This window comes from Thalassophryne amazonica, chromosome 8 (genome assembly GCF_902500255.1).
Source record: "Thalassophryne amazonica chromosome 8, fThaAma1.1, whole genome shotgun sequence".
NCBI lineage: Eukaryota > Metazoa > Chordata > Actinopteri > Batrachoidiformes > Batrachoididae > Thalassophryne > Thalassophryne amazonica.
In genome coordinates, this window is record NC_047110.1 from 93764655 (window position 1) to 93836743 (window position 72089).

A 72089-nucleotide genomic window follows, 5' to 3' on the forward strand; every position below is an offset into this window, starting at 1 on the left:
ACCATAGCTGAAGACAGAAAATAAATCAAGAGTCTCACCTCCTGTCTTAGTTTTTTTTGTTGTTGTTGTTCACCACAACATCTACAGGACCTCAGACGCAGCCCCAGTCTGTCTTTTGATGTCACACCCCACTAGTGAACAAGACTCTGAGATACTTAAACTACTCCACTTGGGGCAAAAACTCTTCCTTGACCCTCAAATCTACCCATTTCTGACAGAGGACCGCAGTCTCAGATTTGGAAGAGCTAATCCCCATCCCAGTTACTTCCCAATCACCTTCAAGCCTGACCATTGCACATCTGAGGTCACAGTCTGATGAAGCTAATAGAACCACATTATCCACAAAAAGAGATGCAATTGTGAGGTCATCAAACTAGGCACCCTCCAATCCCTGACCGCGCCTGACCTGCTCTATTCACTCCTGTTTATTTAACGCCTATATTTTCCACTTTGTGAATGCCCGAGCACACTTGACTGAGTTAATTAGCTGTGCATGGTAGAGGAAGAGTTAGAACACATGCTGGGTAGGTTCCTTCCAGGAGCATGGTTTGGGCGCCCCATTATAGAGCCAAGTATACCAGTATCCATGTTTGGGGTTTTGAGTCATACAGCTGGCTTTTTTGCAGTTAGTCCAGACAGCGTTGAGTGTGACTGCAGCATTAGATAGCTCACCTATGTATTATGCACTAATATATCAAAGGGTATTCCCCTTTGATATACGTATTTCAGGAATTTTCCTGCAAGAAGGGCTGTAAGACTTCTGTGAAAGACATTATTGGTGCTATAGGAAATCATTTTTAAAAGGTAGGAAACAACTTAAATTTCACTCATTGCTGGCAGCCACCTGTATGTAAACAGGAGAGAATAAGAATCCGATCAACTTTATTTATCCCAAAGGAAATTATTTTAGCAGAATACCGAAACAGTAACTGTAAACAGTGAACAATGTTTTTAAGACATTTGCACAAGATGTTCAACAATATTGCACATAACTCTGAGTAACTGAATAACTGTTCAGTTATGTAATCATCCTGTAGAAGGGGGAGGAGTTATACAGCCTGACTGACACAGGTAGGAAAGACCTCCTGTGGCATTCTGTGGTGCACCTCGGTGATCTCAGTCTATAGCTGAAGGTGCTCTGACAGGAAGTCAGTGTGGCATGCAGAGGGTGGGAGGTGGTGTACAGGATGAGCAGTTTCCTCAGCATCCTCCTCTCTGAAACCTCCGCCACAGACTCTAGCTCAACCCCTAGGACAGAGCCAGCTCTCCTGATGAGCTTGTTAAGTCTGTTCATGTCAAACAACGTGAATTACAAATGTTTTCTCAGAAGTAACATTTTTATTTTTCACACATACTTCAACATCACAAAAGCATAATGTTCACTTGTCAAGGTCAATGTAACTTTATTTGTACCCAAAGGTAGACTTGGTTTACAGTGAAGTGACTCTGCTTTCTCCAGATAACACTTAAAATATGATTAAAAAACACAGTGATAACAGTGCTTCATCCTAAAAGACATGGATCAGTGCAATGTCAGGCTACATTCAAATAAATTTAAAAAGGGGGGGGGGGGGGGGATCTGGCAGTTAGACCATCTCTATTATAGTGACATCTCAGTCCAAAACGATCACACAGATGTGGAGCATGAGCGTCAGCCATCACATCCACACCTCTGATACACAGATGGAATGTATACATTTCCACATTCTGCTTCTTGTTTTTCTCGCATTCCTTCATCTCACCCTTCACGTGCCACTTTTTTACTTTCTCTCATCATCTAGAGTGTCACTCAAACAGATTTTTCTCAACCAGAGGAGAAGCATCTCCACTGCAACCGATCCTGCTTAAATTTAATAAAGAAGCCTTTGGAAATTGGCAAACGGCGTAGGAACGGCTGGGTAAATGTTAGCAGAAAGCTTTGGCTCATAGAGACGCGTCTCTCCTGTTCAGTCCGGAGATTGTCTGTTGGTGAGACAAATTTATTCGAGATAATCCTCATCTCCCTAAAGGCCTCACTGAACTTGACAGCACAGAGACAAGTGTGGAGAAGCTGGGTCAGTTTTTCTGCAGGCTTTGGGATAACAAGCAATCAAACAGGCTCAAACACTACACCTCTGATTGGGGTCAGCTTTGTTCCATTCAATCATGACCTCCAATTAACAGTGCAGAAACAACCATCTTAAACGTCATATCTATTGGAAAATCACAAAAGGCTCAAAGGTGAAAGAAATACTGAAAACAGGAGCAGAAACTATATATATCATTACAGTGCAGGTCTAAAACAGGTTGAGCCGCACAAGCTAACAAGCCACCTTATGGTCTACTGTGTACTTTATCAAGCATCATAAAATTTCCATGAAATTAGAAAAAGAATCTGTAAAAGTACACATTAGTAATGCCGAAACAATGAAACCCAGCATGCATTTAGTTCAAGTTTGCTAATAAGTAATTTTTCTTGTTTTGACAGTACATGTGTATTTTTATTTTTAATTCTTTTTCAGAATTAGAAGAAAGTGCTATAGAGGCACTGACACCCATTGGACCAGTGATTATACACAAATACTACAGCATGAAGTGGAAGAGAGCTGAAGACTCCCCCTGGACGGAACACCAGTTGATCACACATCTCCAGCTAAGTTTGGTACCCATTTACAGCACACACTTAAAATCGAACCCCCGTCTACTTAATGGTAGTCCAACTCATATCCCGCAGATCCACCTGCTCTGCATGGTGTTTGCAGAAGAAACTCAGATTTAGTCCAAAGGTGATGGGTGGCATGCTATCAATCAGATAACTAATGCAGACAATTCTCCTCTGAGAGAGTTGAGAACATTCTGTGACCAGAACTAGAAATGTGAAATATTTCTACTGTGTCTTCAGACATCTAATCAAAAGTGCACTACTGTGGTCATATCAAAACAAAGAGGTAATGCTTACAGTGGAAACTACAGGGTGACCCAAGAAAAACAGAACCCATAAAAACTGTAATAAATCCCACAAAGGATTTCTTTTCTTGAAATTCCCTGGACTTAAACATCAGTCTGTGTATGATCATTCCCCAAAGTTTGCATAAAAGTCATGTTCTTTCAATGCTCCAAATGGTATGATTTGTTGGTGAAATAGGCATCCAATGTATTTTCCTTGGTTGAACAAGACATGTTGGGGAAGACGACTAGGTGATTGTTGGGGGTCATCTTCCCCAACATGTCTTGGTCAAATTTCAAGGAATTTGCTGGACCTTTGTAGGATTTATTACAATTTTTATGGGTTCTGTTTTGTTTGTTTGCTTGTTTTTTTGTTTGTTTGTTTGTTTTTTGGTCACCCTGTAATATCCACACACCCTCCAAAGAAGGCCAAAGTTATTTTGTAGGTGTGAAAGTTTGTGCTCTCAGTTTTCAGGGATCAAAAAGCTACTTTCCAAAGGGTCAAACCATAAATAGAGAGCAAATGTGCTAAAGGGGATCTTGTTTGATCAGGACAATGCCCCCCCCCCCCCCCCCCCCCCCCCCAGCTCACACATTGGTGTGGTTTTATCTGGTTGACCACTCATCAACAGCTATTCCTCATTTGAACCCATCTGACATCCATCTGTTTCCAAATGGGGAAAAAAGCCATCTATCTTTGAAAAATATATGAAAGCAATTATGATGTCAGTATCTTCTGCTGAGGATATTTTTGTCCATCAGGATGAAGGCTCCTCTGTCAATGGATTCCATCTGCTGTAATACCTTCGTGTGATCCACTATGTTGAAAATTAAACAGTCACTGCTAATCTATTATCATTTCACCAAACACCTATGTAGATTGGGCAGCCATATTGTTATGAGCAGCCAATCAGACAGCAGAGAGAAGTGGCAACTGAACATCAGAGTTCCAGTGAGAATCAGATCATGGGAACGAATTTGAAAGCTTAAATAGGAGATTGTAAAGTGAGTGCTTTAAAGGTGAGCATTAAAAAAAAGAATGAAACATGACTTTTAAAAAAATGTTTGTGGTTTTCGTAGATGCGTGTCTTTTTATCTGGCTAATATGATCTTCAATACTCAGGATAAGTTGACTTTAAGACTATAAAACATCTTAGAACAGCCCAAGATACTTTATTGTTGATTATTCTAGGGTCCAACCACCTGGGAGGTGTATCTTGTGTAATTTGACTTTAAGACCACTGCTTCATAATACTTAATTGTTAAATTTATATATATATATATATATATATATATATATATATATATATATATATATATATATATATATATATATATATATATATATATATATATATATAAGATATTTTTAGAAATGACTGCACAACGTCATCACTCCAAGCAGGAAAAGCTTTAGAAGCCATCATTCAAGTGACAGACCTTTTACAAAATAGAGGCGGTGTCACAGTGTTCTCTCTTCAGCTTGCTTTCTGAAACATGATATATTTAACAATCTCACAAGCAGGTGAAACAAGATGTCTTTTCTTCCAACCGTAGCAATACAGTACTGTTTTGCTGTCAGATGAGGGCATAGAAATGCTCACTTCCATGTGCAGAAATCTAACATAACATAGGTGCGACTTTGTCTTTCTCACACATAGTCTGACTGACTAATCACATCTGAAACCGGAGCGGAAGGTGTAAAAGTTGACAAGCAAGCTGAGATATGGAAACACAATCGCTGAGCTTCGGAGACAAGGTTATCATGAACGGTGGAGTGATTTCAGCAAAACACCTCCATCCACTTGGTGATGAAAGGCTGCTGTCACCTCAAAGATCAGATATGGTTTGGATCACAGAGATACGGGAAAGAAAGAGCTCAGATAGATGAGGAATTTGTTTTGAACCTGACGGTTCTGACAAAGAACAAAGGAAAAGGACTGCAAATCTCCAATGTGGGCACTGAGAAGGTGTGAAGTTTTGACTCACTGGGTCCAGTGTTGAGAAATGTTATTGGAGAACCACACCCTACTTTTTCTGGGTCAGGCTCAAAACTTTTCAGTTGTCCCTTGTAGATATAGTGTGGTAAGGAACAAGTGTTCTCACTAAACAAGGATTCTGTTCTGTTCTGTCATAAAACAATTCAACTTTTTCTTATTGCCTATTTCACATCTCACAGAGGAGGTGTGAGGGTGTTTGGCTCGTCAGAGACAAGGAATCGATGCTGTAGGCAGGCGGCGCGAGAGCTGAGCACAGAGAGGCGCGGCCAGGACACCGCTCACTTGCTCGCTCTGCTTGGCAGCTTGTCCTCCTTTGTGGCTGCTTTTGTAGTAAACCTCAAACTGGTCTCATCCTCACCAGAGAAAGCTTGTTGGAGATCTGTGTAGGATGTTTGCAGGCCTCCAGCTTCTGTTTCCTCTGATTATTTCTGCACTGCCTTTGCTTCGTGTTTTTGTATTTCCTGAAAGGTTTAGACACAAGTTAGATGACCAAAAAAAAAAAAAAAAAGAAGAAAAAAGTGGAATAATGAAATAATGAAAGAAACCGCTTACTCCAGTTAAGGGTCATGGGGGGCTGGAGCCTATCACAGCAGTCATAGGGCGTAAGGCGGGGTACACCCTGGACAGGACACCAGTCTGTCGCAGGGTCACATGTAGACAAAAAAACACATTCTCAATTTAAATTTAAAGTTTCCAGTCCACCTAACCTGCATGTCTTTAGGAGGGAGCAAAGATCATGCAAAGTCCACACAGAAAGGTCACAGGTGGGAATCGATCCCGTGACCTCCTTCACTGTAAACACGAACAAGTTTGCAGAACTCAAAAATACTGAGGCAATCAACTGCCACAAAATTATTCCCAGAACTTAAAAGTTTTCATTATATGCTACTTATACCTCATGATTGCAATTAAAGTGTTCATTAAGTAAAAGTGAGACCATTCGGCTGCTCCTTTGTTTTTTACTCGGGGTCACCACAGCATACTCAAGGTGGATCTGCGTGTTGATTTGGCACAAGTTTTACACTGGATGCCCTTCCTGACACAACTCTATATTACATGGAGAAATGCTGCAGGGGTGGGGTTTGAACTGGGATGCTTCTGCACCAAAACCAAGCGCACAAACCACTTGGCTGCCACCCATGCTAAAGTTTTCATTAAGTCAAATATTTGCATATATAATTATTTAATTATTTTAACTTGTGCTTAAGTTATGCTTTGAAGTTTTGCTTACTTAATATATAATTAGTTCAAGTCAATCAGAAATTCCCAGTTTAATTTACTCAAAAAGCAACACAATGTTACACAAAACTGAAATAGTTAAGTAAGTAGAATGTTTTCTTAAAACTTTGAGCTTACACTACTTTTGAATTCATTTGAACACTCGGGTTTAGAGCCACTGTGCTGCCTGTGAGTAAAGCAGAGAACATGTAAAAATCCATAGACAGTTTGTGTCAGATTATCAGTAGATTTGAAGCCTGTCAAGGGGATAGATCATATTTCCACCAGTGAAGTTGCTGTCAGTGTCTGGGACTGACCCCATGCTAACCCCAGGTGGTAATCATACAGCAAATCCCATCCCTCCTCATGGGTCAATCAGCAGGGTGAGCCCAATATGAGAGGCTACATGTCCGATGATGGCGCCAGTCAGCAAAGGAATGAAGAAAAATGGGGGTCATTATGTCACCTCAGTCTTATGAAGAAGGAGCTCGCACTCTGTGAGCCCTACGGAATGATGCTGATTGAGTGACATTCACGTGTTCAGAGATGCTCAGCTGGCAGTGATGAAATATGTGATGTTTAGAACTTGACGTGGATTACCTGAATTCCACAATTTTAAAAAAGTAGTCACAGGGGCGGGGCCACAGGGGAACTGGCCCCTTCTACATGCTGATTGGCTCTTATGTATGTACCCTTTGCTTGTCCTCAACTTGGAAAGGTGCTAAAAATTCCACAGCGCTTTTCACATCAATTCCTGATTAACATCAGCTCAGTAAAATCAATAAATGGACTGCATTTATATAACGCTTTTCCATCTGCAACAGAAGCTCAAAGCGCTTTAGAATTATGCCTCACATTCACCCATTCACACAGACACACAAACACATCAATGTCAAAGGTACTGCCTTGCAAGATGCTCACTACACACCGGGAGCAACTAGGGGATTAGGGACTTTTCCCAAGGGCTCTTTGTGATTTTCCAGTGTTCTGTCGAGATGAGTGAGGTGTGTCGCACTACTGCGCATGTGCACATCGCTCTACCCTGGACTTGAAGACGTCACCCGTCAGAGATGAGGTTCCGGGCGTAACTGCACATGCGTGCACTGAAAAAATTACTTGACGAAGTTCGCTTATTTTGATGGGCAAGTAAATGTATAAATTGTTCATCCAAACGTAGTAATGTATAAAATCTACTCACTATAAAACGATAAGTATTTTTAACCTGGAGTTAGCTTATTTCGACAGGCAAAATATACATATACATACATTTATGTTCCTAATGTAAAATACAGAAAATGTTTTACTTACTAGGCTAGAAATACACTGAATACAATTAATTAAAAAAAAAACTTTGACGGAAAAAAACAAAATGCGCATGCGCAGTTGCACATCGAGCGAGTTACATCATCTCCACATGTGCAGTAGCGCAGCGCACCTCATCTCGACGTTCACCTCATCTCGACGGGACACCGGTCTGGCTGGGTTTTAAACAGAGGATCCTCTAGTCTGAAGCCCAAGGCTTAACCACTAGATCATCACCTCCCCAAACACAAAACAAAAACAACAAAAAATGACAACAAAACAGGAATAGCTCCATAGTTCCCTGAAGTGAAGCATTTGAGTGCCTTTTCCCCCACAACACAGGTGGATGGAGATATGCCCCCACCTCCACCCCCTTCCCTTCTTCACCACACCTGAACACTGTGGACAGTCCTACCTTGGTGCTTCCTCTCATCCAACCCAGGGAGGCTGACAGCTTTTTGGTATTTCCACCTACAGTCAATAAACTACTTCATAAAATCATAAAGCTAGCTTTGACCTGTGGCATGCTGTGAAAAAAAGCTATAGAAGCTACAGTATCATATTATAAACCAAAGGCACATAATATGGTGCTGTATAATATTTTTGGACACATAATCATAACACTCCAATTGATTACAAATAATTTACTGACTGATATCAGCTTTGTATTGTCTTTCTACGCCTACTGCTTGCTGGGATGTGCTGAAAACATCTTTTGCACAGTCTGTTTTTGATTATCTTGACCTTCACCTTTGATGTGCTCCAAAGGTTATTCCTCTGGAGACACTCACACATGCAATATTCCGGCCAAAACTGCTGACAGTCTGCACACCCATTTCCAAGTTATTTTCTACATACACACACGAGTGATTTGGCTACCCTATGATGCCCAGAGCCAGAATAAATTTTAATGAAACAGATGGCACACACCTTACAAAAGTGTAATGCTGCCACACCTGTTTAAAATAAAAAAACATGTTATGTTAGAATGTGATAATCAACATGATACTGAGTGTGGCAGCACAACTCAGTAGAAATTATTAGCCAATAACTCCTACAGAGGTTTTTTTTTATGTTGTTTGTTTTTGGTGTTTTGATGGCTTTCCTCACTAGGCTCCTTCCTGCATTCAAAATCTTGACAGATTTACACAACCATACTGTTTGTATTTCTTCATGATTGATGTAAATGAAGTCTAAGACATATTGACTTGGAAATGTTCATGTATCTGATCCCTTGACTTGTTTAAATAAAACTTTTTAAAAAAGATGATTTAGCTGTGTTATACTTAAGGGTGCGCACGCCATTTGTTATGACTTTTCTATTTTTAAGTTATTTATGTCATGTTGTAGAGATTACTTTTCACTGTGAGTTTAAAGAGCATAATTGTAGAAATTTTTATATAAAGAAGCGCGGGGTTTTCCTTTCTTTCTTTCTTTCTTTCTTTCTTTCTTTCTTTCTTTCTTTCTTTCTTTCTTTCTTTCTTTCTTTCTTTCTTTCTATTTGGCTCCTTTGCATAAAATTGTATCCCCTTTGTGCGCAAAATCGGCCCTGCACGTGCAGCTCTGCTGTCTCATTTTTTGAACAGAGATTATTGATTTTATGAGATGAGCTTATTTGGGAGTTTGGAGACTCGAACACAGTTTGAGGGTCTCTGGTTGGGGGTGGGGTGTGGGTGTGGGGGCGTACTCAGCCGATCGCTGCTCTCCATCCGCAGCGCGTCTCAGCCGTGGATCCACTTCGGCTGTGCACGCCGGCAGCAGCGCACGGCGCTCCATCCGATTCACACAGCGGAGAAATGCAGCGCAAAGAACCGGACCGGCCAGACAAATATCCGACGGAGCGCATGGATGGTAAGAAAACATTTCTCTTTAAAACCCGAGCATGCTGAGCTTTTTTTTTTTTTTTTACGCGCGGCGAGCACAGGTGCATAAATCCACATGAATATAGCATCATAACATCACTTAATACCAGCTTATTTTAGAGCTTTCTGCACATTTACACCTCAATCACATAAAGTGCGTAAGTGACTCAGAAGTTGTTCCTAATCCATCTTTTATCTTCTCGTGCAGTTTCATTTTGTACTTTAAGAACGCGCACACTGCGCGCTGCTTGCGTCGCTTGTTACAGCCGGAACAACAAATCATCCTCCGTGCACGCTGCAGGATTCGTGCAGGATGGAATTCATCTTCTGTCGGATCGCACGAGCTGCACCTCCGGGTCACATGCAGTTCCTGTGCGCGCTGCAGATGGATGGATAGATGGATAGATGGATAGATGCACAGGAGCAGAGTGATGGAGAAAGGCGAAGCAGACTCACCTCTTGTTGCTGAAGCACCCGCACCCCAAATCCCTCACTCATCACTTTGCTGCACTTCCAGCCACATTTGTTGCCTTTATTCTGTGCAGCCAGCAGCTTGCACAGATGCCATTATCTGCAACACTTTGGCTGCTAGCTCTGTTCTTTCTCGGGAACCAGGAGGAACCAGGACAAAAGGAAGACTTGCAAATTGAATTGCTTCAATCCACTGAAGCATCTGTCTTCATTGTCCAGAGGGCAGGCAGGGTGTGCGGCATAAGATCTGTGATCAAAGCGGGAAGGGGAGCGCAGTATACTACACTTCCTCTCCAACTGAATTTCAAGGATCAATTTAAAAAAGGAAGAAACAAATTAAAAAGTGATAACTGGAAGGGCACTCAGAGCATACACCTCTGACAAGATCCAAAGGTCGTCTGTTACATTTCTGCTGTCATTTTCCTTTCATCTCTATTTTTCATTGTGAGGTCATTCGTTTGATCTCATGTGTAACATTATCAGATCCTGATAGTTGACCTTACGTTTTAACATGTGTCACATGTCATAGAATCCAGTGGACATTGACCTTGTTTGACCTTTACTTTGCAGACCAACCATTCAACACAATCAAAACTATTCCATTAATTAATCTTATTAGTTCAACCAATAATTTGCACCACTTTTTTACCAAAATTGGAGCAACTTTAACTTTTGTCCCCTGTACAAACTGAAATGGACCTTTTTTCACCATTCTTGCTGATTTTACCCCATAACTCCATAACGTTCAGTCACAGGTAGTCCAAACTATACCTTATTGGAATCTGTATGTTCAGACAAATAACGTGGTATAGTTTTCAATATGATTTGACAATATTTTAATCTTGACCCCTGTGTAATTCTTCAATTGTCCCCTACCTAGCTGCCTACTGAAAATTCAAGTAGCCAATCATTTTCTTCAAAAGAGTAGTGTTTGTGCAGAATTTGGTGTTTCTACCATTTGAAAGATTCCTCTGTAAATATTCTGTTATCTGTCACACTATTGATCCTGATTTTTGATCCAAATCCTTTGAACATAATCACTCATCTTTGATCCTCACCTTAGGTCCTGGTTGTTAAATTTGGGTCCTGATCATCCACCTTTGATCCTGACTGTCCAGCAGGATGAAGGGACAGCTCTTGACATTTCAACCAGATCACTGAACTAATTTGCTGTCCTGATTGCAAGACCAAAAGAATCAGAATCAGAGATAAAAGACAGAAACAGAATCAAAGGAATCAGGATTAAAGATCAACGGCAACTTAGCCCTTGACTGAGGTCACCTTTATCCTTTTTAAGGCTGTTCCCTCTAAATTGCACTGAACTCATGCTGTTCTGAGATATCCTGTAGCTTAGCTAACAAATATGCAGACAAACAGCAATGAAACGTAACCTCCTCCTTGGCAGTGGTAATAATAATCATTCATAGTGCACGATATTCTGTTTCACCATGCGTGCTCCTGTAAACACTATGTTGCATCTCTGAAACTGCTGGTTGTACCTTCTTAATTTTGGCATCACATTATTTGCTCTGTAGGCTCTCTCTGCAGCTGAACTAGTCCCATGGCAACAGCCAAAAACAATTAAATAAGGTTAGAAAGTAGAGTTTGAACCGAAACTTTTCTGTGAACTCAAGATTATACAGTGGGGAAAATACTAAGTATTTGACCCCCTGCCAGTTTTGCAGGTTTTCCCACCTACAAAGAATGGAGAGGTCTGTCATTTTTATCTTAGGTACACTTCAACTGTGAGAAACAGAATCTAAAAACTAATCCAGAAAATCACATTGTATGATTTTTAAATTTGCATTTTATTGCATAAAATAAGTATTTGACCCCCTAGAAAAACAGAGCTTAACAATTGGTACAGAAACATTTGTCTGCCATTACAGAGGTCAGACATTTCCTGTAGTTCTTGACCAAGTTTTCACACACTGCAGCAGGGATTTTGGTCCACTCCTCCATACAGATCTTCTCCAGATCTTCCAGGTTTTGAGTTTCAGCTCCCTCCACAGATTTTCTATTGTGTTCAGGTCTGGAGACTGGCCAGGCCACTCCAGGACCTTGAAATGCTTCTTACTGAGCCCCTCCTTAGTTGCTCTGGCTGTGTGTTTGGGGTCATTGTCATGCTGGAAGACCCAGCCATGACCCATCTTCAATGCTCTTACTGAGGGAAGGAGGTTGTTTGCCAAAATCTCGCAATACATGACCCTATCCATCCTCTCTTCAGTATGGTGCAGTCATCCTGTCCCCTTTGCAGAAGAGCACCCACAGAGTATGATGTTTCCACCCCCATGCTTCATGGTTGGGATGGTTTTCTTGGGGTTGTTCTCATCCTCTAAACATGGTAAGTGGAGTTGATTCCAAAAATCTCTGTTCTGGTCTCATCTGACCACATGACCTTCTCCCATGCCTCCTCTGGATCATCCAGATGGTCACTGGTGAACTTCAAACGGGCCTGGACATGTGCTGGCTTGAGCAGGGGGACCTTGCTGCCCTGCAGGATATTAAACCATGACAGCATCATGTGTTACTAATGTAATCTTTGTGACTGTGGTCCCAGCTCTCTTCAGGTCATTGACCAGGTCCTCCTGTGTAGTTCTGAGCTTTCTCAGAATCATCCTTACCCCACTAATTGAGATCTTGCATGGAATCCCAGACCGAGGGAGACCGACAGTCATCTTGTGTTTCTTCCACTTTCTAATAAATAATCATAACAGTTGCTGTCTTCTACCAAGCTGCTTGCCTGTTGTCCTGTAGTCCATCCCAGCCTTGTGCAGGTCTACAGTTTTGTCCCTGGTGTCCTTAGACAGCTCTTTGGTCTTGGCTATGGTGGACAGGTTGAAGTGTGATTGACTGAGTGTGTGAACAGGTGTCTTTTATACAGGTAACAAGTTCAAACAGGTGCAATTATTACAGGTAAAAGAGTGCAGAATAAGAGGGCTTCTTAAAGAAAAATTAACAGGTCTGTGAGAGCCAGAATTCTTGCTGGTTGGTAGGTGTTCAAATACTTTATTTTATGCAAGAAAATGCAAATTAATTATTTAAAAATCATACAATGTGATTTTCTGGATTTTTTTTTTTTTTTTTAATTCTGTCTCTCAGAGTTGAAGTGTACCTATGATAAAAATTACAGACCTCTCCATTCTTTGTAGGTGGGAAAACCTGCAAACAACCGGAAATACTTACTTTAACCTTTAACTCCAATGGCCCCTTGCTGTATTTCAGTAACAGGTCAATGATGTTGTTCCACTGAAGAAACCAGCTGAACAGAATCACAGCTATGTACTAATATTTCAACTTATGGTGAAATGGTTTTGTATGTTGGGAATAATTTTTACCACTAAAACAAAGATGATGCATTGAGTCCAAAATCTGCCGTGTGGACTCAACTCAACTCAACTCAAACTTTATTTCTAAAGCACATTTCTGTAAAACAACAGCAGTAAATCAAAGTGCTGTACAATAAAAATGGGCATCAGGTTATGGCCAATAATACGTAAATAATTAAATAAGTTAAAAATAACAGTAAAATTACATCAGGCAATAAAAAGAATATAGAATAAAAATAGAAAATAGAGAAACTGCAATGTAAAAGGTCACATGACTTTAGACATGTTTATTCAGGTTTATTTTTCTGTTATTTTGTGAAAAGTTTGCATTATTACTTGGACTTTTTTTCTCTCCCATGTTTCAAGGAATGTATAAATAGATGAAGCAGCTGCAAAAGCTGATGTGCATTAAGAAGCACGCATCATCTGCAAATTACTCAGTACTTGTAAGACATCATGTTTTTCTCCCTGACGAGTTCATTCTCTGGTTGCTGTTTTTAGCATATTCAAGTTTGCATGATGTCAGCTCTATTTCTATTTGTTTTTGTGTTTGTTTGTCTTTTCTTTTTTTTTTTTTTTGCTGTGTGTGGATATCAGAAGTCGATCTCGGTAGGGTGATATATTCCTGAGGATATGAACCATCCAGGGAAACATAAACACCATTAATGAAACATCAGCACAGAGATGGAGTGATGACACAGACAGGGCAGAAATGGTATTTTTGCAGGTATATGATGCATATTTACCTGTGGTTTGGAGGATGATTACCTTCTGCAGGCCCGGGCTCAGGGATCTTGTGTGATTACCTGCCATCACTTTGGTGGATGGCAGCACCTTTTTTTTCTAAATCCATTTGGAAAATCACATCTCTTTTTCTGCTTCTTCATGCCCAGTGGCAAAGAACTCTGAAGTGTACAATGGAAACTTCTCCGCTCATCTATGGGAAGACAGCTATATTTGTCTGAGTATGTAGCTTTCTGCTGTGCTTACAGGCTTAATTACCCAGAAGAGAGGCAAGGGGGGGGATGCAATGTAATTATAGAACTGCATGGACTGGAACCTGGATGGTGTCGTTATTATAGATAGTGACACAACTGTTAGACTTTTGCAGTGAAGGTCAGACCCTTGAGTCTAATTTTTCTGCAATAAATAACAAATCCCAAATATTATCATAGTTTACCCAAATTCACAGCTTTTGAATTTAGAAATAATGTTTTTGTCCTCATGAAGAACAGCATTTCTATGTCATCTGCTGTTATTTAATTTATTTGGTTGTTTTTTATTTTAACAAAAGAATGCATCTGAGTTGTCAACTGTAAATCAAATTACAGACCACAGCTCATAACTGCTCCAGTAGCAGAATTTTGCAGCAGAAAATGAATGCAGACTGCACAGTTGAACAGTTGCACAAAAACAAAAGTCTCACTGTACGTCTCTTTGTCTCCCTGGTGTTGTCAGCATGAAGCATGTAGAAGTCGAAGGACGGGCCAGGATGGAATGCTCCTGGAAGACAGTACTTCTGCTGGTGTGTGCATCTCTGGGGGTCCAGTACACTGCGATCCGGACCCTGAGGGACTTGTCCGGTCCCTGCCAGGGATCCTACCGCTGCCAAATGAGACACCACAGGGGTACGCCTCTACACTCACTCCAATTTCTCGCAGATATAGTCATGCAAATTATGTTTAGGTGAAAGGCGTGAATGCATCTAGATGTGTATAGTAGTAATGTTCATTTTAAAAGTGACAAATTAAGTAAAGTTCGCAAGCAATTTATAAGACTATAGTTAAACAGGAACTTGAAAGAAAGAAATTGTATATTTTCTATACCAATTCAATTTTAAAGTGTTGATTCCTTCTTATTACAGTTCTTTCCTGTAGGTATCTCAGGTTGACAAGCAAAAAAGGGAAGTGAAAATAGTAAACATGTCCAAAATCATGACTGATATTAGCTACCTGCGCTACCTGTCCCAAAAACGGATAAGAAATAATTGTAAGGGCCCGGTCCCACTGGGGACAGGAATAATTGCGCATGAATTGAGTACACAAATTAGGGGCGTTCGTTGTCGTCCGCAACAAAAATGGCCAAAAATGACAAATGTCCCAGTATGAATTACGGATATATTAATAATGTACAGCAAATATATGATGAACAATAACGCATGTAGTGAGGAAACAGATCTGACGCATTGCGATTATCACGGCAGTATTACAGGTGTATTATGAATACATCGCACACGTGTTCCTCATGCACGGCATCTGTATTGCGGTCATAAAAGAAGCGCACTTGGGCCGTCAGCATCACTATTCACACCACCAATACAGCCTCTGGAGCATTTGCTGGACTTGGACAAGTTGATTGGAGTAAAGAAGCAGTGAACACGGTGAGTGGTGACGTCAGTGGAGCACGTCAGAGTGCAGCTCGTCTGAACGATTATAACAAGAAGTTAAATCTGTTATAAACATAGGAATAAATACTGTAACAGCTGGAGACAAGAAGGAAAAAACACGCAACTGTTTTATCAAGCCTTGTCAATGTAAACAAGTCAAATAATTACCTTTTTAGATGGCTCAAAATGCTTTCTGTAGCTTGTTAGCCATTCCTGCGTGCACACGCGTGCGAACGGCTCCAGCTGCAGCTTCCTCTGTGATTCAGGAGGTGATTAGAGCCGTTTTCAACAGGCAATTTGCAGAATAAAATGATTAATCCGCCACAAAATAATTCTTTTATATACGCAGCATCCAGCGCACAGCGCGTGGCAACCGGTAGAACAAAGAATGGCGTCCAGCTGTGAACACAGCGCATCTGATTTGCATCCGCCGCAAATCAGATGCAAAGCAGATGTAATAAAAACGTGATGTGGACGTGATGGGCACGCAAAATATCTGTTTGACACACTGTCCCAGTCTGCTGCCAAGCCGCAAATCCCTGTCAGTTGCGGGTATCAGCAGATGACGGCAGATATACAGTGCATAGATTGAGTATGTATTGTGTATGTATTGAGTATGTATGGACACACACCCCTCATATAATTATTATTTTTTTATGCTTAACTGATATAGTGCCAGTTCACAATAAAATTGCCTAATGGTGCTTCACACAACACAACATGGAAAACGCAACAAAATGAATTAAAAGATTAAAACATAATATAAAAGCAAGCCATAAAAAAGTATAAATAATAAAAATGTAATATACATAACATATATAAAATACTAATGATAAAACTGGGAAAACAGGGGGGTCTTAAGTCTTGATTTAAAAGTCTCCACAGTGTCGGCCTGCCTTAGATGCACTGGGAGATCATTCCACAGGGCAGGGGCACAATAAGAAAAAGCCCTGTGTCCAGCAGACTTTTTATTCACCCTGGGAACACAGAGGAGTCCCATAACCTGTGAACGCAGGGCCCGAGCCGGTACGTAGGGCCTAACCAGGTCTGCCAGATAAGGAGGTGCCAGTCCATGAACAATTTTGTAGGCCAGTAGCAAAACCTTAAAATCCAACCTCGCTTAGACAGGAAGCGAGTGAACGGATGCCCAAACGGGCGTAATGTGGTCAAACTTTCTGCTTCGTGTCAAAAGTCTGGCAGCAGCATTTTGAACCAGTTGAAGACCCCTAGTGCTGGACTGCAGTAAACCAAAAAATAAAGCATTGCAATAGTCCAGTCTGGAAGAGATAAATGCATTTATCAGTCTCAGCATCAGCCATAGACAGGATGGGATGAATCTTCACTATATTTTGCAGATGGAAGAAAGCAGTCCTCGAAATGACTCTAACATGGAGGTCAAAAGACAACGTAGGATCAAATATTACCCCAAGATTCCTAACTTTGTCCATATGATGTAAGATGTATGATGTAACACGAACCTAAGCTAAGCGCTAGCTGACCAAATAGGCCTAGCCTACTCTGTACTACGCTGTACTGTATACTGTTGTGTGGGCCGCTGAAGAGGAGGTACTGCTGGCCCACCACCACAAGATGGCGCCCTGCTTGAAGTGCAGGCTTCAAGCACGAGAGGGCGTTGGAGCGACCAGGAGTGACAGCTGTCACTCATCATCCATACCAGCTGTCACTCATTCACTTCTCATCACCACCACCATAAAGGCCGGACTGCAACTCCACCTCCCCGCCGAGAAATCAACTACCATTCAGGTAATTTCTCTGCTGACTGACACTGTGTGTGTTTAACCTGAACTTCTATTGCAGCCATTTTCCTGGAGTGTTTCCTGATCTGGAGGATTGGCGTTTGGTGTGACAGTGACGGCTTCGCCTCACACCCCAACTCAGATAAGTGGTTGACCAGGAGCTGCACGAGTGTGTGTGATTGGAGGTGGAGGTTCTCCCTCCTTTACTTAAGACAGACTGTGGGATTACTGAGTGTGCGAACTCACACTCATCTGGACTGTCTCTGTTTTCTGCCAGCAGTACCGGGTCTGACTGCTGAAGACAGCGGCCACCTGGGGTGCAGGGCTTGGCGGCTCCGGTGTTCTTCAGCTCCGTTGGTGGTGGAAGCTGTGTGGGGATCCAGCTCTTCTCTCTCCAGGCGTCTTCTATCGTCGAGCCTGCCCACACGTCACCTGGTGTATGATTGACAGTCCACCATATTGTTATTGTCTGTACGTTGTTGTGCGATTCACAACATTAAATTGTTACTGTTGGCTTATTCATTGTCCGTTCATTAACGCCCCCTGTTGTGGGTCCGTGTCACGTCACTTTCACAACAGTATACCATATTTGCCTGTCGGAGGGCCCAGGGCCAATCATCAGCTCACCCCATTTTATGAAGAAAGATGGTTATACGCTCACCTGAAATTAAATTACATGGAATACATTTAATGAATGAGAAAAGGACATAAAAAGGGACACAATCCGATGAGTTATTTTAATCTTACTGACCGAAGTATAAACGTAGAAGCAGCGGAATATAATTTTCTGCCAGAGACCATACTGGATAGTATACAACACATCTAATTGTTACTTCATTATCTAGCTAATTTGGCATTAGGATGTTTTGGAAATGATCATTTCATTTGTGCATTAGGTAACGTCAGACTGCTGCCCATGTAATTTTAATAAATTGTGCTACCTCACATTTGTAATACTATGTATGTGTTTTAGTGTCACAGCATTTACAACAGCTACAGAACCAAACAGACCATCATGTTTTAGGAAACCTTGTAAAAAAAATAAAATAATAATTGTTGTTAATCTTGAATTTGATCTCAGAATTAATAAAAACTTGAAAGCACTAACAGAATATCGCTACGGTGATTATATACAGTGGTTTTAGGCTTTTGTTCTTTCCTACAAGTCATAACTTGTTCAACAAATGATGTAAATACATTAGAATAAATTAGAACAATTTCTCTGGGTAAGTATAATCCAAATATGAAACAGCACTCATGAAATGATCTTCCAATATCTTCTAAGATTAGTTATTTAAAAATCCAATAAATAAGATGAGTTAAACATTTTTGATGTTTTTGTAATTATGATAAAATATATATATATATATATATATATATATATATATATATATATATATATATATATATATATATATATATATATATATAGACATACGGTAAAGATAGGGAGAGGGACTCGATCTATGGAACCAGGAATACAACATATCATTAGAGGAGGGATTTCCTAAGAAGCAGAAGAAGAGAGATGTGAAATATATGTGAGTCATTTTACAATTATCTTCCAATTTATCTGAGTTAATCTGCTCTGATAGCACAGCTGCAGCTTGCTGGCGTTGAGCTCCTGTGCATCAAAGTAACCTCCCCTCGCAATCAACTCCTCATCAGCAGTAATTACATGTTAGCTGTTTGCTCTATATTTAGAGATCCGCCATTTCATAAACCCCCTCGGAAACCACCAGCAGACGAGCATCTCACATAGGCATGTTTACATCCTAAATTATTTAGGCTTTTTATTGGCTTGATTCGAAGGTTTATTTTCTCCTGCCTTGAATTCCTGGTAGAAATGCACTCCTGGTCCCTCTTATTAGCTGATATATTCTTGTTTTTGCCTACACGCTGGACCATAACAGGTTGTGATGTTTAATTTAAATGTTATTCAGCTGAAGAAGCGTTTGGACATTTACATTTTTTGTCGTCGTCTTTCTTCAAGACTCCAGGTGGAGATCCTCGTGCGGTGACAGCTGGCTGCATATGGAGTTGTCTCGGAAGCACGTCCTGCTGTTCGCAACCACACGCAGCGGCTCCTCCTTCACTGGGCAGCTCCTAAACCAGCACCCGGGCATCTTCTACGTGTTTGAACCTCTGTTTCATGTCCAGCAAGCTTTTACTAACTCCAGCAGCAGGCTGCGTCGGTCCTTGGACCGCCGGACCCTGCTGGGAGCGTACAGAGACCTCCTCCTCAATCTCTACACATGTGACCTTCACTTTATGGAGAATTACATCCGTCCTGAGCCCCAGGAACACATTACAGGTTTCTTTTTCCGCCGGAGCTCCAGCCATGCCCTTTGTTCCCCTCCTGTGTGCTCAGATAGAGATGATGGCACAACGTCTGATCAACCTGATGAAACCTGGTGCTCCAAGAAATGTGGCGCCCTAAACCTCACGCTCGCCTCTACCTCTTGTCTTTCAAGGGGACATGTAGCCATAAAAACTGTACGCATCCCTGAGGTGGGGGATCTCCGCACACTGACTGAAGACCCACGTCTGGACTTGAAGATCATTCACCTGGTGAGAGATCCCAGAGCAATCCTCGCCTCACGCATGATGGCGTTTTCAGATCAGTTTCGTGCTTGGAAAATGTGGAATGCTACAGGACGGCAACCGCGGTACGTGGATCTGTCCCAGATCACCAGCACCTGTAAGGACATGGAGGCATCAGCAGAAACAGGCCTGCAGGCGCCAGCGTGGCTGCGGGGTCGCTACCTGCTGGTGCGCTATGAGGACTTGGCATTCAACCCAAAGGAGAAGGCCAGTGAGATCTACAGGTTTTTGGGGCTGGAGATGGAGGACAGCGTGCAGAGGTGGATTGTGAAAAACACCAATAGTAATGAGTCTACTTCAGAATGGCACTACAGGTATTCCACCACCAGAGACTCCAGAGCCACAGCAGAGAGCTGGAGGCTTCGTCTGGCCTTTGAAATTGTGAGAAATGTGCAGAATCTGTGCAAAAGCACGCTGGCTCTCCTGGGCTACAGACAAGTGCAGTCTGCAGCTGAGCTCAGAAACCTATCTCATAGTCTGGTGGAACCCAGATCCTTTCAACCAGTCATACAATAGATTTAGGAGAGCATTAATGTTGTCATTTTAAAAATGGGGAAAAACTCTGTGGTATTTATTTATTTATTTTATATAACAGCTGAGTGGATCCTTGTCATTTGATTGATGCTTTGTATGTCACGTGACATGGATTATTCATCCCATTTGTGTTGCATTGCATTTAGAGTGCAAATTTGGTTCCATACATTTGGTACCATTGCACTCTGCGCACACACACACACACACACACACACACACACACACGCATGCGCACGCACATACATGCGCACACATACACATGCACACAACGCACACGCACACACAAAATAAATCCAATGCGCTGTAAGCTGTCTGATGTGATTTTTTTATTTTTATTTATTTATTTTTGCTGCATCGAGGAAATAGTCTTTTTTTTTTTTTTTTTTGGTAGTACACGCGTGCACAAGCGTCTTCCCAACCGTGCGCACGCTCACACATGCCGGGCGGTGCTTAGCTTCAAAACAAACATGGTGAAGTTTGTTTTGCTGACGGACGATGATTTGATGCACGATGTTCACTTCGTCAGAATTATTTTTGGACCCTTATTTAAAGTTTGTGTTGGATTGTGATGCACAAAAGATGGATTAATTTCTGATGTTATTTTTTTCGCTGCACTGAGGAGGTACCAAAATGTAAGTCCCTTTTCTGCTGTTTGTAAATTAATAAAATTTAAAATGACAAGGATCTATTTTAGCCGTTATATAAAAGAAATAATGATTGTTTTTACATTCTGTCAATTGAACGAATATTTAATTCGGTGAAAGCTGGAACCAACCATTCTACTCAGCTTCGCCTCATTGAATTGTATGTTCCAGCTTTCACCTCATAACATATTCGTACCATTGAACTCATAAACATTCATTATTTGTATAATGGCAACTTTTCCATATGTGATTATGATATACTGAATGTAATTCTTATTTTTACCTCCATTAAGGAGGTAATGTTATCGGTGCTGTTGTTATGTCTGTTAACAGGATTACACATAAAGTACAAAACAGATTTCCTTGAAATTTGTTGACAGGGTCTGGAACAGGACAAGGAATAAAACATTAACTTTTGAAGCACATCCAATTAAAGCAGTGGAGTTAACATTTTGAAATAGGGCAGTTTCTTATGTGTCCCATATCCAACCCTTTCACCAAGTTTCAAGACAATCGGTTTAGTAGTTTTTGTGTAATCCTGTTAAAATATGACTCTAGATATATGTGTGAAGAGTTGAGGGTGATATCTCCAAACACTCTCTGTTTTAAAATAATGCCACTCCAAAAAATGAAATGTTACATTTACTTAATCTAAATATGTCAACTGGCCCCACAAACCTTCATTGTTTAAATGGAAAACATAATATCCAATTCATTGTAACAACTCGTTACAGTTTCCTTTTTTTATTTAAACAATCAAGTTTTGTGGAACTGTTTGACATAACTAGAATAAGTACATATACCTTTTCATTTTTGGATTGAAAACCCCAGGTCTATTAAATTGTATTAAAATGGATTAAAAGGCATTATTTTAAATTAGAGAGAGTTCTGAGAGCACATACCACCCCCGGCACTTCACACATATCTGTAGAGATATGCATGAAGTAAACTGTGTAGATGAAATAAATATAACTTTTTAAAGAATATTGTTGAAGACATTACAAATGCCAAATTTGAAAGGTGTGATGCTGGAAGTTGCTATTTAAAAATAAACTGCTGTATGTGTTGATTTTAATTTATTGTTTAACACTGAAAGCCAGACATTTCCTTTTTTTAAGTTCTTAATTTTCTGATAATTCCTTCATTGATAGTGTGTCCAAACTATTTCAGAGCCCACGATCGTTATTTCAGAGTTAATCTGACCACAATATGTGGCGGCATTGAATTTAAAACAAACAAGAAGTGAGGGTGAATAAATGCACTTGTCCTTTCCCTCTAATTTGTGAATGGAAAAGTATTAAAATGCCATATCGCACATTCAAAACTTCAGTGATGCATCTCACAGCAACATAGCTTTCAATGTGAATCGACAACTGTGAAGAGAATATCTTCTTTTATTGTAACAAATGTGCAGATGTGAAGTGGCTATGTTTGGACTTTTTCATCAGTCTTGTTAGATTTTATAAAATAAATTGTTCATACACAAGTCATACATATCTACTAAACTATTTATACTGTTTTTCTGTGATATTTGTTCAGTACCTTTAGGAGAAAATAATTACATTTGAATTTGCTGCATTTGGTTTTCTGACTTTGAAACAAACTAACTGACGCCTGTAGAGAGAGTTATGTCATTAAGTGTGACGAACACGTGCTACACACATTACAATACTGTTTGAGCAACACTGGACCTATAAAGTACGTAAGTAAGTTCATTGTTTTTTAAGACGTCTATCACCATTTGTGTCCAAACAGAGAAGACAAGCAGGCCATCTCCAGAAACCAGCCCATTTATTTCCTAGATCAAGACCAAGAACCAGGATTTCAACGGGCTTGACAATCAGAAGTGTATCCTATGTCACATCTCAGCAGTGACATTCAGTCTCTGGGTCTTCGTCCTTTGAGATCCTATGTCACATCTCAGCAGTGACATTCAGTCTCTGGGTCTTCGTCCTTTGAGATCAGGAGATTCCTGGAGCTCATGGATTGCTGGCCAAAGTTTTTGCAATACTTTGCACGAGAATGAAGGTACAAATTTTAGGCTCCTGGCGCTTCCTGGCTTACTGAATGTTAGTGAGACCTGTATGCTAACCAGTGACCAAATGAGGCAACTAGATATCTATGATACTAGATATCTTTGGAGCACACTTGGGTACCAATGGAATGACTTTGTGTTTAACAAACAGCTAGTCAGATAAGGTGCCATCAATAGCTAAGCTTGGCAATCTTCTTGTTTTTCAAGTGCAAACTTTGCCTCATCCTGTGTAGGGAGAAGGTCCACTATAGGGTCCACTGGTCTTAACCTCTTTATATTATTTGATGGTGTATATTACAACTCCAAACTGATTTTAAAGTTCACAGATCAATGTAATATTTTCAGATAACTGACAAACCAGATCCAGTTTGGTTCAGTTAAGAAAAATGAATTGTGATTCTGTTGACATACACCATTAATCACCTCTACTCATAATGGTGTCTAATCTGTTGAATTGAAAATCAACAAATAACGGTAATTCACCATAATTAAATTTTTTTTTTTTAATTGTCACACTTTTGTAACATTACTTAACCCATTTTAGTGCAACATATGGCCTACCATAAATGTAAAAACAACTTCATCATGCTCTCCTTAATACTAGGACTAGGACTATAGTGGACCCTAGGACTAATGGGAAGTTCCCCGTGTGGAGCTTGCACTGCAAGAATGACCTCAGTCCAAAAAAACCTGCTCTCCAGTAAAGAAAAGAATGCACTTTTAGAGTGAAATGGTTATGCCATGTTGAGAACTATTAAATCTGAGGTGAAATTGTGCCTTTAATCATGTATTTTTAGATCACCACTCCCCCTATTATTCCTGTAGTTGCTGACACCATCAGCGCGAAGACCAAAGAACTGATCTACAGATACAGAAGTGAGGGAAACAGGATTTAAGATGCACGGCGAGAAAAGCGGTCGTCTTTCTTTGAACTTAATCTGCAAGGCTCCACAAACTGGCCATAAAGCAAAGCTTTATAACACCCAGGGAAATGTGCTTCATCGTTTTTTTTTAAATCCCCATCCTGACACACAAAGCTGCAAGTGGCCTGAGTCAGCCGTCAGCTAATTACCCATTTCTTTGCGCTCGATACTGCCAGCCTCTTTCTGTCTCCTTAACGCAGCTGACAAATTCTGGCCTCTCAATGATGGAAATAAATATGAGGTGCATACTGATGCTAGAGCGGCACGGTGGATTTGCGGTTAAGCACTGTTGCCTCACAGCTAAAATGTCCCAGGTTTGCTTCCGACCTGATCTTTTCCGTGTGGAGTTTGCATGTTCTTCTGATGTTTGTGTGGGTTCTCTCCAGGTGATTCCTCCCACTTCACCTGGAGATTCAGATGCAAATGCAGATTAGGTGAATTGGTGACTCTAAATTTACCGTACGTGAGAATATGTTTATCTGTCTGTACGTGAGGGTCCTGCAGTAGACTGGTGCCCTGTCCAGAGTGTATCCTGCTCCCCCATCGTAACCCTTCATTGCAGTATGCAGGTATAGCAAAACCATGAATGAATGGATGGATGGATGCTGATGCTGGGAAATGCAAAGCAGAGCACATCATCCAGACTGGACACACAAAAGAGATTCAGATGTCAGAAACCAGACTAGTAGATGCAAATTCATCTCATGCACACACTCAGACACATACACAGACCCAGATGAAAAACATTCTGAAGCCAAGCTGTTTAAAGGCAAGTTTACAGTTTATTTTGCAAATGACAGCAATCATGTAGCCAATGTCCCACTGGGATGAATGCAGGAAGACTCATTTACTTTCTTTTTTGCTCTTCTCTGGAAAACAAATCAGTTTTATTTGGATGTTTGGTTCTCTGATGTTCAAGCACAAGCTCCACTTACATCAGGACGTATGAGGATGCCGAAATATGGAAACAGCTGGGAGCAAAGTGCATTTATGTTAATAACAGAAAGAGAAAAAGTGATTTCAGGAATCCACAAGGGCAGTTTTGTTTTTCATGATAATTTCAGTGTAATCAAAGAAGGTTGTCACATCACTGATCATTTAACCAGATGGTTATCCAGATACATTTAAAGGAAATGGTTTAGGTGTTTGAGATCTGCTCATTAAGATCTGTTATGGGATCTAGAGAGCTGGCCCAAAGTGGTTAGGTCCCTGGAGTGGTTTTATTAACAGTGTGTCCGGCTAACAATCTTACTTAAGCTTGAACTTTAGGGCCCCATCACACATAACACGAGGCAGAATGGCACACAAAGGAGGAGTCGCATGCCACTCGTGATAAATCAGAGCCACCTGAAACGCCTCGTACAGCTGTTGCTACAACCATTCACACACACCAGCGGCCAAAAGACAGCGAGTGCCCCGCGAGTGCCCATTCGATCCCCCTCTAGGCAGGTGTAGCCCTGTCTAAAGTCACTGACTACAGTACATAAAATCAGTAACATATGTAAATAGTTGTAGGATACACCAAAAGTTCATGATATTAAAACTGGTTAGAAGGTGCATTAGATACATTTGCATAAATAACATATGTACTGTTTAAAAGTTAAGCTACACATTTCTAAAATGTGCCATGGTCCTTTAAAATCCCGAACTTAGGAGAATATGAGTTTGTTTGAGCAAAAAGTCTGTGCAATCTAACCTGTTAACAATTTAATGTCAGTCAGTTTGTTTTAAGTATTGCTATTGGATTTTACTGAAGTAACAGCCAATCCCAAGTTTTTCCTAAAAAGGGGCAGAACAAGTGACGTGAGCCAGAGTGTCGTTTTTTTTTTTAGCAGACGTACTGAGGATCGGAGGGAAAGAGTCAATCGGTGCGTAAAAGAGCGTTCTTCAAGTTTTATCTGCACGGTCGACTACTCGTGGGCCTGATAATAACTTGTTTGTAACTTAAAGGAGACGTGGAGAGAGAGAGAGGTTTGGAGCGGTTTTCCCAGTCTTCCCAGTGGATGGACTCTGCTGTTTTCCAGGTGCTGTTTCGTGCTCATTCTTCCTGGTGGTTCCTGAGGTCCCGACAGCTCCGGTGGTTCCTGGTACTAGCTGCTCCGGTCTTACTGCCATTGCCCTGGTGACCGTTAGCTCCTCTATCAATTCATTTGGGATTTGTGAGTATTAAGTGAATCAACTGAACTGCACGTGCTTTTTTTTTGTTCTGCTTGTGTCGGAGTGAAGCGGCCATAAAGTTTTAGGCCCCATCGCACCCTAGCTTCAACTCAGGCCTGCAACTTTTGATTAAGGAGTAAAAATTGAGTGTGTGTGTGGGCCCACTGAAGATTTGGAGTTATTGAGTTTTTTTTTTTTTCATATATTTTTTTAGGGTTCTAGCCAAAGTTCAAGAGTATTTTTTTTTTTTTAAAGAAAGACAGGTCACTTTATATTGGCGCAGCTCAAGAACAGGAAGATAATGTTATCTCATATAAATGTGTAAAAGATTTTTTTGTTGTTGTATACTAAAGAAAAAAACTTGAAAGCAGAAGAAACCTCAGTTCAACTTGCACATTTTCGGTTATAACATTTTTAGTTTTGTTTATATTATTTTTACTTTACCAAAAGTTTTTTTTCTTCTTCAAGTTGTGTAAATAAATGCCTGCACAAGGATTATTGCATTTAAAGTACCGTTGTATGGTGTCCTTATTAATTTTAGTAGAAAAACTCAGAGATCAAGATTTAGTAAAATTTAAAGGGAGGTACCTTAAAGGGTAATAAAACATAAAACAGTTCATCAACGAACTCAGGCCCGATCCCATTGTACTACCCACTCTAGATAACTATAGCTACGTGGGACAAGGGTTACACAGGTTTCGGCCAAATTCCAGGAGCCACATATCAACATCCAACACTGCTCGAAGGCGGGGATATTCATGCTCCCAGCACGAGAGGAGAGAGCAGATGACCACATTCGAGCTGTCTGTGAAAATTGTCTAAGTGCAGCACGAGTGTGAGGTCACCAAGCAACACACATGGGTGTGGCTGTGCTGAACTCCCCCCCCCCCCCCCCAAAAAAAATGGCATGCCAGTGTGTCGGCTCCCCCTCAACAAATGTGGCATGCTTGTGTATCACGCTCCCCCCCAACTTGTGTGTGTATTGCACCCTGCACTCCACTCCTCCCAACACGTATTGTGCCAGTGTGTCAGCTCCCCCCTCAACACATGTGGCATGCAGGGGGGCACACTTGCATGATATGCTGATATTTATGTACAGACAAGATCACATGGGGACCTGCCAGCCACGTGTGAGTGCACACGGCACAGCAAGGCGCCTCTCAGCTGATCACAGGCCAGCTACTCGCTGACAGCTGGAAATGACGGCTCAGTGCACATGATGTGTTACATTTAAACACAGAGAACACAGCCAGAACAAGTATATAAATAAATACTACAGCAACTACATACATAATTACATAACAAATAACTAAAATAAATAATCACACAACAGAAACAGAGAGTGACACTTTGTTCTGGGCGTTATACAAAATGGTGGTCATGTCCCCAAACAGCAGCAGCTGTTGAGATCTCTGGACCTGCGAGTCACAGCTGGAGTACACATGTACCATGTTTTGAAGGACATGGCATTACATCTCTATCATTCATCACCGTGAGGCGCATGTGTGTGCTAAGGTGGAAATACATAAAAACATATCGCCTTGGCCACGGACAGGGGCGGCTACACAGCGCGCACATTGGCAGGCTGCTCTATGTGAAAAGGACCGTCTGATCATGTGTTCACTCATCTGGTGATCTGAATGTCATGTCACCCACGTGAGCTATGGTCCACATGACGCAGTGTCTGTCCTTTGACACACCACTCACTGGACATGTGCGCGGGGCCGGCTGGACACACCGGGCCAGCAGATGTGGACATAATGGGAGCACACTGCTTCATTCATGTCATTTCATGACTGTACGTTTATGACCATGGGTTATCTACAAAGGAACAGAAGGTTCATACTTGTGCTGTCCACTCGATAAGAGGAATTAAATATTATAAATTGTGGTGTTTTTATGGTGTGGTTTTTTTTTTTATCCACAGCAGTGGCGCGATGTGGTGCCACATGCTCCGGCTGTTCACACTGTGCTCATGCACACTCGTCCGCAGGCATGAAACCATCGCCGCTGTATTGTACACACCTGTCCGATCATATGTCCCTCACGACAGCAGGTGGAATGTTTCGCGGTTCCCCATTTTGTTTTTTGTTTGTGGATTTTCTTCCAGTTTCTGCTTCTTTCTCTCAACGTCGTGTTACAAAGAAAGGGTTGGAGGAGGGGCAGCACAGTGGCTTAGTGGTAAACACTGTTACTTCCCAGCAAGAAGGTCATGTGATCAATTCCTACCTGTGGCCTTTCTGTGTGAAGTTTGCATGTTCTCCTCATGTTTGGTTGGGATCCCTCCGGGTGTGCCGGCTTCCTGTCTCATCCAAAGTCATGCAAGTTAGGTGAATTGGAAACTTTAAAGTGTAATGTTGCATGTGACTTCACCAGGTGCCCAACCTTCTTTGAACCAAGATCTACTTTTAAAGTTGACAGTATATTGAGATCTACCAAGCCATATCAGAAGCCATAGCGTAGCCGCAATTTATTGTGCACGAATATAATGACACAATTTTCTGGCATAATGATAAAGTATTAACAATGATAATACATTACTGAAGTAAATGTGCATGGTGCAAAGAATAAGCACAAGTAGGCCCAAGACTGGTACATAATAACACAACAACAAACAACTCAAATAATACAATGCCTAATTCAAGTTGGAAAAATTGTTTCCTGCCTCAGTGGGGACTTCTGGCACTGAGAGGAGGCAGCATCTCTCTCATAGTTTAGACAATAGGAGCTGAGTGCCAGCTGTAAGTGGGCCGAAAAGTTATGGTGGATCTGTATTTTGACTTGTGAAAAGGCAGACTCACACAAATACGCTGATCCATAAAGTGCAATCAAATTCTGTGTAGTTTGTTTGAGGCTGAGGTACTTCTCTTTCTGCAATAAATTCCAGAATTGGACATTCATGCCAGGTGTTGCTATGAATTTGAGCTCAATGTTATCTTTCAGTGTGAGGATCTCATTGAGGTGGTCAATGTGGCCCAGCAAAGGGATGTCTGGAGTCCCTTGCTTGAGTTGTTGCCCCTGCGCCCCGATCCCGGATAAGTGGTTGAAGATGAGTAAGTGTGCATGCATGAGACCCCTGAACACTTGCTAATACAAATATTCCATGTCTGCTACGTTTAACTTGCATGGAAATTCATAAAAACAAACTCGAATTTCAGACATCTTATATATTTACTATATATTTACTATTTACTATATTTACTCTGGAACAAACAGCACAAACAGTGTTGTAAAGGACAATAAGCAGGATGTTAAAGAGCAAACTTCAATTTCCCCCAGAATGACATGAACAGGAAGCGATTGCGGCTCACAGCAATTCTTATTGTAAATAATGGATAAATCACTTGAGATTGTCACATATTTACATAAAACAAACACAATAACAATGTTTAAAAACCTATATAATATATTCACTAGAGTTTTAGGCACAATACACAAAGAGTCTTACCTTACGATGTTGATGCTGTTGTTCGTGTGCAGCGGTTAAATTGTATTTCTCAGTGTTGTAGACATCTCACAGAGTGGATACCTCTCTGAGATTTTGCAAGATTTTGTGAGAGTTGAAACCTCAATAGGGCAAATGTGTGGAAAGTTCCACAGGTCACCCTGTTGCAACCTGCTTGATAGCAGGTGTAACTTGCTTTTAAACATGTTCACAGAGCTGATCATGTTGATGATGTGTTTGTCCTTGAGCTTGTCAGTCAGATCGGTAAGAAAGGCTAAATCCAAAAGCTGTGCATATTCAGCATGGTTTGTACATTTCAGAAATTCTTTAACTTCGGGCAAAAATTCAGAAAACCATTCCAGAAATTTACCTCAGCTGAGCCACTGAACATCTGTGTGCTAGGGATGTGGAGATTAATTGATACAAATCGGTATCTTGATACAAACATGCGCGATGTGAGTGTATCAATTCATTCAGTGTGCATCGATTCAATAGGTACGGTCGGACATCCGGGTCCCTGATCCGCGCGCACATAGCAACGTGCATAGTAACCAGCGAGCCGCTGAAAACACCGCTGTCGCGCTTATTTCCTGCTTGACGTCCATCGTGCTCGCAATGTTCTGCTACGGTTTTTTCTACTTAATATACACCAGTTTTCACAGAGAATGCCACAATCATGTGTTGCAGTTGGCTGTACCAACCATGATAAAAGTTAAAAGATCAAAAAGTGCAGTGTTTTTTTCGAGCTCCCAAAGCACCACATTCTGCTTCTCTCTTCATTCAGCTCGCAGGAACACATTCTGTCTTCAGCTGTAAGTTCTCTGCTTTCAGGCTTTCCAACTCTTCCATTTTAGGACACCTGTTCCAACGTCAACGTAATCATGTGACGTTGGACAAGGCAAGTCCTCATGGTCACTCAGGTCAGCTGGAGGCAGGAACTCTCTGGGTGAGGTTACTGCTGTAGCAGGTTCACCAAGAGAGGCAGCTGCAGGAGGTGAACCGAAAAGAAGCTTCGACTTTGTCCTCATTGGCCTGGGGCATGGCTCGTCGAGATGCTTCACATTTCTGCTTTGGCTGCAGCTGTAGCATTCCACACACAATCATGGCATTCGCTGTGAAAACTGGTGTATATTAAGTAGAAAGAAATGTGGCAGAACAATGACAGCGCAATGGACGTCAAGTAAGAAATGAACGCGACAGCAGTTGTTTTCAGCAGCTCGCTCGTTACTATGTGTGTTGCTATGTACGCGCACATCAGGGACACGGATGTCCGACTGTACCTACACCATTTGGCATGACCAAATCAGCAGGCCTTTGTGAATAAACAGCAGTAAAGACGACTATATCAACAATGGTTGTGAGTGCGCGTAGTTTGTTTTCAACGGCGACCCAAAATGGCGACCGTAACTACGCGGAAGTGACGTAGGCCAACCGTACCTATAGACAGATGAAATTGCGATGGATCGGTAGCTGCGTGCTTGTATCGATATTTTTTTTTCCGACGCACATTGAATGCACCACAGTCAGAAGCCTGAAAGCAGAGCACATTTCTACAGCAACAAATCTATTTCACAATGGAGTCGCGCGACAACGGCACAAGCAGTTTTAGGAGATTTTTGACACACCTAAAACATTTAAATTGGGTGTTTGGAATTATTTTGGCCTTTTTAAAAAAAAAAAAAAAAAAGGGAAACTTGACAAGATGCAGGTTGTTTAGAAAGAATGCCGTGGCCGCTGTTGCGCCCCCAACTCAGAAAATGACTTTTGCCAAGGCGGTACTCTGTCAATGAGTGACGCACTTTAAGTCACTCATTGAGAGTGATGTTGTCTTAGTGTTTACTGTTTCAGTTCTGACATTGTGATCAAACAGGTTCCACATATGAGGGAACTGATTACTCTTCCTTAATGTTGAATCTGGTAAATTTGCTGCTTATAAGGAGTAAAACAAATCCTCTGCCCCTATTACAATGAGAAGAAGAAGACCATAGTACCACACTGAATTGCAGCTTCTTATTTTCTATTTAAATTTTTGGTATAATTTCTTTGCATCATGTTGAATCGCATCGTATCGCACCATATCACATTATATCGCATTGTGAAGAATTGAATCACTGCCAAATACGTATCAAATCACATCAATTCAGGGACAGGGGTGAATCGTATCGTTGGTATCGCCATGTATCGTTATATGTATCGTATCGCTGGTAGTGTATCAAGATGCATATCGAATCATTGTCAGTGATGAGATTCATGTGTCTACTGTGTGCAGCAGCAGATCTGTGTGTTCTGCACCCATCTCCTCCAGTTGCGGACAGAATAACTGCCTCTGTCCCGGCCCAAACAGATCACACAATTGTCTTTTATATTTACAGACCACCTAGTCGACTTTTCAATTCCTTAACCTTTTGGGGGTGCAGAGGATATTTAGCCTGGAAGTTTGCATCATAGCTCTTGTGAATTGTCTTGAAATGCCGCTCCAAATTCCCTTTCTTCAGTAAGGCTACATTTGCATTGCAGATAAGACACAAGGATTTGCCATTCGAATTAATGAAAAAATCCTCCTCCCCGTCTGAATGAAAATAAGTTTTTGTTTTTTTTCTTCTCCGGATCCTCCGCCATAGAAGAAGAGGGCTCTTCATCTTCTATAGTGTTTAATGGCAGCCGGCATCCTTATCAGTGCGTTGCTGCCACCTTCTGCATCAGTCCATTATAGCAGCACTCTCAGTGAACTCAGCTTGCGATTGACCAATCACGATTGACTGGTTGGGCACGCCAGATCTATATTTTAAACCTCTGGGGCCGATGCCGTATACGACGGCTAAGACCAAGTTTTACTAACTTATAAATAATTTTTTAATGATATGAGATAGAAACTTGCTCCTCCCTTTTTTTTTTTTTTTGGCTGAAACGTTAACTCCGTGGACTTTTGAGCCAGCCATCGGCCATCTTTGTACTCCTCATAGAAGCTGTGTGATGACGTGCGCAATGTGAGTCTCCGATCGGAATTGGTTCACCGTCACATGGTTTTCCAAAACCCAATCATAGGGCAGATTTACGTCACGTGAAAAGCCAAAGATCATTTTCAGGAGTGATATGTTACTAGTTGGCCTGTTTGAATAGCCCCCTGGGTGCTCCAATGAGTACACACTATTAGTACATACTCAGTGCGCCATGCACCATTACACACAGCGATCAGTGAAAGCAGGAGCAGATGGAGAGCCTCTGATGACAATCTCACGTGCTCAAACAAAGAGTGTGTAACTATCAGGATTGCTCCACTAGTTTGCATGTGAATGTTACTGGATAACTCTGTTGCTTTCTCTGTGTAAAGCACTGCTTACCATATCAGTGGACAACAAAAAGTATAGACCATTTTGGATATATTGTTCAAAATGTGCATTTGTGTTTATTGTTTGAACCTTTTTGTTGTACAGTCTTTCACACAAGACCTCAAATGACCTTTATAGTGTCAAAACAGTTGTTTATTATCATTTGCTGTGTTTTTTGAATAAATGTGTGTGGAAAATTATTTTTCGCTTTATTTTTCCCTTGCCTATTTTTAATTGTAAACCTTTATTACACTTATAAAACACAATAAAAACTTATATATTCTGAAAGCACAGGTAGTCCTGAAAAATAAGAAACATAAAACTTGATTGTGGGATGCAGGGAGAGCTGTTAACAGCAATATTAAAACATTTATGCCAGGCGAGTGAACTGTCCAAAAAAATGCCCTCGGACCCCAGAGGGTTAAAAGCAAAGTGGTCTCTGTGTACGTGTATGCATGTGTGTTGGGTGAAGTAATAACTTAAAAATCATACTCTAATATTAAGTGGCAGAAAACAGATATATTGTGAAATTAGGTGGAAAGGACTGAATAGAAGTGAACATTCTGCAAGCAATGAGCACATTGCTCCCTTATGTGGGAACACAATGAGCAAAAGATTTTGTGTGACTTTGTGCTGCTGCAGCATGTGATTTTCCCCATTGTGGGATCAATAAAGTTTATTTTATCTAATAAGATCTGGAATCATATGCATGTAGAACACTTACAAGGTGATGGCTTCTATTCCAGGCCAGAACCAACGTTTTCACTCAGCTTCAGTAGTTTTTGAGTAAACTGAACAAACCAGCAAACAGCTGCAGATAAAACAAAAAAAAATTGCTCTTTGGTAGAGGCAATAAATGAAAATGGAGAGAAAATGCATTGCTCTAATAGATCCCTCCTGGCGTTATCAACGTGAGCTCACCAGTAGTTTTCCTGATCGTCGCGGCTCTTAAAATCCCAGTAGGACTTGTACACAGACTTTGCATTTTTCACTCCTCTTAGTGAGAGCCAAACATGTCATTTATGGAGAGATTAAGGAGCGTTTAAACCTGAATGAAACCACTTGCAGCCCAACTATCTTTATTACTGCAGCCACAGGAGCCCTGAGGGGACATCAGCCTCTGTCGCACCCATCGCTCAAACGCTGTTATTTCTCCCTGCGCACAAAATGCACTAACGCGTAGGCCAGATATCCATAAGCACTCCAGCTTTCCTCTACCTCATCTTCACCTCTCAGTATCTGGCCACCTTTGAAGAAAAGATTCATTCAACACCACTGTGATGTCTTCAAGTGGCGGTTCGCTCACAAATTATATACAGTGCATGCGGAAAGTATTCACTTTTTCCACATTTTGTTATGTTGCAGCCTTATAGGGACACTTCTCGTGATGTCATTAATCTGGTCACATGGGTTTTTTTGACTTCTGCAGTTGGCAGAAAGCCGTATGGCACAATAGGTTTTTACAGGTGTCGCAGGGTTACATCATAACACCAGTCAGTTGCTGCATTATTAGCTGCACTGATCATTTCCCAGTGTGTTCAGGGATACGTTTCCTGAGACATATTGATCGTGAACCGAAAAGATCTGTGTGGGTTATAGCAATTCGACACAAGAACTGGGTTCTGTCGGCTCACTCCCGTGTTTGTGGGATCCACTTCCTGTCGGGTAAGTCGTGAGTACATTTAAATAATCAGAAATGTCAAAGGAATAATTTTCTATTTTAGCTTGGCACACCAGTTCAGTAAAGTTCCTCACTTTCCACCGAGCAGTAATTTATTTATACCAGAAAAGGCCGAGAGGGTGCAGCTTTTCTTTGCAGCCACTGACTCCAGCAGGTGATTTCACTGATGAACTCATCCCATCTGCTCAAAGGGATGGTAATCAGTGAAAGAAGTGGCTTCATTTGTCCTGAAGTCACTCCTTTGATATCCTGTCTGTGTGCTCTGGGTCATTGTCCTGCTGAAAGATGAACCATCGCCCCAGTCTGAGGTCAAGAGCGCCCTGGAGCAGGTTTTCATCCAGGATGTCTCTGTACAATGCCGCATTCATCTTTCCCTCAATCCTGACTAGTCTCCCAGTTCCTGCTGCTGAAAAACATCCCCACAGCATGATGGTGCCACCACCACGCTTCACTGTAGGAATGGTGTCTGCTTTCCTCCAAATATGACACCTGGCATTGATGCCAAAGAGTTCAATCTTTGTCTCATCAGACCAGAGAATTTTATTTCTCATGGTCTGAGAGTCCAGCCTAGTCTCACGTTTTTTTTTTCGTCCATGAAAATTTTAATCATTTCGTGACGGGTATTTTTAAACTCATTATTACTAACTACTACCCCCAACCCTAACCTTAACCAGGGGCGTCGGACTGGGGGGGGTAAAGGGTACTATGTACCCAGGGCCCAGATCATGGGAGGGGGCCCACAAAAAACTGGCATTAAATACATTTTTGTGTTGCATTTTATTAATGTCCATACAATTCATGTTGTAAAAGAATAAGAATGAATGTATAAATGTTGCGAAACATAATTCTGCTCTAACAATGATATTGAAAGATCTCTGAGGGCCCGTCCACCCCTGCACAGTTGTAAAATGGTTTAGTCCAGGTGCACAGGCGACACTCTGACACACACAGACACACATCCCAAACGGTATCTGACAGCATGAGGAGAGGTTTTTAGGCTGAAATAAGACATGTCTTTTCTAAAAAAAAAAAAAATTAAAGTCCAGATTTCAAAAAAGAAGAGAAAAAGAAAACTAAATGAGGGAAAACAGCTGCTAACCAAATTCTTTGAGAAGAGAGGTGAGCTCCAAAACTATCTTAACGTGCACACAGGAAACTTGCTAATATCAGCACTGAGGACATATAAACTTCACAGTTTAACAGGGAAAGACACGATAAACCCACGCCGGTTTTGGTGGCAAAATAACAACAAGCAGCCGCAGCTCTGCTCATCTGCCCCCACGGGACACACAGTCCACCTGAGAGGGAGGGTGGGGGACACGGAGCAACGCGCGGCTGCTGCTGTGACAACACCATGGACGCACAGGACAGGAGCAGGACAGCTTACTTCTGCTGCAAGAAAATCAAATGTCTTGACCCAGTCTCCCCTGACTTTATACTGCTTGTTAGCGCATTTATGGCAAATGAAATACCCAAATGCTAAAAATAACTGCGTGCATTAGGTGCTGTCCCTTTAATTATATATGTGCAGATTTGGAAAAGTGTTTTATTACAATGACAGAAAAAACATGCATTAGCCTTCCTGTCTTCTGTGGGTTATACGAGGTCTGTTAGAAAACTATCCGACCTTTTTTATTTTTTGCAAAAACTATATGGATTTGAATCATGTGCGCTTGCATCAGCCAAGCTTGAACCTTCGTGCGCATGCGTGAGTTTTTTCACGCCTGTCGGTTGCGTCATTCACCTGTGAGCACACTTTGAGTGAGCAGTGGTCCAGCCAACCTCATCGGATTTTTATTGTGAGGAAAATGTCTGAATGATTTGGAGCTTTACTGCATCAAATGTTTCCAGAAACTGTGAGAGACAGCCAGGTGGACACCATTCGAAAGATTCAGACGGCTTTCAGGGACGATTCTATGGGGATCACACAGAATAAGGAGTGTCACAACCGGTTTAAAGACGGCGCACAATGGCGGCGATCGACAGGCTGAAACGACCAGATAATTTCCAAACTGAACGCCCTCCGCCATTGTGCGCCGTTTAAGCTACAAACTCGTAGCTTAAAGCAGATAACCCGTAAGTTGGAGAGGAAATGGCGTCTCACTAATTTAGAAGATCTTCACTTAGCCTGGAAAAAGAGTCTGTTGCTCTATAAAAAAAGCCCTCCGTAAAGCTAGGACATCTTACTACTCATCACTAATTGAAGAAAATAAGAACAACCCCAGGTTTCTTTTCAGCACTGTAGCCAGGCTGACAAAGAGTCAGAGCTCTATTGAGCTGAGTATTCCATTAACTTTAACTAGTAATGACTTCATGACTTTCTTTGCTAACAAAATTTTAACTATTAGAGAAAAAATTACTCATAACCATCCCAAAGACGTATCGTTATCTTTGGCTGCTTTCAGTGATGCCGGTATTTGGTTAGACTCTTTCTCTCTGATTGTTTTGTCTGAGTTATTTTCATTAGTTACTTCATCCAAACCATCAACATGTTTATTAGACCCCATTCCTACCAGGCTGCTCAAGGAAGCCCTACCATTATTTAATGCTTCGATCTTAAATATGATCAATCTATCTTTGTTAGTTGGCTATGTACCACAGGCTTTTAAGGTGGCAGTAATTAAATCATTACTTAAAAAGCCATCACTTGACCCAGCTATCTTAGCTAATTATAGGCTAATCTCCAACCTTCCTTTTCTCTCAAAAATTCTTGAAAGGGTAGTTGTAAAACAGCTAACTGATCATCTGCAGAGGAATGGTCTATTTGAAGAGTTTCAGTCAGGTTTTAGAATTCATCATAGTACAGAAACAGCATTAGTGAAGGTTGCAAATGATCTTCTTATGGCCTCAGACAGTGGACTCATCTATGTGCTTGTTCTGTTAGACCTCAGTGCTGCTTTTGATACTGTTGACCATAAAATTTTATTACAGAGATTAGAGCATGCCGTAGGTATTAAAGGCACTGCGCTGCGGTGGTTTGAAACATATTTGTCTAATAGATTACAATTTGTTCATGTAAATGGGGAATCTTCTTCACAGACTAAAGTTAATTATGGAGTTCCACAAGGTTCTGTGCTAGGACCAATTTTATTCACTTTATACATGCTTCCCTTAGGCAGTATTGCTTAAATTTTCATTGTTACGCAGATGATACCCAGCTTTATCTATCCATGAAGCCAGAGGACACACACCAATTAGCTAAACTGCAGGATTGTCTTACAGACATAAAGACATGGATGACCTCTAATTTCCTGCTTTTAAACTCAGATAAAACTGAAGTTATTGTACTTGGCCCCACAAATCTTAGAAACATGGTGTCTAACCAGATCCTTACTCTGGATGGCATTACCCTGACCTCTAGTAATACTGTGAGAAATCTTGGAGTCATTTTTGATCAGGATATGTCATTCAAAGCGCATATTAAACAAATATGTAGGACTGCTTTTTTGCATTTACGCAATATCTCTAAAATTAGAAAGGTCTTGTCTCAGAGTGATGCTGAAAAACTAATTCATGCATTTATTTCCTCTAGGCTGGACTATTGTAATTCATTATTATCAGGTTGTCCTAAAAGTTCCCTAAAAAGCCTTCAGTTAATTTAAAATGCTGCAGCTAGAGTACTAACGGGGACTAGAAGGAGAGAGCATATCTCACCCATATTGGCCTCTCTTCATTGGCTTCCTGTTAATTCTAGAATAGAATTTAAAATTCTTCTTCTTACTTATAAGGTTTTGAATAATCAGGTCCCATCTTATCTTAGGGACCTCGTAGTACCATATCACCCCAATAGAGTGCTTCGCTCTCAGACTGCAGGCTTACTTGTAGTTCCTAGGGTTTGTAAGAGTAGAATGGGAGGCAGAGCCTTCAGCTTTCAGGCTCCTCTCCTGTGGAACCAGCTCCAAATTCAGATCAGGGAGACAGACACCCTCTCTACTTTTAAGATTAGGCTTAAAACTTTCCTTTTTGCTAAAGCTTATAGTTAGGGCTGGATCAGGTGACCCTGAACCATCCCTTAGTTATGCTGCTATAGACGTAGACTGCTGGGGGGTTCCCATGATGCACTGTTTCTTTCTCTTTTTGCTCTGTAAGCACCACTCTGCATTTAATCATTAGTGATCGATCTCTGCTACCCTCCACAGCATGTCTTTTTCCTGGTTCTCTCCCTCAGCCCCAACCAGTCCCAGCAGAAGACTGCCCCTCCCTGAGCCTGGTTCTGCTGTAGGTTTCTTCCTGTTAAAAGGGAGTTTTTCCTTCCCACTGTAGCCAAGTGCTTGCTCACAGGGGGTCGTTTTGACCGTTGGGGTTTTACATAATTATTGTATGGCCTTGCCTTACAATATAAGGCGCCTTGGGGCAACTGTTTGTTGTGATTTGGCGCTATATATAAAAAAAATTGATTGATTGATTGATTATAGACAATTCCTTTGGCTTCATGCTTGGTTTGTGCCCTGACATACACTGTTAACTGTGGGACCTTATATGTAGACAGCTGTGTGTCTTTCCAAATCATGTCCAATCAACTGAATTTACTCCAGGTGGACTCCAGTTAAGTTCTAGAAACATCTCAAGGATGATCAATGAAACAGGATGCACCTGAGCTCAATTTTGATCTTTATGGGTAAGGCTGTGAATACTTATGTACATGTGATTTCTTAGTTGTTTTTTTTTTTTTTTTCTTGTTGTTGTTTGCTTGTTTTGTTTTGTTTTTTTGGTTGGTTGGTTTTTCAATAATTTGCAAAAATCTTAAAAAAAATACTTTAACATTGTCATGATGGGGTTGTGTGTGGTGAATTTTGAGCAAAATAAAAAATGAATGTCATCCATTTTAGAATAAGGCTGTAACATGGGATATTCAACTTGGTCCAGGTAGGGCCAAGAGGGTGCAGGTTTTTCTTTGTAACCGTCCACTCCAGCAGGTGATTTCACTGATTAACTGATTTCAACTGCTCAAACTGATGTTAATCAGGGAAATCACCTGGTGGAGTGGGCGGTTACAAAGAAAAACCTGCACCCTCTTGGCCCTTTCTGTAACAAGTTGAATACCACTGTTGTAACATAACAAAATGTGGAAAAAGTGAAGCACTGTGAATACTTTCCAGATACACTTTTGTTTTCCACTGGCTTTATCCTTTTTGCAGCAAACATCAAATGGCCAGCTGGCAGTGTTGCATCTTGGGTAGAACTCCTCAAGGAAAATGCAAGCATACCCACATCAAACTTAGCATCATCAGCAAAATCAAATTATGCAGTTTATGGAGGCAAAAGTGAATCTCATATGTCAGCAAATACACAGTAAGAGTTCAAACTCTTTCCTTAAAAATAAATAAACCCTATGATACTGCTCGGTTGGGTCAAAGCCTTTACCTATCTGTAGGAAGATTTAAATCTGGCTTTATTAATTTATTTGTTTTTTATGAAGACCAAAATTTAGCAGTCTGGCTTTACACCTATGAAGTCAACCATCCACCCCATCTTAGCTTTGTGAGTACTCTTTGAATGCTGTCAGTACTTCCTTGCAGTCTGTATTGATGTTGGCTGACTGGGCTGATTGTTGGGACATCCTGAAAATTTGTTGGGATCCCAAAAAAGCCACTGAACATCATGACTGGTTTTATATGCAGGTCCTGTGAATGTGGAGCAGAGTTGGGGTGGAGTCTCTGACTTCTTCTCAGTGAATTCTGCATTGTTGCAGTGCATTGTTCTGTCTCCAACTCTGTTCTGCATTTGCATGGTTCCTCGTGGTTCCTCTGTTGAGGAAACCTTTCCTGACGTTGACTACGTGAACGTTGCCATGACTTTTGTCCTGGATTGAGAGTAAAATCCAGGCTTTTAGTGATTTCTTGGACTTTGCCAGAAGTGTATCACTGAGAAGTGTGAACTTTGTAGAGATTCACTTATCTTGGCAGTGATGTTCATGTCTCTGGGTCCTCACCCTTTGAGGTTGATAGGCAAAACTGACTCATCGGATTGGATTTCCATCTAATAAATATAGTCCAAACTAAATTAAATGATCTTGCATGGATGTGCTTTATTTGAGTTGGAGCTTCATATATTTATTAGATGGAAATCCTGCTCACAACATCACAATATCCAGAGACTTAAGGTACTCTGGACTGATTTCATCCACCCCAGAAGCCTTGCCACCAAGGAGCTTTCTGACCACCTCGGTGACTTCAGTGACTACGTTCCGACCCTCACCTATGGTCATGAGATTTGACTCATGACCGAAAGAACAAGATCGCGAGTATAAGCGGCCAAGATGAGTTTCCTCTGCAGGGTGGCTGGGCGCTCCCTTAGAGATAGGGTGAGGAGCTTGGTCACTCGGGAGGAGCTCGGAGTCGAGTCGCTGCTACTCCACGTCGAAAGGAGCCAGCTGAGGTGGCTTGGGCATCTTTTTTGGATGCCCCCTGGATGCCTCGCTGGAGAGGTGTTCCAGGTACGTCACATCGGGAGGAGGCCCGGGGAAGACCCAGGACACGCTGGAGGGACTACGTCTTGCAGCTGGCTTGGGAACGCCTCGGGGTTCCCCTGGAGGAGCCGGGGGAGGTGTGTGTGGATTGGGAGGTCTGAGCGGCTTTGCTTGAGATGCTGCCCTCGGATGAAGTGGAAGAAAATGGATGGATGGATGGATGGATGGATGGATGGATATCCTGCTCATAACTGAAAGGAGTCATGGGTGTTAGATGCCGATACTTGTGCAGGAGAACGAAGGTCCAAGTCTTAAGAATTCTAGTGCTTCCTGATTTACTGTATGGCTGTGAGGTTTGACACTACCCAGTGGCCAAAGGTAATGGCTATGTAGAGGTGTGTTTAGTAGTACATCTCTTTGGAGAATTCTTGACTGATTCAACACACAGGTACCCTAGTAATATGCAGTAAAAATTAAAATTACTTTCAATTTCAATTTATTTCATTTATATAGCGCCAAATCACAACAAAGTTGCCTCAAGGTGCTTCACACAAGTAAGGTCTAACCTTACCAACCCCTAGAGGAAGAAACCTCAAGCAGACCAGACTCAAATGGGTGACCCTCTGCTTGGGCCATGTTACCGATACAATTGACACAACAAATACACAGGAAATTTTGGGAGTCCATGCTGGTGCACAGGATGGGAGACCTGCAGAAGAAGACATCCATTCCCACTTCTGGATGGAGCCGCACCTCAAACAGAGAGAAAAAAAAAACAGAACCAGGCAGCAGAAAGACAACAAATACGGTATAATTTGTCAGCATTAAGCAACAAGAAAAACAGAAGAAATAATAAGGTGATCACCAGCCACTAGTCCTAAGCTTCACTAAGAGACTCAGACTTTAGATAAAGTTGAGGATGCGGCACTCTCTGTTTACTAATAAAATGATACTTTATTATAACTATGAATTATAAACCTTCTCCAAGGAGCCCAGTTTCACACTTTTTTCACAAAATGAGTCACATTTTCAGGACCTCCAAGATGGTTATGTTGCCATACATATATCATACATATCCATTCATGCAGTTCACTACCTTGACAAATAGTACTGATATGAATTAAGTCACATATTAACTTAGATTGATTCTATCAATAAAATAAACCGAGCTGGTGCCTGGGGAGCAAAGTGAACCACCTTTACAAACACATTTATTCATAGAGTTACACAAAAACCTTCCGATTCAGTTTATCAATCAGTAAGAAATACAAACAATATCGTATTTTATGGAAATGGACCCCAAAATCACACCCAGACAACTCTGAAAACGATACAGACTTCTGCAGTCAGGACTGGAGAAAGTGTGTATAGTGCAACGTTTGACTGTTACATCACCATTTATACATCTTCCTTGTGGAGGGGCATAGAGATGGATTTTATTAAAATCAACGTGCGAAATTACAGATAACGTTTACCAGGAGGCCCATGGGAGACAGGAGCCTATTTCATTAGTTTTCTTGAGTGAAAGTACTTCTTTGTCCCACTCCACCATGAAGCAATAAACTCCAACAGGCATGAGTACATTTATCTTTAAAAATTGTCTACATTGTACAAAATGGATATTCTGATGATCTGGTAAAAGAAAACTGATCCAAAGAGAGAAAAAATAAAATAAAAGCAGCAATCAGCAGGTTTGGACTCAGTCTGTATTTTGTCCTTCCAGTGGATCTTACTGATGACAGGTCTTCTTCAGGAAAGAGTTAGAAAAACTTCATCTTTTAAAGTAAGAAACACATTTTTATAACAAAGCTCGCTTTATAGATATTTGTTGCCATTATCGTTCCACCTCGGGCTTTGGCGTCTTTATGTTCACTCGTAGCTCCACTTTCAGAAAGCGGTAGGTGTAAAAATGTGTGGTTGGTGTTGAATGTGGGAGTTTTATTTTTATTTCATGTTCTCCCTGATGACAGACTTCTACATGAGGACGATGTGTGGGCTGCAGTATCACAGAGGAGGTAAGAGGCTGGTGTGATCACAGGCCTGCACCCTGCTTTGTGCTTCGATATCCAACCCACTTGTAGTATTTTTGAGTTTTTAGTAACAAGTTTTAAACAAAGGCACATTCAGCACCCTCCTGTTATTTGCCTTTTTTTTTTTTTTTTGTCTTTTTAACCAACATGTCCCTCTGTTTCCATCTGTCTGATATTTCCTTCTACAGTGAAATCCAACTAAAGCTCTGTCAGCAGTTCCGTGAACGCCACAGCAGCTGTCATTTTTTACACCCATCCATAATTCACCACAGAGTGCTAAACAAAGCAGCGTCTCAAGACTCAAGTGCAGCTTTTCCTTCTTCTTCAATTTGAATTATTTCAGTTTTCTTTTTTAAGTAACAAAACAAAGATTCAGTGTTCACAAAAACTGAAGTGGAGAAAAAAAAGCCATATTTAGGTTGATGTATCATTTACAAACTGAAACGTTTCCTGTTATTTTATAGAAGCCTATTCTCCCATTTGAAAAGAAAAACACTGACTTGACCTAACTTTGTTAGTGCTCACAATTATTAGTTACTAGATTCTTAATCATTGTTAAGAACAATGGCACCTGCTCGCTTCCGTAAATGAAAAATGCGACAGAGCACCCATGCATGTTTTTAAATGTTGGAGGAAAGCGGAGCACCCGGAAGAAACCCATGCAAACATTGGAGAATGTGCAAACTCCACACAGAAAGGCCACAGGTGGGAATCAAACCCATGACCTTCTTGCTGTGAGGCAACAGTGCTAACCACTAAGCCACCATGCTGCACCAGACCTTTTATTATCAGCTCTTTCATTTGGGATTTTTGTGCATTGTTGCAGTGTACTTTTTATTCTTGCCATTTGTTCATTTTGTTTAGTGTTTTGATTCCTTAGAAAGTCCAATACAGCTACTTATAATTATTACTGTTAAAAAGGAATGCATAATTTTTTGGCATATATAAGATGAACCAAGTCGCAGGGCTTTCCAAACTACTAAAAAACAAAAACCTGTGACTTATACTCTGGAAAAAACAGTGAGTGTCTCTCTTTCTCTCTATATATATGTAGCAGCTGCTCTCTGCGCTGTGTTGTTTGACTCCGCCCATTCGCTCCTCTCTCAGGATGCAAACTCCCGATTCCTGGCACGGGAGATGGACTCTCTAACCAGAAGGCTAACACCCAGAGCTCTGGCCTTGTGACCACAGAATCCTTTTGAGCTTTTGGGGAGTGAGGTTTACTAACTACATATGTGCACAGTGATTCCCGCTGGCCTCCGTTACACTCAGCCACCCCCATAAACTGACTTCCATCCAGGTCATGGCAACACTGTAGCGGCTGTACTCTATGTTGTGTTGTGTGTGTATATATATATATATATGATGCTATTTTTTTTACACTCAAAAAACTGATGCACTGGATGAACTCAATTCAATTATGAGCAGGATTTTCATCTAATAAATATATGTAGCCTCAACTCGAATAAAGCACATCCATGCAAGATAATTTAATTTAATTTAGTTGGGACTACATACATTTATTACTTATTATATTCATTACCTTATAGCCTTGAAGCAAATCTGTCTCAGTCAGTTTCCCAATTGGTGAAACAGTTAAGTGCAATGTATTCCAAAATTGTATGTTTTTTAATGAATAATAGGCTAAATTTACAATAAAGAATACCCAGTTAAAAGAATAAGATTATATCTGTCAGATATTTCATAAGATTCTACGCAGTGATGAATGCTGGGTAAACTATACGCTGCCTTCATGTCAGTCTGTGACATAGCTAGATTTATGACAACTAGTGACACCAAAGACCTTGCAGAAAAACATCTTCCTACAAACATAAATCCGGCAGTAATAAAAGAAAGGACAGAAAATAAAAAGAAGAGAAGAGAGCAAAAATGACAAAATTAGACAGTTCCAGCACAGCCAGTAGCCAGCGCCAGCAGCCGACCCACGAGTCTGGGCCCACGTGCTTCCCTTGTTTCTGACGTTGCCGGTGACAGCGGCGTCAGCTGAGAGATCGTTTTCTGAGTTAAAAATGATCAAGATACACCTGAGGAGCTCCAGGGACAGAACACCTGAGTGGCTTAGCTGTCCTCTCCAATGAAAACTCAAGAGCCAGGGAGTTGGACGTTGGGGATGTTATAGAGGATTTTGCCCAGAACAAGTCTCGTAAAATGCCCTTTTGGGGTATCTTAATAATCTGACTCTGGCGGGTTGCCATGCCTCTTCTCTCTTTAATGACTGCTGTGCACCAGTTTCACAAAATGTCTGTTTTTCACGTTACACGGTTGCTGTTTGGTCAGAAGATCTTTAAATAAAGTGTCCAAAAAACCCCCCAATAAGATCTCTCTTCTGTGTTGTCATGCTATAGGCTTCATTTTCTGATCGTGTCTTCTTGCCTTAAGTTTTATCATGTCGGGGTGCACTCTTGACTTTGCAAGAAAAATGATTTGTGATTTCAGCACCACCATGAATGAGACAGCTCCTCTCCTGCTGTCTGATGTGATGATGAGGTCTGTGGGCTGCAGACTGTTGTGCACATGCGATGTTAAATCTGGGGTGTTAAATCTAGATTATTGACCTCTTAAAAAATTTCTAAGACAATAATCCAAATCATTTATTTGATTGTAAAATCCAACACACTGTTGGTAAAATGTGTATACGCAGACCTCATGGTGTGGGTGGGCGTGTGCATGTGTGTGATTGCGCGTGTACGCCTAATAGCTAATAACATATGCATAGGGCCTGTCAATATATATCTTGCACTGGAGCCCGTGTTGGGGTTGATATGCCACTGGGCTGCACTGGGCTAACATGAGGACGCCGTTGGAGCTTTCTGCATCTCCAGAAGTGGTTTCCCTGCTGTATTATTTCTTGAGCTGAATTTCTCATTTAAAGTTTGAATTTAATTTGTGTTTGTCTTTTTGTGCAGTCTGCAGCTGCCACCAGCTCGCCCGGCTCACATCACCTGCAGCCCGTCCTCCATTGTCTTCACCTCCTGGTCTCCATCACATCACTACCGTATTATCATCACTGTTAAACTATTTGTGTTTTACAGCTGCCTCACTGCATAACTGAATTGGTTCTAGCTCCAGGTGTTGTTACAACAGGCTGAAAATGAATGAATGAATAAACATATACAGCTGTACATCTTTACACCACATTTCCTGTTTTGTTTTTGTCTTTTGTTTGTTTGTGTGTGTTGTTATTGGAGGCGGGGGGGGGGGGGTTGGCATAAAATAGCACAAAAGCAGAGGGAATTACATGTGTGTTCTCCAATGTCAAAATTTATGCAGGTCTCTCGAGAAGTGCTCATAGGGAAGTCCTATCGAGAACTGTCTTGGTACCTCTGCCAATAAAGTTGGAGGAGGTTATGTCCCTGTGTGTTTGTCTGTTTGATTGTCAACAGCCTGGAGCCCTCAGTTTTTCATATATTTTTATGAAATTTGAACTGAATTTGAACTGCAAGATTTTATTCAATATTCAAGGTCATGGGTCAAAGGTCAAAGTTAGGAAAATCGTGGAAATGAAAAAATATCCCAATCTTTAACAGTGAACAACCACAGAGCAGGCACACCTGATCAGTTTGTCCAGCCTGGATGTGTCCTTCAAGGATGTTCTGCCTCCTCCAGCAGACCACGGTGTTAAAGAGGATGCTGAGTACTACGGACTGGTAGAACATCCACAGGAGTTTCCGGCAGATGTTAAATGACCACAGCCTCCTCCAGAAAGTACAGTCTGCTCTGTCTCTTCCTGTCCAGGTGGTTGGTGTGGGTTGTCCAGTCCAGTTTGCTGTCCAGCCACAGTCCAAAGTATGTGTAGGAATCTACAGCCTCCACCTCAGCTCCCTCGATCAGAACTGGTTGCACCTGGGGTTTGAGTAAGTTGAGGAAGAGCCGCTCCAACGTCTTCATCAGGTGTGAAGTGAGTGCCACTGGTCGGAAGTCATCCAGCTCACTGGGTCGATTCTTCTTGGGAACTGGAACAATGCATGAAGTCTTCCAGAGGGTGGGCACTCTCCCTAGCTGCAGGACGTTGAAGATACGTTGCATCAGTTCTCCCAGTTCAGTCTTCAGTAGTCGGGAACACACCTTGTCTCTGCCTGCAGCTTTTTTGGGATGAAGCTTCCTCAGCTGTCCTTTGACCTGGTCCACGTATGTATGGAGAAGGTTGTGTTGAGGTGATGGAGGAGGAGGAGGAGGAGGAGGCGGCTGCTTCTGTGATGTTTCTGGAGAGGTGTGTTGAGGGAAGAAGGAGAGATGTCTGCAGTGAGGGAGAGGGCAGGGAGAACTTAAGATTATTTGCCCCCACTGTCCCCCCCATGTCTCTGGTCTTTGTTTTATGGCCTGTGATGGTTTTCACACTTTCCCAGACCTCCCTCATGTTATTTTGTTTCAGCTTGTGTTCCATCTTTCTCCTGTAGGTGTCCTTTGCGTCCCTTGTGCAGAGTTTCTCCTCCTGCTGCGCTGCCCTCATTGCCTCCATGTCTCTACAGCTTTGACTTAGCTTTTCACTCTACGAGCGCGGTGCTCTAGTTTCTATTGAGAAGAGGTTATGTGATGATATTTCCAGTGGGAACAGTGTTCTATTAACTGTTTACTGTTTGAATGCAGCAAAAATAGTTAATTTTATATGGAGCAAAGAGAACATTTCTGATGGAGTGCACTGTTTAACGCAACAGGATGTCGGCCTGCTTTCAAACGTGTACGAGGAGGCTTGCTGTTCTTTTCGTGCTTATCTTCCCTTCTTCTGTTTCCAGTCACACAGACATAGTCCCATCAGTACCTCAGGGCTGACATGTCCACTGATGCTAACAAATGACGAGCTTCCCCACTGACAGTGAGTCCATCTGTCTGTGTCAGCGTAATTGAATTTCATAAATATAATCACAGAGGTCTGTTGTAAAGGGACCTGGTCCTTTCTGCATGGTGGTTGTGTATTATTCCACACACAAAAAGCTGCAGTCTGCAGCCAGATTATCAAGAGGGAGCTAAAAGCATGATTACTGCAAAACATAGATAAATGCTCCTTATCTCACTGGTCACTGTACAGAGAAGAGATTTGGATTTGCTGTTCTTTCCTGGTATGTAACAAGAAGCAAAATTTTCCAATTCTGCATCAATCCAGTAACGGATGGACAATTAAAGCTCCACTCCAGTCATGATGATTTGCTCTGGTTGGAAACTCAAGAGGGCTGTAAAAACTGGCAGTCAACAACTTTGCATTTAGTGGTGCACTGCAGCTTAGCTAAAATTTCCAATAACAATTGTGTATTTTGTGATAAAAGCATAGAATTTGGTACACATATAGCCAAAGGTATTTCAAATAAAACTGGATATTGAGACATCAAGAAATCTCAATATGTCACCCATGGCAGCCATTTGTCCAAATGAAAGTTGAAAAGTGCTCCAATCATACTGAAAAATATATTACATTATTTGTCTGAACATAAAGATTCCAAAAAAAGGTATCATTTGGACTATGATTGAGTGGTATGGATTTAAGGGGTAAAAACGGGCATAAAGGATGACAAAGGTCAGTTTCAGTTTGTACAGGGTTCAAAAGTTAAAGTTGCTCCAATTTTGGTAAAAAGTGTTGCAAATTATTGGTTGAGTTAATACGAGGTTAAAAAGGAATAGTTTGTACCATATGTCACATGTCATAGAATCCAATGGACCTTGACCTTGTTTGACCTATACTTTGGCAACTAAGCATTCAGCACTGTCAAAATTATTCCATTTATTAATCCTGTTAATTTAACTAATAATTTGTATCACTTTTTACCAAAATTGGAGTAACTTTAACTTTTGACCCCTGTACAAACTGAAATTGACCTTTGCCACCATTTTTAATGTTTTCACTCCATAACATTCAGTCATAAATAGTCCAAACTATACCTTTATGAAATCTTTATTATCAGACAGTTAATATAGTATACCTTTCAATTTGATTGCAACATTTTTAAATTTTGACCCCTGTGCAATTCTTCATTGACCCCTGTAGGTCATTAGAAGTCAGCTCCAGGATGCCTCCACATCTGAAATAAACATTAGTTAATTTAGAATATGTGTGCCAAATTTGGTGCTTTTGTGACAAAATAAAAAAAATAGATTAGCTATGCCACCCCACTAATTGCTGTTGTGTGGGCCACTGAAGAGGAGGTACTGCTGGCCCACCACCACAAGATGGCACCCTGCTTGAAGTGCGGGCTTCAAGCACGAGAGGGCGTCGGAGCGACCAGGAGTGACAGCTGTCACTCATCATCCGTACCAGCTGTCACTCATCCATTACTCATCACCACCACCATAAAGGCCGGACTGCAACTCCACCTCCCCGCCGAGAAATCAGCTACCATTCAGGTAACTTCTCTGCTGACTTACAAAGTAATAATCTGAACTTCTTTGCAGCCGTTTTCCTGTGGTGTGTCCTTGTCTGTGGGATTGGCGTTTGGTGTGATCAGCGACGGCTTCGCCTCACACCCCAAAGCAGATAAGTGGTTAAACAGGAGCTGCACGAGTGTGTGATTGGAGGTGCTCTCTCCTAACTAAACACTGACTGTGGGATTACTGAGTGTGCGAACTCACACTCATCAGTACTGTCTCTGTTCTCTGCCAGCAGTACCGGGTCTGACTGCTGAAGACAGCGGCCACCTGGGGTGCAGGGCTTGGCGGCTCCGGTGTTCTTCAGCTCCGTTGGCGGTGGAAGCTGTGTGGGATCTGGCTCTTCTCTCGCCAGGCGTCTTCTATCGTCGAGCCTGCCCACACGTCACCTGGTGTATGATTGACAGTCACCATATTGTTATTGTCTGTACATCGTTGTGCGATTCACAACATTAAATTGTTACTTTTGGCTTATCCATTGTCCGTTCATTAACGCCCCCTGTTGTGGGTCCGTGTCACAACACTTTCACAACAATTGCATTCTTTTGGCAATCTGTCACTACTGATTGAAGCAGTTGTTGAAGGCAGGTAGACCTCCAGTCATAGTGGCCATTTGTTTTGTGAAAAAGCAGAGCCGTGGTAATGCCACTGCCCATCTTTTGCCGATTCAGCTTTAAAATGTTCTGCTAAAATATATGTTTCACAAGCAGCAGACTCAACAGAAAGCAACTAATGAGCTGTTAAATGAGGCAAACTTCGATCTGAGAAGCTCCCACAGAGGAATAGTTAGTCTTTTAAAGCTACAAAGTGTACGATTTAGTGTCATCTGGTGGTGAGGCTGAAGATTGCACACACACACACACATATATATATATATATATATATATATATTGCACTGGGATACCAATTAAACAACTGCAAATTATAAAGGAGACAATGCTCATACGGCTGAGGGTACTTAGCATTGCGTTATATTTTCTTCTTTAGCAGTGGGGATTCATGCTCCCTTTCAGTCACTTGTGAAAAGCAGTATTTCACAAACATGAAAAACTGGCAAACAAGCCTCCACTAACAACCAGTAGACAGTGCTGAGGGGAGCAGCCACTTATTCCTTTTTATTTTTCTTCAGCCTTCTGATGCACTCAGGCTTTAAGGAATTATTCAGCCACTGGCCTATCAAGCTGTGATACTCAAGATCCTTACTGACCAAGAAGCCCATGCTGCAAGACAGAGTAGTAGAAGTTTGATAAAGATTCTGGGTTGTAATCACTCAAAATAATTAAGTGTTCGTGCATATCTAATTTCTCAGAAAACAAATGCATAACAGCCTGAATTTAGGCCCAAATTAATAACATTAACCCACAGCAGATTTTGCTCTTAAATTACACAGAAATTTCAAATGTCACTTTGATTGAATTAAAATGAAAATATCTCAGGATCTGTTTTGACATTTGACTCTAGCAGTATGATAACTTGTTCTCTCTATTGCATTAACACATCAACAAGCAGACATTTATTTGTGCATCTACAAGGGAAAAAATCAACAGAATGTAAAGGAGCACAGCTGTTGTTGGTGGTAGTGACATAATGCAGAAGGAAAGGGATTTTGAATTTATCAACTGCTCCTCTGTCTAAACACGTCCCCAAAGGTATTGTCGTTGGTCATCTATTGTTCATCCTCTCCATCCTACCCCTCAGCAATAGCACGTGTGCTAATGGTCTGCATTTTCACTGCTATGCTGGCAACATCCAACTCTACATCTTGACTACAACACTTCACTTTAGGACTCAGTCACACCAGGAAAAACAGATGTTGGAGACTGCGGCATGACCCAAATTGGCACGACTGCATGCAATCGCCTTGCAATCATGTCCCAAGCACAAACCCCTGAAACAGGTCTGTCTAAGATGACAACCAAGTCTGTGGCCACCCACAGTCAGGTGCACAGTCCCATGGCTGTCTCTGTGTGGCTGCATGCAGTGTAGGACAAACAATGCCTAATTTAAATAATTTAATATTATTAATAATACTTTGATAATACAAGCTTGATTTCATTCAGCAACATTGAATTAAAAAAGGGCCTGGCTTTGAATGATAATCTTGGTTTGTGTGCAATGCCACAAAATATTTCCTGTTCTGCCATCATTAAAATCGTATGTGTCCAGTATGATTAATTGATAAACTGCATAAATTACACATGTGGGAAAAAGGTTTATATGGGGTGAAGCAGTGGCAGTGCTAGAGTGATTTACTCCCCGGGCGAAACCCCCTGCGTGCCCCCCCCCCCCCCCCCCCCGTGCACACTAACGTGGCCACCATCTCCGCCCCACCACCCATGAAAACACTGACTTCGTCCAGAACACCCACAATCCCACAAATAAACTCACAACAGCTATTTTCAAGAACAAATTTCCGGTTTTAATGACTACTGCAATAACAAACACAAAGAAACTGGCACAGTCTAATGTGTCATCATCCATGGACTTATCTGCAATGATCATCTCAAAAATTTGCAGGAGGCATCATAATTGTTTGCCCCAGTGCTCACTATCCGTGATGTGAAATTCCATCAAGTGTGTGTGGAGTCGCTTTTCTTTTTTATGAGCGGCAGGTGTTTTTTGGCGTCGGCGATGCATGAGCATGTCCAGCCTGCAGTGGTCAGTTGTACGAGTGTTTACTTGCCTCAAAAAGTTACAGCTAGTTAATAGACTGAAGCTGTGGAGTGTCTGCGTTGCTGACGTTTGAAAATAAAGTTCAAGTGAGAAGCTGCATTGTGCATGCAAGTCTGTCGGCCTCCATAGTATCAATCAATCAATTTTTTTTTTTATATAGCGCCAAATCACAACAAACAGTTGCCCCAAGGCGCTTTATATTGTAAGGCAAGGCCATACAATAATGATGTAAAACCCCAACGGTCAAAACGACCCCCTGTGAGCAAGCACTGGGCTACAGTGGGAAGGAAAAACTCCCTTTTAACAGGAAGAAACCTCCAGCAGAACCAGGCTCAGGGAGGGGCAGTCTTCTGCTGGGACTGGTTGGGGCTGAGGGAGAGAACCAGGAAAAAGACATGCTGTGGAGGGGAGCAGAGATCGATCACTAATGATTAAATGCAGAGTGGTGCATACAGAGCAAAAAGAGAAAGAAACAGTGCATCATGGGAACCCCCCAGCAGTCTACGTCTATAGCAGCATAACTAAGGGATGGTTCAGGGTCACCTGATCCAGCCCTAACTATAAGCTTTAGCAAAAAGGAAAGTTTTAAGCCTAATCTTAAAAGTAGAGAGGGTGTCTGTCTCCCTGATCTGAATTGGGAGCTGGTTCCACAGGAGAGGAGCCTGAAAGCTGAAGGCTCTGCCTCCCATTCTACTCTTACAAACCCTAGGAACTACAAGTAAGCCTGCAGTCTGAGAGCGAAGCGCTCTATTGGGGTGATATGGTACTACGAGGTCCCTAAGATAAGAAGGGACCTGATTATTCAAAACCTTATAAGTAAGAAGAAGAATTTTAAATTCTATTCTAGAATTAACAGGAAGCGAGTGCCGTGGTGAGTGCCGTAATCCGAACTGCCTACGTACGGATTTGGTTAATTCAATAGTAATTGAATGAAAATGTGCTGCTTTGAATCCGTACTGAGGCAGTACTCACAACATGCGTCATCTGTCCTGCTGGTGAATCCGCAGCCTGACCGCAGCGAAAGTTCTGCATGCACTAAAACCTCTACGACGTGTCTGCGTGTGTCTGCGTGCTCCTAAATTCGTACTGAAGCATTACTTACGAAGTATGGATCTCCAAATTTAGCCCACGTTTTTGCAAGTAGACTGCACGCACGTGCAAGTACGGCGGGTTGTGACCACGGCTACAGGTGGACACACTAGCCTTGCACCAGTCCCAGCTAGCGAGCTAGCTAGGTAGCAAGCTGCACATAATGGGAGACAATTTGAATGTTGTGGACCGGATTTTGGCGAAGCCATTTGATAGTCTTCCTTACGAAGAAGCCATGGCTGCTGTCATGGCTTCAGCTCTCAATGGTTTGCAGGCCAAAGTTAAAGCAATAGCCCCCAGTGCAATGTTTGTGCATTGCTATGCACACAGACTGAATCTGGTTCTGTCTCAGGGGGCTAAATGCTTATCTGAGTGCAGAATATTTTTTGCATCACTCTCTGGGTTTGCCACATTTTTCTCAAAATCCACAAAGAGGATGTCTTTTCTTGTGTCTGCAGGCTGCTCAAGGTTGCCCAGAAACACTCCTTTATTGTCAACTCTCTTTATCGTTACACTCCTAGAGACGTGCATTGAACGTACTCCCTCCCTCTACTTGCTACTGCCTCCGTACGTTTTCACAAAAACGTAGTGGCCGTGGCATCCGCAGAAAACATACGGCAAAAAAAAAAAAAACGCACGGTGGATTGTGACCGGGGCTTGTGAGTGCTTTGTGATGGTGGAGGAGCTCAGCAGCACCCGCTGCTCAGTAGGGACAGAAACTGCGATAGAAGTCAGAAAGAGTGATAGAAGTCAGTCTCCAAACACAAGCAGCTCCAAAAAAACCCCCATCAGAAATAGAAGCTTGATTTGTCGCTAGTCGTTTTTAACAAAGAAAATGCAGCTAAGAGAATTAGGAAAGTCTCCGGTTCAACTCAGAAAATAATGAAAATTAAAAAATGCTCCCACGGATGTTTACACCAAAAGATCGCTGATTCGCTCATTTCGCTGTCAATCAAAAATGGATTCAGCCTCAGACAGATCATCCAATCATCATGCAGAAGCTGAGCGTCCGAGCCAGCTGAGGCCAGCCCACTGCCCCATAGACCCCCAGAGACGCTGAGTGTCCGATGGGCGGGACAAAGCCCAGCATTTATCCAATGACTCGTCTGGTTTCGCTGCACTCTTTGCTTCGCTATTGAACTTTGTAGACGCTCAGCGTCCACACTGTTTAAAGCACTGTGAAGCTGCGGGAATGAGTGAGAGAAGAAAGCCACCACGGGACGGGGGGGAGGGGGAAGGTGGGGGCGCCGCGCTGCCGTAACGTAACCACGAACCCCCCCGTCAGGACAACCCCCCACCCCGTTTTTTTTTTTTTGACCTTTTTTTTCCACACGGTCGTGCCCCCCCCCCCCCCCCCCCCCCCCCCCCACACACACACACACACACCCCACAATGCCGCCCCGGGCGGCTGCCCAGTCGGCTGCCCGGTCGGCCTGCCTTCAGGACCGCCCCTGGGGTGAAGCAATTACCACAAATTCTCAGTAGTTTTGCACCACGGTGAAATTGGTTTAATATTGGAAATCCATCCACTTCCTATACCCGATTACTCCATTTAGGGGTCACTGGAGGGCTGGAGCCTATTCCAGCAGTCATAGTGCATGAGGCAGGTTACACAAAAAAAAAAAAATCAGTTTAGGTTGCAACGAGTGACAAGTTTATGTCAGACCAGCTTGAACGGGTTCAAGATGACAGTCTAGATAGATTATCTCCCCCAACAGCCCGCAAAGATCAGAGCAGCAGCCTCGGATCTGGTCTCTCCTGATGCTCATTAAGCAGCTTCTGTTATTTTGAGCATCAATAATATTTCTGAATGCTCCATTTAGAAATAATTAGAAACCATGGAATAATACTCACAGTACCAGTTAGTACCCAGAAGGATCATCTTCTTCAAACTGCTTTAGTTTGGAACGATGTGCATTTCAGAAGCCACACAACAGGACGGACATGATATTAGTGTTTCATTTTGGCAAAGATCCAAACCCACAGCATCTGCTGAACTGCAAAACCTGTTTGAAGGAGGACAGCAGCAGATCGGCTCATTCACTCAGTCTCTCATGCTGAAGTCCTGACAGATTTCATTTCCAAAACAACTGATAGTTTGTCACATCTGCTGTGCTGTGGGACCAGCAGCCTCGGATGTGAATCGGGTGCCAACATGTGGCATATTTAATTAGTGTGAACCGTTTTGTTCCGGCTCCCTGTAGACAGTTTAGAACTGGTAGACCCGACAGTCCTTGTGTGTGTGTGTGTGTGTGTGTGTGTGTGTGTGTGTGTGTGTGTGTGTGTGTGTGTGTGTGTGTGTGTGTGTGTGTGTGTGTGTGTGTGTGTGTTTCCAGACAGGCTCAGTTTGTTGGCTTCACCTTTTTGGATTCATGAGCATGTTTTGTGCACAGCTGAGCCTCCGGTTCACAATCTCAGTTCAAGACCTTCAACAGATATCTGCATTGTTAACCTGCCTGCTGGCGAAGCAGTGAGGAAAGGCAGTGATTTCTATGTGGCTGGACAGATTTTCTTCACACTTGGTGGGAATATTATTTGGATAGTTATTGATAGATTTTGGAGTTCTTTGGTTAAAGTTCCAGGAAAACATGGTTCTGAAGACACCTTTTTTTGTATATCTCTCAATAACCACAAAGCTGGAACAAACTTGCATAGTCAAAAACAACATTACAGACAGTATGTATTTTATGTTATCGCCCCTGTTTGTGTGTTTGTTTGTTTGTAAACAGCCTGGAGCCCACAATTTCCATATATCACTACAAAATTTCTGCTGAAGACTCACATCCTGATAGGCAAGAACTGATTCAATTTTCAAGGTCGTAGGTCAACAGGCAAAGTCAGGAAATAGCTTGGAAAACTGGAAAAATCCCTATCGTTAACGCTGAAGGAATTTTCAGAAATTCATAACTGTCAAAAGAGATCAAAAGGATGGTATCCTTTATCAACTGACAAAGTTTAATCCAGTTCTGATCCAGATTACAGATTTTGTGGCCATTCCAAATGTGCCCCAATCACTCTATCACCTGACAGTTTGATCTGGATCTGATCCAGATTGTGGATTCTGTAGATATTTGAAATTAATATTGAAAAGCCCATTTGGTTTTGCATTATATCTCAATCAAACGTGCCTCAATCACTCTTATTTCTGACACTGAGGGGCAAACTGGCACTCTCAATGAACAGACTAAGGGTCCTGTCCCACTGGCGTTTAGGAGGATTTGCGTATGGATTGCGCACAAAATTGGCTCATATTCGCTTAACATCCGCAATATGTGTGAAACATGCTTGTATGAGTCGGCCGACACCCGCACACGTCCGCAATTATCCGCAGAGGCACATTTTTCCGTTACCAGGATTTTTGAGCTGCAGAAAATTTTGGCTGCGGATGACATCTGCCTTACATACTCCATACATACTCAATACATACACAAACATACTCAGTCTATGCGCTGTATATTCGCCGTCATCTGCTGATATCCGCAACTGACAGTGATTTGCAGCTTGGCAGCGGACTGGGACAGTGTGTAAAACAGATATTTTGCGTGGCCATCATGTCCACATCACGGACTAAAATAAGTTGTAGCGACTGCATACAGATTGGCCACGAATAAAGTGTTTTTATTATGTCTGCTTTGTATCTGATTTGCGGCGGATGCAAATCAGATGCGCTGTGTTCACAGATGGACGCTGTTCTTTGTTCTACTGGCTGCCACACGCTCTGCGCTGGATGCTGCATATATAAAATAATTATTTTGTGGCAGATTAATCATTTTATTCTGCAAATTGCCTGCTGAAAACAGCTCTAATCCCCTCCTGAATCAAAGAGGAAGCTGCAGCTGGGCCTTTCGCGCGCGCGTGCATGGCTCCAGCAGCAGAAAGCATTTTGAGCCGTCTAAAAAGGTAATTATTTGACTTGTTTACATTGTCAAGGCTTGATAAAACAGTTGCGTGTTTTTTCCTTCTTGTCGGCAGCTGTTACAGTATTTATTCCTATGTTTATAACAAATTTAACTTCTTGTTATAATTGTTCAGACGAGCTGCGCTCTGATGCGATCTGCTGACGTCACCACTCGCCCTGTTCACTGCTTCTTTACTCCAATCAACTTGTCTAAGTCCAGCAAATGCTCCAGATGCTGTATTGTTGGTGTGAATAGTGATGCTGAAAGGCCTGAGTGTGCTTCATTTATGACCACAATGCCAATGCCGTGCACGCGCAACACAAATGCGCGATGCATCATAATACACCCGTAATACTGTCGTGATAATCGCAATGTGTCAGATCCGTTTCCTCATTACATGCGTTATACAACCTTGATTGTTCATCATATATTCGCTATATATTATTAATATAGCCGTAATTCATACTGGGACATTTGTCATTTCTGGCCATTTTTGTTGCGGACGACAATGAAGCCCGTAATTTGTATACTCAATTCATGCGCAATTAGGGCCTAAGGTTGATCCACATCTGATTTGTATTGCAGATTTAGTGGATATTTGATTTTAACACTGAAAAGCCCTTTTGATATTTCAACTTATGAAAAGTCAGTTCTAACAGGACTTTGTCCCTGAAAATTTTTTCCAAGGTAACATTTTGTGGAATTGGAAACTAGGTCTGCACTCTATGAGCGCGTTGCTCTAGTTTCTTTTACATTGATGCTGGTGTGTGTAGCATGGAGGGTGTGCATCAGCCCTCTGATGCCTTCCATTTTCAGAAGATTGCTGCATTTTGATGTATTTTCCATGACTTGCAGAAGCTCAAAATTTCACTTTTCTTTTTCTGAGGCTTGCATCGAACGGAGATGCAGAAGCAGGCAACCAAATCAATGAGCATCTTTCAAGGCGCTATATGTCATTCCTCCTCTATTCTGAAGGAGAGTGCTGCTTTAGTGGATGTGAACGCTAAAATGATGGACCATTTAATGGCTTATCGAGACAAATCAGGCTTTTGTTTCTTGTTTTTTTTTTTTTTTGCCTTTTTTAAAGTGGGCTTTTAGGATCAGAGTTCCTGTCTGTAATGGGATAAACAAAATGGCCTAGTGACAGCTTGTAAATCCACCCTCAACACTACAAGAATACATGTCAAAACAGATACTAACAAACTGGCTGCTGCACACATTTCTATGAAAATATGATTAAAATGATTAAGACCTTTGTCTGCTACCATCACTGGGTGTTAACTCTTTACTTACAGGAGCAGCAGGAGATCTGGACGACATGTGCAGACATGAAGTTTAGTCTTGCATGAGTACAGATGCATGTCCAGGTGTATAATCTGAACCATTCTGCTGTCTCTCTTCAGAGAACTCAACAGCCAAAATAGAACTAGAAATGAAATATTAACATTGCACTGCAAAAAAGTTGTTTTTTTTCCCCTCCTTTCTCTCTTTTAAATCATCTTCTTCCCTCTGGTGCTCCAATATTTCATCTACATCAGTCACAAAAGTCAATGGAGTGAACAAAACAGTGATCACTCACCACCTGACAACATGACAACTACATTTACCTGCATCATCTAATATGCAGCATCTAATATGCCATTAAAATAACTTTCCCTGTGGAAATGTAAGAAAAACAGCATTGATTGAGAGAATGAGGTATTATTTCTTCGTGACTGAAGAGCTCTGCAGTCAGGAGACAATGTGATAAGATATTTACTGCAGAAATACAAACCTCGAAAATCCTCCTATTATGCAGTTGTTGATCAAAAGTGTGTGATTTTCATGGAAATGATAAATGCTAATTTAGTTCAAACAAATGCCATTCACATGCATGTTTCTGCAGTCTAACCATCTTCTGTTTAGCAGTTGACATTTGATCCTGATGGCTGACCTTTGATGGAGGGCTTTGATCCATAATCCTAACTTTTGATCCTGATCACTCATCATTGAACTTCATCTGAGAGATGTATTGCTGAGCTTTGATCCATATTGCTGTATTTTGATCCTGAACACTTGTCTTTTATTCTGATGTTAGATCCTAAGTATTGACCTTTGATCCAGAACCTTGATTCATATTTTGCTGACTTTTGATCCTCATTATTTGTCTTTGATCCTAATCTTAAAGCCTGACTGTTCACCTTAGATTCATATAGCTGATTTTTTTAACTTAATCACTCCTCTTTGATCCTCATCTCATATCCAGATTTCTAAACTTTGCTTCTGATCTTTCCTGATCTTTAATCTGTTTGCCATCTTTTTTTTTCATCTCTTCATCAGTATCAAGAGTCATGATCAAAAAGTTGGGTGGGGGCCACTGATCTAAATCCCTGAACCAATCAGCAGCCCTGATTACAGGATCATTATCAAAGATGAAAGCTCAAATCAACAACTACTGAATCTGTCTAAATTTTTATTAAAATATTCCGTTACCCAAGGCTTACCTCGGTACCAAATTTCACTGAAATCCCTTCATGACTATTTGAGATATCATACTGAAAATGTACCTAACTCACTAAAGAAAAGACCAAAAGCAATGAAATCAAAACCTCCTTGGCAGAAGTAAATATTAATTTAACTCTCATATTCATTTTGAATCTTGCAAGATAAAAAAAAGACCAATTAGATAAGAAAAAAATACAACAGCCCATATTTATCTCCTTGATCTTTTATTCAGTATGAAGTTCACCCTGTTTTTTTTTTTTTTTTTTCATAAGCAAATTATGAATTCATACCTATCAAATAAACTGTACCCAGGATGGTCAGGCAGGCTTTCCATATAGTATTAAAATACACTTTGCAGTCAAAGGGTTTAAGAGGGATGGCTGGAAAATCTCCATTTCTTGGCCCTGAAACATGAATATTGACTGTCGGTCATGTGGCACATGAAAGATTTTCCATTATTTTGGAAAATAGCAAAATCCATCAGAAATTAACTGAAGAAGAAGCTCATGTTGACTGGTGAGACAGAGGATTTAGGTTACACAAGGATGGGGTGAAACCTGATACAGAAAATTAGCACCCGCTTGAAAAGATAAACACGTAACACAATTCTAATCATGCTTCAAGAAATGAAAAATGGGACATCTGTGGGTAACAATGTTCCAAACAGCACAGCTAACCAAAACGTTAGCTTCGATAAGTGCTAATCTGCTAACTGAAAAGTTTACTTTATAACGTTAAACCAACACACAAGTTACTTGTTTTACAAATAAATGTGTATTTGTAAATAAGTCTCTTTTTTATTTGTAAAAAAAAAAAGCATTTGCAAAACTGAAAATTCTGTGAAGTGTGATTTAGCATTTGTGGATCACCGATCACACGCATTCATCGCCTTGATCACTTACGCAATATTGAGACATTCTGAGCGCAAAACTGCATTTCAGATTCACAAATATGATAGATGGCAGTGTTCTATGCATTTTAACGGGGGGGGGGGGGTGTTGACAGGAGACTCATTTCCCATAATGCCTTTTGGTGTGTGTGTAGGCATGTTTTTGCAGCTGCCCTGCCTGCTTCTTCTGGGGGAGGGCAGCTGTATTTTGTGGACATTTGGTGTACATTTTGCATTATATGTCAAAAGTGCCTCAATCATACTCATTTTTCTGTTCTGGATTTACCTACACCACCAAAACTGGAAAATAATCTGAAAAAGAATTCAGAAACTGAAAAAGAAGAAAACCTGACATGATTCAAGTACATGAACTAAATACATTATCCTGACATTTGATCCAGCACCGCCGTTCGGCATAAGCAGACTATGCAGCCTGCGTGGGGCACCAACCATGTTGCACTAGTTTGTAGGGCCTCCAATTGACTGAAAAATGTGTTGAAATTATTGCATTATTACTCGATTATTACGTTGCGTTAATTATTGAGGTCATTATCGCCGACGATTTTATTAACGCTGCGCTTTTGGGTTTTTTTTTTAGCCTTTTAAGCCTGTTGTTCGTTGCCTTTTATTTTGAAAGCGTCAGTCGGGAGCGAGCTTATGTTGCTGAAGTTGAACACAGCTTTTCATGTCAACCTATAGTCCGTAAATTATACGGACTTTTCCGAGTTTCAGAGTCATACGACGTACAAATAAAGTCGAATATTCAGGGTTTGGTCTGTAATCAACCGTTTCTGCAGCGCGGCTCCGCTTTGAAGCCGTGAACCATTGAAGCAATGCTTCGATCCAGCGCTCGTTGGTTCTTTGATTCACTGCACTAACGGTAAGTCCGCTTCTTAACCCCTCTCAAAGCCATTAAAATATCATCAGTCACTTTTGTGTGTGGATTAAAGTCACTAACTGGGACTCTTGTGTTGTTGCTGTCAAGAAAAGAGAATCATTCTCCGTGTTCACGCAGCTCGAAACGCTGCGCGGCTGAGACAGGTTCTGGTCGAAATTAATAACTTCAAAATGAATCGCGCTTTAAAAAAAATGACACCTCTTTCCAAACGTTGTAATACAGACAAGAAACTACAATCGACTAAAACGTTTTTTCCTCCCAAAATGAAACGTGCTGTAAGACATTCATGCCAATAATGCCTGAAAGGAAATGCTTTTGACAAAAACTACAGATTTTGTTTATTCCCATTTGTCCAGAGATCAAGGATCCACCATGTAGAGTTTATGTCCAAAGTTTAAGGATCCAGTGACCAATTTCATATTTATTTACTTTAAGACTCAATAAAATGTTCAATTTCAGTTCAATTTAATCGGCTTATAAAGTACCAAATCACAACAAAATCTAAATATACTAAAACAAATGCATCACAATTGTACACATATCAAATTGTGGTATATGTACGTACAATTGTGATGTATTTGTTTTAGTATATTTAGTCATGGACATGAATATTGTTACCTGCTGGACTGTTTCTCATTTTGATTGGTATCAATGGAAAATGTCTTCTGAACTGTCTGTATCTCAATATATTATTAAGAATATATGCAGTCAAATTTTTATTGATTTTATCAATTGAAAAAAAAAATCATATATAGATTCAGGTATAATTGAAAGATCTGGGCAATAAATTTGATCCTGTTTGCAGTCAGTTTTTGTTATAGTGTTGTTTTTTAGGACATATTTATACAAATAAGTGTTCACTATGGTCCATGAAGTATAATAAATATATTAAAAGAAGTGTGACAGTGTATGTTGCACACGAATAAAAGAATGAGGATTATTGAATAACAAAATGCATATGATTTTTATTTTATCATTGGGCAAAAATGCATGTCAGATTTTCACTCTGGATCCAGCCCTGAGGATGGCGCATTGGAGAAAAGCAAAGTTATCTGTAATCATTGCAACGCAGAATTTGCATTTCACCAAAGCTATACAAGTCTCAGGTACCACCTCAATGGTTAGTCGTAGTCATAGTAACAGTTTGAGTAGAACTTTTGTGTGTGTGGGGGGGGGCTCCCTGACCAGTTATGCTTAGGGCCTCCAAAACCTTAGCAGCGGCCCTGATTTGATCACATCTAATTTAGCTTATGAAAAGCCACTTCTAACAGGACTATGACCTTGAAATTTTTTTCCAAGGTAAAAATTTTGTGGAATTGGAAACTAGTGTTGGCAGAGGTTTGCGCTCTACGAGTGCAGCGCTCTAGTTGGTGATTGAGTCTGTGTAGATTTTGGTTGCCATGGCTTCTCTGGCCATCATTATTTTGTTCATATTTGTGCAGTCCAAACGCCTCCTGTTCCTGCTCAGGATTTGTCCAGATAAAGAGATACAGATGACCACCAGAGGAGCTGTGACTTTGCTGCAGGAGGAACCCTGCTGCTCTGCCCCAATTAGCACCACCCAGACACTTTGTCCACCTGGTGGTGTACAGAGAAACCAGCATGTGTCTAATCCATGTACTGAGAGACGACTGGCACACAGCACGTGCTGAAGCCTGGCAAAGCTGCCTGAGGCAGACTGGACTACAGTGATCTTTCTCCATCACCCACTTATTGCATCACCTGGGCTGAAGATTTACATAGGAGGCAAAGAAACACCCGAGAGCTTGTATGTTTCAGCCAAATGCTGTCTGAGGAATGTTTCTTCATACAAAGAAAGAATCAATCAGAAAGCACGAGAAGCCAGTTTTACCATCTGTTATTGCTCTTCCAGTTTCTGCATCTTGTCTCAGAGATGAGAACATTTCACATTTGTCGTGCACAGCATCTGACGGCACTACATTAATGTAAATAAAGAAAGAAGGCAGGGAAGTAAGAAGACAGATAAGCTGCATTTAAGCAATTTAATTCTGCAGGGTTGGCATGGGAGGGAAAAGGTGATCAGCTGGAGTGCAACAGCTGCAGGAGCGCTGCACTGATGTCTATTTTGGCCACTTTTATTTCATAAAATACTCTAAATACAAATGAACTGATAAAAATTGTATAATAGGATGCATTTTCATATTTGCAAAGCTCACAATTCAAGTAACTCAGAAATAATAAGTCAAATTTTGCATCCTTGTTGGTGCAAATAATGAGTAATAATAATTAATTGCCAGTGCCATTAAAAAGCAATTTGATTAAACATACAAAGTACCGGTGTCACCAACCGAACGGTCCCCCCTAAAAATTGATCCGCCCTGCCTTCACTGTGCATGCGTCATTTCGGTGAGCGGCAGCTGTGTGGACGAAAATGCTTTGGTGATGTCAGAGGTCAGAGGAGAATGCCAACTGCGTGATGCCATCATGTCAATATGGACCAACATCTCTGAGGACTGTTTCCAATACCTTGTTGAATCTATGCCACAAAGAATTAAAGCAGTTCTGAAGGCAAAAGGAAGTCCAACCCGGTACTAGCAAGGTGTACCTAATAAAGTGGCCCGTGAGTGTACATATATCTTTAATGACGTTGTTGACTATTTATGACTTCAGTGTGACTTAATTTTGAAGTCATTCAGGTTCAGGTTCAGGTTCAGGTGACTTTATTTGTACCTGTAGGTAGATTTGACTTGCATCAAACAGAAAAGGGCGTCCATGTTAGTCAAACACAACAATAACAATGAAAACACTAACGAAGAACATATGCAAAACAAAATGTAACACAAACACCACCGGGGACTCACAAGCTTACTAAACCACTAAATAAAGAAAAAAAAAAAATCAAATTTCATTCATAGTCCAATCAATCCCAAATATGTTGCAGATCAATATATACATGAGATCATCCACCAGGTCTTCTTGGTTGTGGAGATATACAAGCCAGAGCGTCAATGACGTCGAACTCCTCCATTTTTATTCTCCAAACTTTTTTCTCACACTATGCAGTTGAAGAAAATGACATACTGTAAATCAAAATCTTTATCAATAGGTGTAAATTTTCTAAGAGTCATTTTTAGCATTTACTCTATTGTGTGAATATACTTTAGAATTGTGAGCAGTGCTGAGATGAAGCAAACTAAAGCATCGGAATCAAAGTCCATCAGAAACTGTAGAAGAAGAAGAATGGACCATTTTTTCCTTGACTTTTAACTTTGACCAAACTACTCCAAAATCGAATCACGTCTAGATATCCAAGTAATATTCCCATCAAGCTTGAAGACAGATCTGAAGTTAGATGTTTCTTGTCCACAGACACACGCCAGTGAAAACAACATCCTGCTCTCATTGTTTTGTCAATTGGGAGAGTAACACGTCCTCGTTAAATTATGTTTTTATTACACTCATAAATGCACTCAATGACAGATACAAAAACTGCACTTTGAGTGTGTTCTTAAAACATCAGACACATAATCTGCAGACACTTTAGTGTCTGCAGATTATGCATAACTGAAACTTAAGTTGAAAGTTGTTTTTGTGTGCACGTCTGATGATTCCTCCTGCGTTACAGATCAGAGTCTGCATCAAGTGAGAAAGTCGATCACTGCAAACAAGTTTAATAATGACAACCAGTGGCAGTGAACAGGGACAAAGAGTAAAATGACCAGAACACATTTTTAATGATAGCAGCGGTGAAGGAGGGCAGACTAAATGCAAAAAAAATCGCACTAAAACAAAGCAGTGATTTACGTAATAATGTCTCATTTCAATCCCTATTTGCTAATTACATCCACCAAGGACGTAATAAAATTATATCAAATCAAATCAATTTCATTTATATAGCGCCAAATCACAACAAACAGTTGCCCCAAGGTGCTTCATATTGCAAGGCAAAGCCATACAATAATTACAGAAAAACCCCAACTGTCAAAACGACCCCCTGTGAGCAAGCACTTGGCGACAGTGGGAAGGAAAAACTCCCTTTTAACAGGAAGAAACCTCCAGCAGAACCAGGCTCAGGGAGGGGCAGTCTTCTGCTGGGACTGGTTGGGGCTGAGGGAGAGAACCAGGAAAAAGACATGCTGTGGAGGGGAGCAGAGATCAATCACTAATGATTAAATGCAGAGTGGTGCATACAGAGCAAAAAGAGAAAGAAACACTCAGTGCATCATGGGAACCCCCCAGCAGTCCAAGTCTATAGCAGCATAACTAAGGGATGGTTCAGGGTCACCTGATCCAGCCCTAACTATAAGCTTTAGCAAAAAGGAAAGTTTTAAGCCTAATCTTAAAAGTAGAGAGGGTGTCTGTCTCCCTGATCCGAATTGGGAGCTGGTTCCAGAGGAGAGGAGCCTGAAAGCTGAAGGCTCTGCCTCCCATTCTACTCTTACAAACCCTAGGAACTACAAGTAAGCCTGCAGTCTGAGAGCGAAGCGCTCTATTGGGGTGATATGGTACTATGAGGTCCCTAAGATAAGATGGGACCTGACAATCCTGCAGTTTAGCTAATTGGTGTGTGTCCTCTGGCTTCATGGATAGATAAAGCTGAGTATCATCTGCATAACAATGAAAATTTAAGCAATGCTGTCTAATAATACTGCCTAAGGGAAGCATGTATAAAGTGAATAAAATTGGTCCTAGCACGGAACCTTGTGGAACTCCATAATTAACCTTAGTCTGTGAAGAAGATTCCCCATTTACATGAACAAATTGTAATTCAAACCACTGCAGCGCAGTGCCTTTAATACCTATGGCATGCTCTAATCTCTGTAATAAAATTTTATGGTCAACAGTATCAAAAGCAGCACTGAGGTCTAACAGAACAAGCACAGAGATGAGACCACTGTCTGAGGCCATAAGAAGATCATTTGTAACCTTCACTGATGCTGTTTCTGTACTATGATGAATTCTAAACCCTGACTGAAACTCTTCAAATAGACCATTCCTCTGCAGATGATCAGTTAGCTGTTTTACAACTACCCTTTCAAGAATTTTTGAGAGAAAAGGAAGGTTGGAGATTGGCCTATAATTAGCTAAGATAGCTGGGTCAAGTGATGGCTTTTTAAGTAATGGTTTAATTACTGCCACCTTAAAAGCCTGTGGTACATAGCCAACTAATAAAGACAGATTGATCATTTTTAAGATCGAAGCATTAATTAATGGTAGGGATTCCTTGAGCAGCCTGGTAGGAATGGGGTCTAATAGACATGTTGATGGTTTGGAGGAAGTAACTAATGAAAATAACTCAGACAGAACAATCGGAGAGAAAGAGTCTAACCAAATACCGGCATCACTGAAAGCAGCCAAAGAGAACGATATGTCTTTGGGATGGTTATGAGTAATTTTTTCTCTAATAGTTAAAATTTTATTAGCAATGAAAATCATGAAGTCATTACTAGTTAAAGTTAAAGGAATACTCGGCTCAATAGAGCTCTGACTCTTTGTCAGCCTGGCTACAGTGCTGAAAAGAAACCTGGGGTTCTTATTTTCTTCAATTAGTGATGAGTAGTAAGATGTCCTAGCTTTATGGAGGGCTTTTTTATAGAGCAACAGACTCTTTTTCCAGGCTAAGGGAAGATCTTCTAAATTAGTGAGACGCCATTTCCTCTCCAACGTACGGGTTATCTGCTTTAAGCTGCGAGTTTGTGAGTTATACCACGGAGTCAGGCACTTCTGATTTCAGGCTCTCTTTTTCAGAGGAGCTACAGCATCCAAAGTTGTCCTCAATGAGGATATAAAACTATTGACGAGGTAATCTATCTCACTCACAGAGTTTAGGTAGCTACTCTGCCCTGTGTTGGTATATGGCATTGGAGAACATAAAGAAGGAATCATATCCTTAAACCTAGTTACAGCGCTTTCTGAAAGACTTCTACTGTAATGAAACTTATTCCCCACTACTGGGTAGTCCATCAGAGTAAATGTAAATGTTATTAAGAAATGATCAGACAGAAGGGGGTTTTCAGGGAATACTGTTAAGTCTTCAATTTCCATACCATACGTCAGAACAAAATATAAGGTATGATTAAAGTGGTGGGTGGACTCATTTACAATCGAGTCTAACAATAGATTAAATGCAGTGTTGAGGCTGTCATTCTCAGCATCTATATGCAATACCAAATCCCGATCTGGATCAAGGTTCTCTTTAAATAGGCTTTGAAGGATTACTGTTAGCAGGATTATGTCAAAACTACTGCACGGATTTTGACCTAATTTTCACCACAGATAGATATTAGGCCATGAAGACTGCATTAAATTTTGGAGGTGATCCAAATCTGGATTGGCGGAGGTCAGAAATCATTGATTGCTCTTGTTTTATATTGATCTATTAATACAAATTGGATGATCTCATTGTTACAGCGTCTACAGATGTGGACAAATAAACCTGAGCAAATCATTGTATGTCCACGTAAACAGTGGTAAGGCACAGCTAACCGAAATGTTAGCTTTGGTAACTGCTAGGCCGCAAACTGAAAAGTTAATTTCTTGTATTATGCTTTGGTCACCAGTTTGGTTTTCTTTTGAGCATCTTGCATTCTTAGCTTATAGTTCTGTTTATCACATTTTTGTATTATGCTTTAGTCACAGGTTGTTGTTGTCCATTCGGTTGCTCCCGGGTTTTTTTTTGTGTGTGTGTGTGTGTCCGGAGTTGCCACAGTGGATACAACCAAATCCGCATTGGTAGCTGGCACAAGTTTTACGCCGGGTGCCCTTCCTGAAGCAACTCCAGTTTTACCTGGAGAAACACACGCAGCCGCTGCTGTTCTAAAGAGGTCTCCCATCCAAGTACAAACCAGGTCCCACACTGCTTAGCTTCTGAGATCTGACGGGATCAGGCTGACACAGAGCAGATCGGCTGCGCGCATGCTTTAGTCACAGGTATTGGTCATTATTTATCTTCAAATGTCTCATCTGATTATGTTCTGTTTGTTATTTATTGCTTATCAGTTAATTCCTTTTATTTATTGCACTATTTTGTAGTCACTGGTTGTTGTCTTTCTGTTCGTTATTTAGTCTTAGTTTATGCTGTCATCTCACCATTGGTTATTGCATTCTCTATTATATCTATCTCTATTTTTATCCGTCTCACTCCGGTTCTAGTTTTGATTAAGATCATTGATTTCCTTGTTTTCTGTCACTTACTTAGTTCTCTCAGGTCTGGTTAATATATTATTCTGTTTTAGCTTTGTTCATAGTTCAATGTTTCCTTCATGCCTGTCTAAGTATGTTCCCACTCCATATCACTGCACCAGCCATTGTGTTTTTGTCTCACACGTTGTTTCTGTCTGCTTTGTATTTTCACTCACTCCCGCTCTTGCACTTGCTCACGTGCCTTTGTTACTTTCATCACTCCACTGTGTTTTCCTGGCATCTCTGGAAACTTTTCTGGTGTTTGGCAACTCAAAAGTGAAAGAACGTGTTGATCTAGTCTCTGTTCTCACAGAGCTACAGCGGGTCCACCAACCTCCGCTCAGGGAGGGATATCAACAATCCATGTTCAAACATGTATACGCAACGCCTCCTCGGCTGTTCCCGCACTGAATGGCAAACCTGACTCAAACTCACACCTCGTTTGCTGCGCTGTGATTATATTATTCTCCAGACTTTGAAAAGCCCTGGCCTTGAGAAGTTATTTTATTTTAAGAAGTGATAGCCAATTTTAATGGCAAAATAAACTTTATTTGTAGTTCTAAATATTATTAAGGTGTTTTTACTCACTTTTTTGTCTCTCCCACGTTTTTTTTTTCCCAAAAACTTTATTTCAACAAATACATTATCAGCAAATGAACAAAGGACAAGGCCACAATAGCATTCACAGTATTATCATGATAAATAGAGAAAAAAATTAAATAAATTGCACAATAACAAAAGTAAAGAGATTCTTTCACATTAATTCTCTTTTTAGAATTCCTTATAGAACGTGACAGAGTCTATAAGCTTAATACTGCTTATATATTGTTCAAATTCAGCCAGAGGGCCGTGTAAATTCCTTTTCAATACTCTGCATTTATCTTCTTCTTTGTCTTTTGGCTGTTCCCGTTAGAGGTCGCCACAGCAGATCAATCGTTTCCATCTCACCCTGTCCTCTGTATCTTCCTCTGTCACACCAACCACCTGCATGTCCTCCCTCAGCACATCCATAAACCTCCTCTTTGGCCTCCCTCTTCTCCTCCTGCCTGGTGGCTCCATCCTCAGCATCCTTCTCCCTATATACCCTGGGTCCCTCCTCTGCACATGTCCAAACCATCTCAATGTCGCCTCTCTGACTTTGTCTCCAAACCGTCCCACCTGAGCTGTCCCTCTGATATGTTCATTCCTAATCTTGTCCATTCTCGTCACTCCCAAAGACAATCTCAACATCTTCAGCTCTGCCACCTCCAGCTCCGCCTCCTGTCTTTTTGTTAGTGCCACCGTCTCTTAGCTGTACAACATAGCTGGTCTCACTACTGTCTTGTAAACTTTTCCCTTCACTCTTGCTGATATTCTTCGGTCACAAATCACTTCTGCCACCTTTCTCCACCCACTCCACCCTGCCTGCACTCTCTTCTTCACACTATTCTTGTACATGTCCTACACTACCCTAACATACTTTCTGCCACTCCAGACTTCCTCATACAATACCACAGCCCTTCTCTTGGCACCCTGTCATAAGCTTTTTCTAAGTCCACAAACACACAATGTAACTCTTTCTGGCCTTCTCTGTACTTCTCCAACAGTATTCTCAGAGCAAACATTACATCTGTAGTGCTCTTTCTCAGCATGAAACCATATTGCTGCTCACAGATCTTGACCTGTTTTCTAAGCCTAGCTTCTACTACTCTTTCCCATAACTTCATGCTGTGGCTGATCAGCTTTATGCCTCTGTAGTTACTGCAGCTCTGCACATCACCCTTGTTCTTGAAAATAGGAACCAGCAGACTTCGTCTCCACTCCTCAGGCATCCTCTCACTTTCCAAGATTTTATTAAACAGTCTGGTAAGAAACTCTACTGCCATCTCTCCTAGACATTTCCATGCCTCCATTGGAATGTCATCTGGACCAACTGCCTTTCCACTCTTCATCCTCTTCATAGCAGACCTCACTTCTTCCTTACTAATCTCTTGTACTTCCTGATTTACTCTCACCACATCATCCAGCCTTTTCTCTCGCTCATTTTATTTATTCATCAGCTCTTCAAAATATTCTCTCCACCTTCTCAGCACACACTCCTCACTTGTCAGCACATTACCATGTGCATCTTTTACCACCCTAACCTGCTGCACATCCTTTCCATCTCTGTCCCTTTGTCTGGCCAATCGGTACAAGTCCTTTTCTCCTTCCTTACTATTCAACTTCTTGTACAGCTCGCAATATGTCTTTTCCTTCGCTTTTGCCACTTCTCTTTTCACCTTACGCCGCATCTCCTTGTACTCCTGTCTACTTTCTTCATCTCTCCGACTATCCTAAAACTTTTTTGCCAACCTCTTTCTCCTCTTCATTCCACCACCATGTCTCCTTGTCTTCCTTCCACTGTCCAGATGTCATACCCAGTACTGTCCTTCACCAACATGCCCATTGAAGTCCGCTCCTATCACCACTCTTTCATGCTTGGGCACACTCTCCACCACCTCATCTAACACACTCCAGAAATCTTCTTTCTCCTTCATCTCACGTCCTACCTGTGGGGCATATGCACTGATGATATTCATCATCACCCCTTCAATTTCCAACTTCACACTCATCACCCTGTCAGACACTCGCTTAACCTCCAACACACTTTTAACATACTCTTCCTTTAAAATGACCCCAACACCATTTCTTTTCCTGTCCTCACCATGGTACAACTTGTACCCACCGCCGATGCTCCTGCTCTTACTTCCCTTCCACTTGGTCTCTTGCACACACATTGGGCCTCATTTATCAATATTGCGTAAAAACAGGCGCAGATCTGAGCACATAAATGGTCTTACGACAAGACACACGTGTCATTTATGAAACATTGGTATCTGACCAATCCCAGCGTACGAATCATCAGCTCTTGATAAATGCGGCGGCTGAATTTATTCGTCATTAGCATGTTACGCCCTTAAATATTCATGGTTCGGAAGCCTCGCCCACTGAGCTCAACACGGAGAGAAGAAGCACTGGGAAGAAGAAAAAACTTTTCGGAGATGGAAATCGGCATCCTAACATCGGAGGTGGAGAAAAACAAATTTGTACTTTTTGGCAGTCTGAAAAGTGGAGTCAAAGGCGCTCATAAAAATGCCATGTGGAAGAGTGTAACAGAGGCGGTCAACAGCGTTGCCACAGAGGAACGGACTCTGGTTGAGGTTTGAAGAATTCTTTGATTTAACCTATGCCTAATGATTTTGAATCAATCTTTTATGCACCCACAGTTAAAAGCTTATGCCTGCTAATTGATTAAGAATTCTTTGCATTTAGGTCAAGAAAAAGTGGTCCGATTTAAAGCTGGCCACCAAAAAACGTGTTGCGGCACTTAAGGGCAGCATTAGGCATTTTAATGTGCAATGATTAGTTGTCATGTTTAGGCTATTTAGCATATGTATTTTTTTATTTTACAAAGGAAGCAGTATCATTAAAAATGTGGGCTTTTTTAAATTAATTTTGTTTAATCCATTTTAAGAATCCGTTTTGATCTGTTCATAATATGTGGCTGCTTATGCTTGGATGACAGCTGAGGTTTGTTTCATAATTATTTTCAGACTCAGACAGATTGTGTAGTGCTGCG

At 41.3% G+C, this 72089-nt stretch overlaps 1 protein-coding gene across 1 annotated transcript; it reads left to right on the forward strand.

Annotated features, from left to right (window-relative positions):
* Positions 1–9170: 9170 nt before the first annotated feature.
* On the forward strand, positions 9171–20440 carry si:ch73-62b13.1 (uncharacterized protein LOC100002270 homolog). Its single transcript, XM_034177009.1, has 3 exons — positions 9171–9296; positions 14566–14735; positions 19244–20440. Exons 2-3 carry the CDS (start codon positions 14567–14569, stop codon positions 20368–20370), a joined length of 1296 nt encoding a protein of 431 aa, XP_034032900.1. The 5' UTR covers positions 9171–9296; position 14566; the 3' UTR covers positions 20371–20440.
* Positions 20441–72089: the final 51649 nt, after the last annotated feature.

Excerpts from the sequence above, each read along its gene's own strand:
- si:ch73-62b13.1 (XM_034177009.1), top strand. The coding sequence starts at position 14,567 with ATGAAGCATGTAGAAGTCGAAGGACGGGCCAGGATGGAATGCTCCTGG. Across the intron at positions 14,736-19,243 it reads CCAAATGAGACACCACAGGG|ACTCCAGGTGGAGATCCTCG; the intron begins GTACGCCTCTAC and ends TCTTTCTTCAAG.